This window comes from Hippoglossus hippoglossus, chromosome 11 (genome assembly GCF_009819705.1).
Source record: "Hippoglossus hippoglossus isolate fHipHip1 chromosome 11, fHipHip1.pri, whole genome shotgun sequence".
NCBI classification, from domain to species: domain Eukaryota; kingdom Metazoa; phylum Chordata; class Actinopteri; order Pleuronectiformes; family Pleuronectidae; genus Hippoglossus; species Hippoglossus hippoglossus.
The window spans coordinates 3614820-3686908 of record NC_047161.1 but is presented as its reverse complement, the minus strand read 5'-3'; the positions used below and the strand labels follow the sequence as shown (position 1 = coordinate 3686908).

Here is a 72089-nt window from a genome sequence, read left to right as displayed (position 1 = left end):
CAGGGCGGGTGGAGATATGATCAGCTTATTTGGGAGGTGGATAATATGGAGCCCTCTCCAAGAACGAACTTTGAAAGAAGTAAATTGTAAATATTGATTTCTCAAATGAACTGTCAATCTCACTTGGCGAGATTATTCCTATCATCTCGTCGTGAGGGGGCCAGTGAATTCAAAACACCGGACAAAGACTGTGTGTGTCTGTGTGTGTCTGTGTGTGTCTGTGTGTGTGTGTGTGTGCTGGATCTCTGTTGGGTAGCACTCAAAAGGGCTTTATTCGCTTAGTGATGGTTGTTGAGTTTCATCCGATAACAGCTGAGATCTCATCGGTGCTGAAAAATGAAATGAAGTGTGACTCCACTTTCTTACCGGAGGGAACAAAGAGCTTGTTCCCGCCTCGTCCAGAGGTCAAGTCCGAGGGGCTCAGTGTTCACGTGCAGAGGAGTCGCTCCGTCACAGATTAAAGGGTCAGTTCACCCAAATCACAACACACAGAATCCGTAGCGAGGGAAAAGGCTCTGGTTTCTGGTTCCAGTTTGACCAATCACCTTTGAAACAGTGGAGAGTAAAAGAGGAGGAGCACATCGAGCGAAGAGCATCGACTGTTTACTTTGTCTGCGTTCATATGCAGAGAGCTGTTAATGGAGATTATCTTTCTTTGTGTTTTATGGGGAAAAACCTGTGTGGTATAAGAAACTAGTCGGACTGTAAACGATGGATGAGAAAAGACGACGAAGTCTCGGCCCCGAATATCTGCTCCTGACATTGGAAGGCGCAAGAATATTGAATTAATCGTCATCAAATAAATAATAGTGGGAGTAAGAAAAGTGTCAGAAAACCAACTGATCTTTGCTGCATCTCCTCCTGTTTTGTTCTGATGAAACTAACGAACTATCGACTGCATCTCCTTCTCACAGTGTCACAGTGTAAACACCTGAGTCCAAGCCCGTGTAACCACTCTGGACCTTTCACAGTCCTGGTGTGAAAACAAACTTGTGAGTGAAATGAGCCTTTAAAGCCTGCAGAGGAAAACAACAAGATACATATGTTAAACTTTAATACTCACGGTATCTTTCCCCCTTCAGAATGCAAACTGCAGGAGCCGGGAATCGAACCGACCGACCTTCTGTATAGTGCACGACCCTCTCTGCCTCCTGAGCACACACACACACACACACCTGATGTGTCGGCCCTCCTTCTCACTTCTGTGGTTTTTTTGCATACAAGCTCTCACTAGGTGGCAGTGTGCTTCTATGCAAATCCAGTGGTCCTGCTGCTGTGTGATGACAGTCGGAGGAGGTCAGGGAGTGAGGACGTGGAGCGACTCTGTTCCTCCGTCGCTGTTTCTCCTCGTCGTCTGACCCCCTCCTCTCCACTGACACCGGGAGTAGAACTGATGAGGCTCGTTGTCCGGCGGCTCACCGCAGCACTCCGAGCTCCCTGCCTGTCATTTGTCAGTGTTCGGCTGTGGATCTGAGGACTGGGCCCAAAAGTTTGGTTTTGGGGGACGAGCAAACACGGAAACTCTCACGTGATTATTTATCCAACCCTCATATTTACAGCTCACACATGTTGGATGCTGAGCTGAGGACTAATCCTCCTGATCACCTTTTCTATTACACTTAATTGATTTAATGTGCCACATCGCCTCCCCCCTCCCCCCCCACCTCTGCCTCATTGGGACAAATGAGTGTCAGAGGCCAGCGGCTCTCAGCAGCCGAGTGTGTTCCTATCAAAACCAAGCGTGAAATGCAAGGACAACGCCTGCAGCACTTAGTGTCCTTTAATTGCCATTTACATAGTAGGCTAATCATTATTTTTTTTATGTCCCCTATTAACCCACTATCACCAGCCGGCTCTGTGTGCGTCCGTCTCTCTGGGCTGAAACAACGGGCTGTTTGTCAGACGATGCTCTGATGGGCCGGTCACAGATGGAGGAGATGATATTGACTGAGAGAAAACATTAGACCAGTGTTCTGGAGGCACAGAGTCAGAGCAGCTAATGTTTAGATACAAAAACTAAACAAGTTCACTTTTGTTCTGTCCATTTGAAATACAGCTGAGGCCTTCAACGACGGCCGTGTGCACTTTTTTTGTTAAATGCAATTTAACGTCTTTTATTTGTATCTTCTTTCTAAATTAAAGTCCAAAAACAATTTGAAATGAAAAATAGGGATAATAGATAGTTGTTTAAAAGTAAAGGAAACTTATTGTGCAGATTCAGAGAGAGCTCTGGCCTCTGGGTTGAAGCTGTTGCAAACTCAGGCTGTTTTTCTGCTTTTAAAGAGCGATTCTGACACATGAACGAGGTGTTTTGGTGATTTAAGTGGGTTTTGGAGTTTTGGAGGTGTGAATTCACCAAGATACATGAAGCTGACACCGGTTTTGTGGTTTCAGTACTAACCGATATTTGTTAACAATCGAAAAAAGGCTGAATTTCCTCTCTGTTCGCACTCTGAGTTTTATATTTGGACTTTTGCGGCTGTTTGATCGTCGCTTTTAAACTTTGACGATCTGATCCGTGTGCCAGACCTGACCCCGGTTTATCTGCCTCTCCACGCTCCACAGGGCGATAATGACAAATCAGCCGATGTTTACTAATGATTAGTGGAGATAGTTTCACATCACTTGTAAAAGCCGCATTTAAAAGCTGTATTTATTGTTCCATTTGCACATTTTGTGAGTGTGTTTGAGAGAAGACTAATCGTTATTAATTAGGGTCATTGTGTGTGTGTGTGTGTGTGTGTGTGTGTGTGTGTGTGTGTGTGTGTGTGTGTGTGTGTGTGTGTGTGTGTGTGTGTGTGTGTGTGTGTGTGTGTGTGTGTGTGCATGTGAGTGGAGGGAGTTTAGAGTGTGCATTTGTGTGTGCATGTCAGCATTATTTGTTTCCAGTGTGTTTCTGCGTTTATGTGTTTCTTTTATGCTTGTGTGTCTGTCCGTGCATGTGCATACGTGTGTGTATGCTGGGGGTAGAGAGTGTGCATTTGTGTGTGTGCAAGTCTATATGTACGTGTTGCATGCATATGTGTTTGTGTGTTTGTCACTGCATGTACATACGTGTGTGTGCATGTTTAAGTTGATGTTTATGCGTGTTTCCTTCAGATTCTGGTGTCTGTCTGTGCATGTGCATACGTGTGTGTGTGTGTTTGTGTGTGTGTGTGTGTGTGTGTGTGTGTGTGTGCAAGTGGTTGAGAGTGTGAGTTTGTGTGCATGTCTGTGTTTATGTTAATGCATATCCTTTGCAGATGTGTTTGTAGATGTGTTTGTCTGTGCATGTGAATACATCAGGACCTTTGTGTGGTTGTGTGTGTGTGTGTGTGTGTTGTGTGTGTGCGTGTGCGTGTGCGTGCAGCCCTGGAGCTATACTCAGCAAGCTGTGACAAAGGTCCATTACCTTGTCTGATCACAATGGCCTGTGATCTATTAGCATCATCTAAAAGCTACATTAGGATGAAGTGGAGACACTCATAAACCGAGCGCTCTGATCAGGCCTTTTAATGGGTTCACTGGTTTTACATGGAACCTCTCTGGCTTATTCCCCCTGGTTTGTAGGTTAATGCATTTTCAAGTACCCACCAGACAACACTCAATTGACAATGAGGCGTATACATCAGCCATTTAATCCGAAGCGACGGAGGATCCACCCGTGAATTCACATGGAAAGTGAATAGCAGCTGTTGTTGGGGCGTTGAGTTATTAATTGTGTATTGGCTGACGTGCAAAACCCAATTAGTAGTTTTGAGAATACGTACATAACTGTATCTTTAAACATCTAAAAGAACCTTGGCTTGTGACTCGTTGCTAAAATGTATAATATTTCCATGTGATAAGCACATCTTACATGTTCTTAATGATGTAATTATTTTATATAAAAGATAGAAAATTACTCAGACACAATCAAAACGTTTGAACAAAAACCTCCCTGCAGCCTTATTGGAGCATCGTGATTTAACACAAACAACGAAGCAGTTATATGAACTCTTGTCTGTCTATAAACATCTGTATGAACCTCTGGAAAACATCCAGCTTCATCACTGCTTCAGCAGAAGGATAAAGGTCAAAGGTCGGATGAGTCTGATGGGAAATTCTGCACAACTGATTTTCACAAACCCTGAAAATACCCGACAGGAAGTAAAGCTGTTGTTTAAAACAATCCACTATTACACAAATGATCCAATTACTGTGAATTGAAATGTGTATTTTGATGCAGATCCACGAGCAGGAAAACAAAGTAAATATACCTGAGTTCAGTAAATATATGATCTGTCAGTTTCTCCTAAAATAATAGAATTAAATCTGAGGAAAGTGCAGCTGTGGAGAACGAGTGTTTCTCAGTTCAAATTATAAACATATGTATAAATAATATACAGGTATTGAGTATTTTTTAAATATAAATGTTGAGTTTTCATCATTTAGTTTGTTTACCAACCATCATCTGTAATAAAAGAGCAAACTCTCATCTCAATGAAAAGTCTTTGTTATTTATTCAAGATTTTATTTTGTAAGGAAAGTCAGTCTGGAGTGGAGGTAAAGAAAGGGGGGGGGGGTGTTCAGGGGTAAGGGAGGTGATGATTGACAGGTCAGAGGGAGAGGAGAGTTGAAACTTTGAGGACTGCATAGAAATATGCAGTCATCAGAGAAATAATCTTATGTATAATGGATGTGCAAATTATGCATATGCTTTATAACTTAATAATGTAAGACTTACTTGAGCAGGCTTGGTAGAACAACAATGCATGTAGGTTAAATAAATAACTCCTGTTGCTTTAACAGGTACTAATTGAATATACTGAGCATGTAAAATGCTTAAAATTAACATTAAAAAGTCATGTTGATTTAACATAGGTAAATTTAATATACTTAACATATAATAATTCTATTAAATTAACATAAAAAAGTCATGTTTTTTTGACAAGAAATAATTCTGTATATTTAACATAATTAAATAGTTTTGAGTGAACATGATTTTAATATGTGCAACCAATGTACACATTTTTTTCATGTAAATCCAACAGACTTTTTTTTTCAGTGTATATAACTTCCCCCTCCTCGTTCCTTCTCTCTCTTTCTTTTCCTTCTTCTCTATCTTCTTCATTTCTTTCCTCTCCATCTTCTCCATCTTCTTTCTTTCCTGTTTCTCCTTCTTCTCCTGCTTCTCATTCCACTCAATTCGGATTTCCTCTGTCTCAACCAACTCTTCCTCCTTTACTTGGATCCTCATCTTCATCTCTCTGAGCTCCTGCTCCAGCTCCTTCTCTCTGGACTTTGCAGACTCCACAAGTTGAGTCAAGGTGATCAAGTCCCCACTGCACCTCAACAGAAGTGAGGCAGAAGACTCCCTCTGCTCCACCATCTTCTTTCTCTCTGTTTCCCAGGTGAGGTTGTTGGTGGCGATCTGCTCCTTCTGGGCTGAGTGTTCAGCCTCCAGCTCCTTCTGGGCGGCGAATTCCACCTCCAGCTCCTTCTGGGCAGTGTTTTCATCCACCAGCTTCCTCACACGGGCGTTTTCATCCACCAGCTCCTTCAGGGTGAAGTTTTCATCCTCCAGCAAGAAAACAATGGCCGACATAACATTGAATAAAGACCCAGTACAATGATGATAAATAACAAATAATAATACAAAATGACAAAGAGGACATTCTCCCAAGGAGAAGTGTAGGTGTACTACCTAACAGGTAGTTTAGCCTCAGTATTAAAACATTTATTTGAAGCATTTCTGACTCTTGAATCCTCTTGTCTACAGTGATTATCCTTGTTTTGTAAATTATTTATCTATTTAATTTCATTTTGTATTTTTCTTTCCCCTCTATCACTCACTGCAACGTGTTTTGCTGTTTCAACAACTCATTAGATTAAAAGAGTCTCACCTCGGTAACATGATGAGTCTTTATGCTGAGCTGCTGTTTTGACCAGATTTCTCTTTCTGGAAAAAGATGTGTTCTTGAAATAAAAAAAAAAAAAAAAAAAAAAAAAGCTGAAGTAAAATGAATAAATCATATTCACCTACTTCAAAGGTTTTATCAGCTGTAGACCTGAATGTAAATGAGACTTATGCATGAGGTCTGACAGACATAAAAGAAACGTTATTAAGAGGGAACAACACTGAAATCAATAGAGCGAACTTGAAACACGACGGAATACATTTGCAGCAGTGAAATAATTAGTGCACGTACGGGGCTCATATCTGCAGCGTGAACTCCCTTCATTATATTTTGCATGATTTCTGAGATCTGTTTCAGAGCCATAATGGTCGGACGAGTCTTCAGATGATGAGCGCGGTTTTGTGCGGCGTGTTAGACGCCTGTGTTTTTGATATGCAGAGCGGGAGCATTGAGGCCTGCTCGCGTTGTGAGGCTCACCTCATTGTGTGTGAAATTATCATAACCTCCCGCTACCTTCAGAGTCCCGGAAGATCAGGCTCGGAGCAGTCGCTAAGAGCCACACTTTACAGGAAATGCAAATGGCTGCCTCTGCAAATTGGATTCTCGTAAAATAAAAATAAAACATAGGAAGTGTCAGAAAAACTGCCGACGCGTCAACGCGATAAACAAATAAAAGATGACAGTGTGCGGTAATGAAAATAACAGCTCTGGCTACGCGACGTTTTCCAAGTGTAAAACCTGAGGAGTTTATGTATTACTGCGTGTTCTCCATTAAGGCCTGTCTGAGCGGAGGGGAGGTCCGGTGAGCGGCCGGCTTATTCCGCTGATTGATATACAACTGTGAACCATATGGACACTGTGTTAATCGAATGAGGGAGACATCTGCCACATGATTTATGGCTTTGTTGTGATTTGTAAGCGGCGGGTGGCGTCGATGACATCATCAGCATTACTCAGCTCTTTGCCCGCGATGCCAACACATTTTCTAATTGATGAAGCGAGACGACCTGCGGAGGGTGAAGATTGTACAGATTACAGTGCTGCACGAGGAATATGACGGGCTGTCTCACAGGGGAGGAGAGGAGAGGAGAGGAGAGGAGAGGAGAGGAGAGGAGAGGGGAGGAGAGGAGAGGAGAGGAGAGGAGAGGAGAGGAGGATGCATGGGGAGCAGAAGCAGAGGAGCGATTGGAAACGAGAGAAAGAGGGAAAGTGGAAAGGAAAGGAGGATGCATGGGGAGCAGAAGCAAAGATTGGAAACGAGAGAAGGAAAGAAAACAAGAGGAAAAATGAAAGAACACACTATAACACAATTTAGCAACATATAGAGGATGAAAAATCTAAGACATAGAAGCGAGAAAAATAAGTAGAAAAGAAATGGAAAGAAGGGAAATTAAAGAAAAAGAAGTTCTCCCTTGTTTAAGAATCACACAGTAACTTTTCACAGTAAGACGGTGGCAGTTTTGTTAGCGACAGTGAGAAAGTAATGAGTAATGTACGGCTGACACCTGAGTGTGACCACCGAATATCTGCCTGCTGATATCTGCTCAGACATCACATCATGAGAAAAGAATTTACTCTACATGTGAGACGATCCTGCAGGAAACCGAGACGAGCGGCCGTTACGCAATCAGCACGCAGCGGCATCGAACCTGGACTGACTCATCGCCACCAGAGGCAGCACGGTAGAGTCACAAGAAGAAAAAAAACGCCTGCTCATAATTCATCTGCACGGTTTCTCTCACCACATCCAAACGCACAGTTGCAGAGTCTGTGAAATGTTTGTGTGTTGAAGTTTGTGTGTTAAACTAAAGGATGTTTTTCAGCAGATGTGACAGCTTATCAGTCGAACACAAAACAACAACAACACGTCTCCGTCCTCGATCCTTTTCAGGCCCCGTCTCTTTATAAGCCTCGGATCAGAAACTGGACAGCAGCCTCCTCAGCAGCAGCATCCTCCCTCAGCAGCAGCAGCATCTCCCACTGACAGCTCAGACTTTCCCTGGAGGGAAATCCTCTTTGTCCGGGCGGTCCGAGCCGGGTCGCCTCTTTCAACAGGATATCCAAACAGAAGGTGAGGTCAAGTATGAGCCAACTCTGCACAATGGGATCTGGAGCTGGATTTGATGCCTCACAAAGCAGAGGACGTGCTCTTTGAAGATTTCCTTCGCCTCCTCCCCTCCGTCGAGTCTGCGAGATTTAAATTAAACATTGGATGACTTGAGGTCAAGAGCTCCTTAAAAACCATCATTATCACGCCATCATGTCTAATGCACAACTTTGTACAGCTTCAGCTATTGTTGTCGACTATTTCTTTGTGAAGAACACCTTCCCTTTAAATCTGTCTTTCAATCACCTGATACTTAAAATATGGAATTTTTTAGTTGTTCCGGTGGCGAGACTTTCATCTCACTGGAGTGAACTTATTCTTTACCTATTTTGCCCTTTTATTATTCTTATGCTCTTATGTTTGACTGTTATCTGTCTATCTATCTATCTATCTATCTATCTATCTATCTATCTATCTATCTATCTATCTATCTATCTATCTGAAACCAGCCACCTGCTGTCACCTTTGTCCCGTGGCCAGCAGAGGCTGAACAGAGGAGCTGCAGCAATGGACAATATAATAGGAATGTTTTCTGAACTATCATAAATGTAAACCTTTTAACCCAAATTAAGAATATCAACTTGAATATGAAGATGTTGTAACTACATCTTCAACTACACAACTTTTTCAGAACTTCAACAAATGTTACTCCTTACGAGCTGAGAATTTTCTAAACTAAATTTCTGAGCATATTTCCACGTTATCATTCCGATTTAAACCCAGAGTGAATACGGTTAAACGTTTGAATCCTGCTCCTCGTTCCCCTGCAGAGTGAGTTTGGCAGGAGCCGAGCTCTTGGCTGCCCTTCCATGTCTTCTGTTGTAGTTTTCTGGAGGCCTCAATGGGATGGGTAGTTTGTGAAATGACAGGACATGCCAACAAATTGCATCACTTCTGGCTCAGCGGCCAAGGACAATGCCATGCCATATGCCAATCGGGGGGGGGGGGGGGGGGGCGGGGACGGGGGGACTATGGGTGGAGGGATGAATGGGTCCCATTCCCTGTGCTCTCTTCGAAGCCTGACACCCCCCCCCCCCCCGCCCTTCCTCTCCGAAAAAAACCCCAGCCACCCAGAATCGCCCTACTCCAAAATTTCTCTCCCACACACACACACACACACACACACACACACACACACACACACACACACACACACACACACACACACACACACACACACACTCACACACTCGGGAGGCTGCCTTGGCCAGTAGTGTGACACAGACATACGAGCGGACACGTCAGCCATTAGCCAAAACAAAACATCCAGAGATTCATTTCAATCCAGGGGCGGAGGAGCGTCACCGTCCCCGCTGATCTCCCTGCAGCCTGCAGCCGACACACACACTGCACTCTGGGACTGTTCCCACCGCAGGTCGGGCTCTTTACATCAGCCTCTCGTCGGGAGAGACCACATCACACGAGTGCTAATGTACAAAAAAATGTCTTCTACATTCCTTGTGTAAACTTTTTATCTACTGTAGTTGGCAGCTACTTTCCACTACGTGTTTATTTAACTCAGCTTTTTAGCATCTTTTTAAAAGTGTGTATTTTAAGTTACCTAAATACAAAATACTACTTACTGCTACAAATTCCAATACATACTTTTCATCTACTTTGTGTATACATGTACTTTATAAATGTGTTGAAATGGGTAAAATACAGATACAAATATTTTATTTTGTCTGTGTGCATGTGTGTACGGGCTCTTTCCTTTACTCTCTGTTCAGTGTTGCCTAACAAATATTTTAATTTTGCCAATATTACTTTTATATTATGCTACTTTTATTCATTACTGATTATTATTTATAATTATTGAACATAATTATTTGAGTTATTACTCATTAAAATCTAAAATGATTCAATGTCTCTATGAAAGCCCTTTATTTATGAAAAGGCCTTAATTTTAAATTGTACACGATTCACGCTGAGATCATATTTAATCTTTTCTTCTTTGCTGCTCCAGATAAAAGTTCTGGAACTCAGCAGGATGAGATTCTCTCTGAGTCACGTCTCTTCTCGGTGTCTCTGGGATCTCACATTTAGGGCGTGGGCTAATTCGACCTGGGAGTGCGAGGCCGTGATTGAGGAGCTGTTTTTGCGTTGACACGATACAAATGAGGATGGTAGTCGAAGGTCAAGCCGCCTGAGCCGTCGCCATAATCGTGCTAATTGGGACAATATGTGCGAGATAAATCACCTCGTCTGGCACTGAATCCTCTAATCTGCTTTAATTCTGAAACTATTTAATTCTAAAGCTATCAACACATTTAGCTCCTTTGGTTCAAAGCGAGTGTTTCATTGTTTCCAGTGTTTCTGGAGATTTGTTGCTGAGCATATGTTTTTAAGAGCATATGCTCTGCGCTGCTGTGGGAGGGAAGAGACTGTGAAAGGGTTTTAACCTTCGTCGTGGGGGGAAGTTGTGCAGCTAATACTCCAGCCACCTCTTCACTGGGCCGCTGCCAAGTCTTCCTCAGCCTCGGCTCCACGAGCGCGGGGGGGGGGTGTGGGACCCACAGATGCTTTGCCTCATCCTCTCCAGCATCACAGCCAGATGCCGAGAGGATAAACTCCGATCGCTCCAGGACCACAACATCAAGGTTGTGTCCAAAAGTGGAGCCGGTGATATCCGTCAGCGAGAGGGTGTGATGTATGACGCCGGGGTTCAGGCTCAGCCGCAGCACAAGACACAACAAAAGACAGAATTAAGTTTAAAATGCAGTTGGAAGAACTTGAGATGAAGATGGTGCTGAAATGTGCTCAACTTTTACTCGCCAAGAAGAATTCTCTGTAAAAACTAAAGCATTGTCCTACATTATAGAGTTATAAAGTCATAAAGTAAAACATCACGTTTCATTTAATAAACCCGCAGAAATAATTATGTCATCAGTGACCTTTCAGTTATGCTCCAGTTTTTTTCTTTGCCATTATCGACCGATCAAGGGAACAACTCTAAAATTCTGGTGTTTTTACGTTGCACTTTGTCTCTTCAGTTCAGGGGCTGCGTCCTTCGGAGGACACGGTCCACCCGAAGGTGGCGTTCTCCGTAAGGTCACGTAGATCAAAGTGGAATGAGACGGTCTGGTCCACAGAGGATTTCTGTGTTCTGCGTCACCAGCTCGTCCCGCCCTTGTTGCTGTCGCCTGGGCAACCGAGCTGCAGTTGGGGAACAACGAGAAAGTTTTAATGTCGCTTGTTTTTTTTAAGTTACATGTGTTACCGTTAGCTGTTCGGTTGAGTTGAAGCGTCACAGATAGAGCGATAGCGTGAAGCAGTGAAGTGCAATGAATCCTGGGATAGTTTGGGTCAGGAAGGAGCCATTGGAGGCATCGTATCTCGGGGATGGAAGAAACCATTTGTTCTCAAAATAAATAGATGGAGGGTTAATAAAAAATAAATAAAGTGTCTGAATGTAGTTGATATAATACAATTTGTTATGTGGAAAAGTGGCACAATTAAAAAAATACATTAAATAGGACATTAAAGTTGACTTTTAGCAACTTCAATCAAAATGCTTTAAGTAGGTCTACTACTTCTTAATTAATATTGATAATAGATAACAAACCACACATTTATTCATATTTATTTACACAGCCTGATGGAGGTTCAGGTGTGGTTAAGGTCGGAGCAACCTGCAGAGACCCTGGCAGCCTTTCTGATCTGTGACCTGCCTCGAAACGTTTCTTTAATATTCAAATGTCACGGTTTAGAGTCGGTGTTGGTGTTTGTCTTCCCCTCAGTGTTGTTCTCCAGCAGCTTTGCACCTGCATGTGACGTGTGCGTTGGATTTTTGTTCCCACGACACAAACAAACACAACAAACAATTCACTTTAAAAGTAAGTGGAGGCCTCCAGCTTCGCTAATGAGCCGCTTGTCTGCCCAGAAAACGAGTTTACTCAGTCCTGATTGGAGAAATGAAAAGTGAAACTAAAATATCAGATACAAGAATTTTAATTTCATTGTTTCCTATTGTTTTCTGTCATTTTAATTATAAATTTGAACGCTAACTTCTTTTCAGTTTGAACGTGTGTTTCCTTTGTCTCTCGAGTCTGTCTGAGTGTAACACTGATAAATAATTAACAGTCAGAAAAGCTGTCTCACATAAATGTGGGAACCCCACCCCCCCACCCCCCCACACCGTCACAATTATACATGCAGATTTATTCCATCAAACTTACATAATCTTTGTCTCTCTTGTGTTTTTGTTTTTTTTACAGATAACTCCAGGGAGGGAGGAGGTGGCGGAGGCGACGGAGGTGGAGGTGGGGGGGCTGGGTGGGGGGGGGGGGGGTGTGGACCTGTGGATGATTAGCTTCTTTTTGTCCTCTGTTTTTTTTTCTTTATTTTCCCCGAGAAGATTAAATATTTCTGCTTGAGAAAATCTTTTTAAAGCGCCACTGACTGCTGTCCCGGCCCCCTCTGTCACTGCCCGGGCACACAGGGTCCCCCCCCCCCACCCCCCCCCCCCCACAAAACCCACAGTTCTCCCCCATTTTGTCATTCCAAAATGTGGTGAAAAAATGTAATCTTCTAACAAAGAATAGAAAAGGGAGGCTATAGAGGAATTTTTTTTTTTTTTTTTTAGCAAGTGGCCTCTTTATTGGGTGGGGGATGGGCGACGGAGGGCTCCTCCACAGAATCCACACACAACGGGGCTCCAATCTGTCATATAATTAGCCAGTGTGGAGGGACAAAGGTTTTTATTTGCCCAAATTTCATACATCACTGCTTGAATACATCATCACTGTATTGTGACGGGTCATGGGAACTTGTGCTCGGAGACAGAGCGGCCCGAGACGCAGGCCGAGGTGTCTAGAAAAACTGATAATGAACGAGGAATTCATAAGGGTTTTTAACGCAGATGCTGTAAAGATATTGTAGCCGAACGACGAGCATTTTTATGTTAATGAGAAGCAGCCATAATTTCACAATAAAACAACAAAAAAAACAGGGGATAACAGGAGACGTTGACACCTGAGCTGCGAGTAAACCCATTAAAAACTTTAATTAGTCAGCACTAACTTCACATGACTAGTTACAGAAAATAACTAGAATGTCACTGAGCAGAACACAAACCGCCGCCTGATCTTCCTTGTGGAGTAAATATAAAAAATGTTTTATTTGAAGTAACTTGCATATGGAGGCGAGACAGTGACAAACGAAACTTAACTTAAAAGTTGATGTCAAAACACTTTTGTTCCACACAAAATAAAATACATTAAAGCTGACTGACTAAGTGGTAATTAAAGACTAAGACGACTGATGCCGACTGTGAGAATAACAAGCGTCTCTGCGGTAACATCAGATGAATAGAATCACATTTCTCCGCCAAGGCCGACGCTCTTCCTTCGATTTTTTTGTCTAAATCACTTGAGAAGTTTTGTGTAATCCTGTTATCTAAAAAACAAACAGACGATGAAGTCATCCCCTCTTTGTCAGCGTTAGAAATGAAGCTGCTTCTTCTTTTCTTGTTCTGCATTTCCATATAGCTTGTTGTCACCGTGCAGGACTTTCTTATTTCCAGTGTTTTTGGTTGAGCAGCTGTGCATCGAGTCTCTGATGATTATTGGTCAATTACAAGATATAGGAATGAGCTAAAAAAGCAGATTTTAATTGAAATTTAAAACAGACACGACTGATTCAAGCTGTAGTTAGAAACACGTTTTTCCAAAAAGGCCCAATCGTGTATCTCACGTGCTTTATACTGAAGAACCGCTTCGTTCCTCCAGCGTCTGTCACAATAAGACGTGTTCACGGGATATTTAGACGAGCGAGTCGGGGATTGAAAGGTGTAATCGGCCCCCGGTAAAACTCTTCATTCTGTGGTGAAGTCGGAGATGAAGGTTATCAGGGCCCCCGGACATTGTCTGCTTTCATAAAAGTAACTGCTCCTTTCACCTTCCAGCTCCCAGGTGAAGGGAGTAGATGTCCGTACGGCCTTTGTTGGGGCGTGATTGAACCGGTGCATCACACGTTTGTCTGCAGGATTAGATTGATCCGGTGAGTGAGATGGAGTTCTGCAGGTGTCTGTACTGTACTGAGCCACAACACCAGGAGGGGGGGGGGGTCTCAAAGCTGTTCTTCTCCTTTTTCTATTTAAGCTGAAGTGAAACTGGTTTCTGTTTTTTTCAGGAAACTGGGAATCGATTCTGGATGTGGGGATGATTTTTTTTGTTGTTGTTAATCTGTCACTCTGACGGATGAAGGAATCCTTTGTCACCTTTTTTAAAATTCTGAGATTTTTATTTATATTTCCACTGATTTATCAGAGAATAATTGATGGATCTTGATGAAAAACATTTAGTCGTTTATTTTTGCACATTGAGATTGTATTTATTTCAATGTTGCTTTTAATTATTTTAACATAGGTTTGTATCATATATGTTTTATTTATTTGAACAAAACATTATTTTTAGCACTTTAAGTTTTTGTGTATTTACTTCTCGTCTATTGAACCTGAATCAACTTATTAATCTTGAATCACTTTCCAAATACACATCAATTTTTGCTCTTTTTTAATGAAATTATTCCTAAACACCTTTAATAAAAACAAAATCAACTTGTCCATTTGGTATTTTTTAATCTTATTCCCTGAAAATGATTAGTACGACCGAAATAAAAGCAAAGAGTCGACAAATGCCGCCACAAACCCAGCGAAGTTAAACACGCTCCTAACTGTCATGTGTGAATAGGTGACATTCTCAAATCTCCTCTCTGGGCTGAATGTTTTACTTTCTCCTTCTTCTTCGTCTTTTTTTTTTTTTTTCTCCTTTCCTCTCTCCCTCTCTCTCAGACTGTGATTTATACACACAACATGTTGCACAATGGGGGCCTTGTTTGCTAAATGGGATAGCCTTAATGGAGACTTATATTTCCAGGATTATATCTGTATTCAGTTGCAAATGATTTGGGAGGAGGAGGAGGAGGAGGAGGAGGAGAGGGAGGAGGAGGGGGGGGGGGGGGCGGTGGTCGTTTCAATACTCTTCCTCTCTCTATGAATAATAGTATCATTTGAATTAAGTGGACACCTGGTGCAGTGGGTAAGGCTCCGCGGCTCCGCTGTTGACCCGCTACCACTGCCAACTTCCCTTTTTCCCAGCCTGTCCTTATCCATCCCTCCGAGCCTCCGATTTCATTCCCCCTCCACGAAACGCCGCACACTTGTAACTTTAGTCTCCCTTCGGCAAAAACTTGCTCTCTCCTGAAAAGGCGAAGGGGGCAGGAGGAGGAGGAGGAGGAGGAGAAAAAAAAGAGGAACTTTAAGAGAAGAGAAGGTGGGGTGAGGGTGGGGGGGGGGTTGAAATTCTTATCAATCTCCTCTTAGATTTGGGGGGAAAGTCATTTGAAAGTGCGGGTGTAACGTTTCAGGGGGAAAACTTCCAATTAAATACTGTAAAAAGATAAAATAACAGCATCCCGGAGCTGCAGCCGCTGGTATTAAAGCCCCCTTTTGTTGATTTATTGTACATTAGCCACTGAGCCATGCAGGCGAGGGGACATTTCAGAGGGGATTCTATTTGTATGCATCCTGCGTCTGCTCCACACACAATCAGGCCTGTATTGCGTTTTGCAAATTTATACCAGGATGTAGGTTTAGAGTGTCGCCCCCCCCACCCACCACCCACACTACCCCCACCACCCCCTCCTGAAAGCAAAAAGAAAGTTTTTCAAGTAAGTGTCTGCTTTCATGAGCACAAGTGATTGAGGCTCACAAACAAAGCTTTGTTTCTAAACTCACAGATGTACGGCCTCGCTGTAGCTTTGTCCTCTGCCCCTGAGAAGCATTCATGCACTTCTGCCGGAGCACAACATCGGATTGTTTTGAAATACTTTCAGAGAGCACACATCCAATAATAACCCCGACGCTTTTCCCAGGGCTGTATTTTTTTACCCAGGAGAGGATCCATATATTTAATAAAAAACGAGGAAGGAACCTGCCAAAAGTTCTTCTCTTCATTCTTTGCTCGTGATTTAAGGACAAAACAAATGATAAAAACACCCTGAGAAACTAATGAGACTTTGGGAGAAATAATATTTAGCACTTTAGATCCTGGGAGGCAATGTGGGAAAATGTGTTGATTTCAAATTATCTCCATTTAGCTTAAGAAATAATCTTACGACTGTCGCAGAGGTGAAAAGTACACTCGGCACTATTTTAAGGTACTTGTACTTTATCTGAGGATTACAAAACTACACTTTCAGAAGCAGAAATCCTTCAAAAAACACAATAAAACACGTATTGAACCAGTGATCTCCAACGTGTTTTACCTTGTGAGTTAAATAGAAAAGCTTTATTGTCATTGTAATTAACTAAATTTGAACTGCTCCTCCTGGTTGGTGCATAAACGTTAAATACAAGTTCACAAGAAAACAACGTAATCCGTCCATCACCACTACGCAGGGAGAGCTGGAGCCAACACAACCTGATATAGATTTAAAAATGATGGGCTCAAGTTTCAAGTCACTCGTTGTAATTTCCTCGTCTTAACTTCCCATCTTCTGCCGTACAGAGATTAAATTATCCAAGAAAAGCAAATTATGTACATCTGTATTGTGTCTTCTTTGCTCCTCAATGAAGCAATTTACAATCCCACAGGTTTATCTCGTGACCCTTAGAGGGCGCTGTCTGACCCGTCGGCCAGGAGACACTCCACAAAACTACCCACGTAAAGAAGCTAAAGTAGTAAAATCCCTCTGGATTAATCTATATCAACAATCTATCAACGTAATACACATTAGTATATGGTGTAAATGTTCAATGTCATGTAATCCGGGAATATGTGGATATACAGGAGTGACTGTTCAGTTTAGGTGGAAAAAATGTATTTCTTGACTTGACACACACACACACACAGACACACACAGACACACACAGACACACAGACACACACACACACACACACACACACACACACACACACACACACACACACACAGACACAGACACACACACACACACACACACACACACACACACACACACAGACACACACAGACAGAGTTAGATGTTAAATGACAGAGGAACCATTATCCCTCTAACTCTCTTGTCGATGCAGTTATGTCTCACGTGGTCGATGCACATGCGGCTGTTCTCCCCTGATCGATACTGAGACACTTCATAACCCGCTCGCTGTGTGATAGAAGCTGATCTCCTGCCTGACACCCCCCCCCTGATCCCCGTTTAGCTATGATCGCAGGCGCTGGCGTGAATCTGCTTGGCTTGCTTATGGATTGGCTGCTTTGGGCCCTGAAGTGGCGGCAGTTGATGATGTGATTAAATCAATGATGGCGTCTCCGCGGGCTCTTTGATTCGCTCTCGTTTGGCTGCGCAGCTGAACGGACCCGACCGTCTCTGCAGCGCAAATTACACAGGTTTGTACTTCAAAGTCCTGATGCTTTCACTGTCCCACTGCACCGAGGACAGACGCATTATGTCTTCAAGGGACAAGTGGGTTCAGGGGACTGTGGAAGAAAGATGGTGTTTGAGAAATAAAATGCACATTGAGGGTTTTTTAGCCTGGGAGATAGTTTATATATTGGTGAGTGGGTGAGAAAATATTTAATTCATTTAAAAGATGTTTCTGAGCATTTCACAGCCTCCATCATTAATATGTTTTCAAGGTTTTCCTTTTTCACTTTTAAATCATATCTATGTGTGTTTTCTTAAGATCAGTAGGAATTTAGGGAATTTAAGGTTTCCTCTTAATTTTTGTTTGTTTGATTGTATAATTATTTATATATTTAACAAAAAACACGAGAGGTTTTGAGTAATTTTCAGGATTTGTTGTGTGATTGTACTTAAAATGTTTCTATGATTTAAGGGATTTTTATCCAGGGTGATTGGATTTCATTTTAGGTTTTGAGGGATTTCTAATTGTTAGAGATCAACCTTTGATGGATTTTTACTTTTTTGATAAACCTTTAACGTCCTTTTCTTAAACCTTTGCCTTCTCCTATGAGACCAATATCAGTATAATAATAAAAATCAATGAGATTTAATGTTTTACAAACACAGATATCATACGATAACACTTGTATTTACATAAAATCTTCTCAGTTTTTCTTCTCAGCTTTTCTTTTCCTCCGCAGACGCCCAGCGAGCGCAGCTGAGACGCCTTCCCTCAGTTGTGTCTAGACTACAGGAAATGCAAAAGTGCATTTGTTTACAGCCACGAGGAGCTGGAAGCGGGTGGCGGTTTTAAAAGTGCGGCAGCCAGTGAGGATGGCAGAGAGCCGGAGCGGATGTGAGAGAGGGTCCGTCTGCAGGCAGCTGCTGAGGCTCTGCCCAGGATGTGCTGTAAAACTGTTGTAAAGCAGATTGGGCCTTTTTTTTACTGTTTGCATCGCATGACACTTGTTTTTCTCTCTCTCCCCCCCCCCCCACCCCCCACCCTGTCCCCCTCTCGTGCCCTCCCCTCGTCTCCCTCTTTCAATGGGCTGTTTGACGCACATGCTGCCATTTTGTGGCCTGGTTCGCTGTATCACGACTGCGAGAGAACAAAGGTGTGTGGCAGGTAGAACAAGAATCGTTTACAGGGTTTCAAACGAGGTCGTTGTCCGTGACAAGACGTCCTTTTCTTTCTTTTCCTCCTTTCTTCATTTCTCTGTAAACACCAGCCCAGTGAAAAGTGTCAGTATCATGATATCTGCCAGCTCCTTCGCCTCAGGACCAGACATAATACAAACATCACCCCGACGACAGGAGTTGTCATCCAGCTATTGATTATCCATCAGCAGGAGGTCATAAACGACCCATGATCATCTGGAGGAAAAACATATTCCCAACATCTGACCTGTCACTAGGGGTTAATCAAATAAACCCTGCCAGGCCTCGTGGAGCATGACTTTGCAATTATCCGTAACTTGCTCCTCCTGTACAGACTTTTATTGCATCATTAATACGTGGGAAGTCGGGCGGACTGTGACTTTGAAGAGTTTGGTGTGTTTACTTCCTTCTACGTTCAGTGGAAACATCCTAAAAATGCAACAAAAGGTCTGATCCTTTAAAAGAAAACACATCTCAAACCCACACGGTGCCGACAAATGACGAGTTTACAAACCGACTCCACTCCAATTAAGACTCTGATCCTGGAGGAGTAGACAGAAAGTTTAAGTTTCTTCAACTTGTGATGAGGACGAGGATACTGTAACATTTAGGAGAGATGTTGATGTCAGAGGAAGTTCCTCGTCCTGAGTGCGTTCGGATGCAAACAGCTGCAGCAGAAACTCAAATGCTGTTTACACAGAATTTATATGTTTTATATTATCACTTTATATTCTATTTTATCGACAACATCAATGATTTTATATCAACAGATAGATTCTTATCAAATGCATTAATTTGGGACTTTATTATCATTATACTTTTCATTCCAAGGAAATGAAACCTGATAAACGACAATGTTATCTTACACAGACGATTTCAATTCTCTTTATCCGTGTTCTTGACACATTCAGCAGAACGTTGAGGATCCGGAGGCTCCAGAAATGATCAATTAATGTTAATTTTGACTCTCAAACCGATAGAAATTAAGTTATTATGGCAAATGTAAGCTTCAATCTGCAATACAGGTGAATAATAACCTTTAATTTAACGTCTGAACAGGACAAACAGAAGCTAAAACATTGCAGATCAAACCACTCAGAGTTTTTATAGTGAGTAAACTCTAGAATATCTCAAACAGTAATGTGCCTGGTCGTCTGCTGCTGCTTTGACAAAAACAGTAAATCCATCTTACCTAAAACTCCTGGTCTTTCTGGGTTTGAACAATTCAAACGTGGCCTCTCTCTTGTCAGGCCTGAGTCAGAGAGCAGCAGCAGCAGTCGGACTGTAGCCCTGGGAATGTGTGCCATCCTGCATGATAAATATCAGTGATCTGCTCCAGGCTTCAGACTGTGACTCACAGGAAGTCCCTGTTTGAGTGGGTTTACACAGATGGAGACCATTCTTACCCAACGTTCACATAAAAAATCAGTCTGGGCCCTTTTTCTCTGTTTCTTTTCTCTCGTCTCCTTTTCATTGTGTGCAGAAGGTGGCAGAGCTGTTTTTTTACTGGGCCGAGGTCGACACCTTTATTTGTTCGCGGGATCTTTGTGAGCGTTAACTTAGAACTTCACAAGGATCTGCAACTTCACACAGACGTGAGTAAGTCTGAGCTCATCGCTCATGTTCTCACACGACTCGGAGGGAGACACAGTCTGGGGTAGTGATGCTGTTTGGGTTTTTCCTGCTGGACTTCAGGATGAGTTTTCTAATCATTATCCTCTGCCTGTGCGTCTCCTACTGAGAAGAGGAGGCTCACGAATCTTCACGTGTTGCTTTCAAGTGTCAAAGATGCCTTCAGGCTCCTCTCGCTGCTTCGGTGTGGTTTATTTGTGCCTGTGATGGTTCCACGCAGATCTGTTAAAGTCCTGCATTCAAAATGTAGAGCAGCAAAATGAAAGATTGAGATATTTATGTTTGTATATGAAAGTAATTAGTGTTGTTTAGTGTCACTGATAAATTAATTTACTCTGTGTGGCAGATGCATCATTATCTTGAATTCACCATAATTTTAATTTTAAGACTTTCTTTTCAAAAGTTGATAAAGTAAAATTGTTCCCCCTGAAGTAAAGTACAGGAGCAAAAAGACGCGGAAAATTGAAGTATTACATAACAATAGTGTCTTTTGGTGTTAGTTAATGATTCTTGGAGCTTTTTCTCAATATTCAAAACAATACAACAGCACGACTTTATTTACATTTTACAAGAGAAAGAAGAACAACGAGATTAGACGTGATTCTTCTGAAAAACACTGCAAATTTATATAAAAAAACAAGTTTAAAATTCGACAAAAGACAAACCAATAGATACGAGATTAATAAATACTTTGAAATAGAAAAGTGGATACTTCTTTGTAAATAAATGTAATTTTACTTACATTTATTAATGTCCAATATTTCAATTTTCTTTCTCTAACTTGTTTTAGTTTCAGTTTGATAACGTAAATAATGAAGCGTGAGTGCAATTGAGCTGATGATTTCTTGTTAGTATTTACACTGAATCACGATTGTTTCACAGTTAGGAAATTTTATTTATATTTATTTATTATTATTATTATTATTATTATTATTAGGAAGGAGTTTCATTCCGTTCCCTAAACACAACATGACTGTTTCTGTTTGTCACGTCACTGGAGTTAAAGTCTCTAAAAAAGAGACCACAGGTTTGAATCCAGGATTTTCTCTCTGCTTGTGTTTTAACCCCTGAAACATAAAGACATGTTTCCAGATTAGGAGTTTCCCAGGCAGTTCATTTGTCAGAGCTGCCATGAAAATGCTGTTTCCGTCGATGCTGAAACAAAAGGCTACCTGCGGGTCGCCTGCTTTGTTAGTCACTTCTGAAAAGACTTCTTACTTTCACTTTGATCCGGATGAATCCATTCTTATTCGAATCTGTTGTCCTGTCTAATTGTTTCTGGGGTAAGAAAAGGTCTCCAGCTGCCACATTCAAGACTCTATCTCTGCTTTGTTTTAAGAAAAATCCTGAAAAGTTGACTCTTTCTCTTTTTGAATGGAAACACTCCAGTAAGTTACCACAGAGGGGAACTGGTTTCTACAGCCCTGTGAGGTTTCCTTCACCAGCCTCGGATGCTACGTGCTCAAAGGTTGTAATTAACTTCTCTTTTTATTGCATCTATCATCGGAATGGAACTTTATCAGAAGGAATGATTCGCTTTAGGTCCTGAAATCTGCATTTTTTAAAACCGTTATGTGGTTTTCGTGGGAGCTCGCACGTCAACAAAGTCCCAAACACATCATAATGAATCTTTTTACGTGTCGGAAAAACAACATCTGAGGAGGTGTTATAATCTCCGGCCCCTGCTGCTCTAAACGCTGAGATTATCACACCTTCCCCAGATTTCTAAAAACTTCCCTCAAGGAAATATTTTCTCTCCCTTGCCCCAGTGCGGAAAATATTTACACCCATCTTCTTTTACTTAAAAAAAAAAAAAAAAGTATTTAATTTTTGTGTCCAATTCTTTCCTCCTGCAGCCAATTCCCTCCTCTTTTTTTTGATCCCGGCCCATCAGCTTCCTCATTTACAGCGTGAAGGCGAACCTGACACCCGGGACGTCATGTGAGACCGTGAAGGACAGGAGGCAATAAGCCAGAGAATAGCAGCAATCTTCAGGAAAAGTTCTCCATTCACTCTCGCTCCCGCGGTTCTCTGTCCTCTTATCCAGCCTGGAAGATAAAGCAAAAAAAAAAAAATCAATACAGAAACACAGTGTTAGATAAAAGCAGTGGAGGGGGAGCGAGCCGAGCCAAGTTGGTTCTGCAGTGAATTAAAGCGATCAGAAATTTCCCGACCACTCAGCCCTCGGTCTACATAACCCACGGCAGCCCTGTCTCGCTGCTGTCCATCACTCTCCACCCTCTGCTCCTTTGTTGGCTTTTGATTTCTTCTCGCTCTATTCTCCGTGCGCTTTGTGTTTTGGGATGAAGGAGCTGCTCCCAATCAGCTGCAATAACTGCTGAGTGAAGGTTTTGGATATTGCCAGGGAGGCTGTCGGAGTCCGAGCCTCCGTATCAGCCCTGACGAGTGCTGGTCCCCCTCTGGACGGACGTGAGGATGGACCGGAGCGATCGGTCTCTTGTCTTTAGCCAAACTACGCTCACCAGGCTCCAGTGATAGTAATGTTGGTCTTTGTGCTGATTGATCCAGGCCTGAAATAAAAATCCATCAGGTGATATTTTGTGCAGATGTTCATGGTCCCCAGAGGATGAGCCGCTCTGACTTTGGAGACCAAGTTTTATCTTAAACATGAACTCCGGAAAAGGTCCGTAAAATTGGATTCTGAGTTGTTCTTTCACGTATGAAGAATGCAGCAGGAGATAGTTCGGCTCAGACACGTGGACAACAACTAAAAAACACCCGTCTGGCTTTTTATCGACAGCACGTTGCACCATGTCGGCCGTGATCCCCGTTAATTCTGCCATGTTCTCACGTGGGCTAAGTGAGCTTCTCCAGGGGGCCGGCATGAGGAACTCTGCAGCCCCTCTGGATGATTTCAGGAGAATATACAGAAATCTGTGCAGGTCTGAAAGTGGAGCGAGGAGAAGACGAGACCAGTTTTCCAGAGCGGCTCGTCCCCATTTCTTTAAAAAAGCAAGCAAACACAATAATAATGCATTTTCAACAGGGGCTTCCATCTTATTCTATTCTTCTCTCTATTTTTTTTAACTCCTCCGCTAAGAAGGAGGTTTTTCGCCGCATTACATTTGTTTGTTTATTTATTTGCAGGATTACGCAAAAACTGCACAATGGATTCCCATGAAATTCGGTGGAAGGATGGGACCTGAGCCAAGAAACAACTCATTTAAGTTTCCAGCTGATCCAGACTTCTTGTTTTTCACTTTCTTTACCTTTTTAGAATTGGACATTTTCACAGTTATATTCATTTCCCAGGGAATAATTCATATGGATCTTGGTGAAAAGAATCATCCATATTTAGGGAACTGATATCGACGAGTGTGGGACATTTGTTGCTCAATGTTGACACTAGAGAATCAAAAGTTACGAGTCTAATCAGTTTAAAATCATAACACCATGGATCTTTGTCCTGTTCTACCTGCTCCTGGTATAAATATGTGTCCACCATGTGTTTTTCCGTCCCCTCGGTCTCTCAGCGCTCCGTCCCCTCGGCTCCTCAGGTACCAGATCACGTTGACATCTGATGATCTGTCGCAGATATCGGGGCCTGTGACGCTCTGCAGGGCGTATTTCAAAAGGGGCTGAGGTCATATTTCACTGTTTCAGGGCTGAGGCGCTGTCATGTATTAATTAAAATCCAAATACCCTGTATTGATTGTGTTATCAGGCCGGTGCAGCCTCGGCCAGGCTGTATTGATCCGGTCTGTGATTTATTGTTATTTTCCAGAAAAATCCTTTTGTGTGATTATATGAGGAAACACAGGCTGAGTGAGTGTAATTCTTTTAGATCTATTCCACAGCGTGGTGGTGGTGGAGGCCGGAACAGACGGCCACCCAGAAACCCCTCAGAGGAAAGACATGTCCAACTGAAGAAATAGTTATGATCCAGACGGTTTAATTGAAAAGTAAATCTAATAAACAGAAAAGGCAGCAGCATGTGGCTCTTTGTCTTCTTTCTCTTACATTCATCAAATCTATGTAGAAAATAAATATTCTCTCCTAGGTTTTGACTAAAACCACAAATATAATTGTACTTAATGGAAAATATACTGTTTTCTTATAGCGCTTTTCAAATCCTATTGACTACTCAAAGTACTTTACATTAACACATATATGCAGAACTTTTTCTATCCCAACCAGTTCCGGTTCAGTATCTTGCCCAAGGACACATCAAAATGCAGCCTGGACAAGCAGGGAATTGAACCGCTGACCTTCTAGTTAGTGGACGACCCTCTCTAGCTAGGCCCGGTCAGATTTGAATGTATTTAGCCCCCACAATAAATTTAGTTTGTTAAGTTGAGTCGGTTCTGAGACTTTAAACTTTATCTGTCACCTCACCCGAATTCCAAAAACCCATTTTCTTACCACAATGTTCATCAACTCTTTCAGGGGTAAGTTGTGGCTCAGGTGGAAGAGTGGGTTGTCTCCTGATTGGAGGGTCAGAAGGTTTGATCCCCAGCTCTGTTGACAGTTGTGTGTGAATGCGACGGGACGTGTGAGGACAGTATAAAGAGCATTGTTTGCAAATGGGTGAATGTGGCTTGACAAAGCACTTTGAGTGGTGGAGACTAGAAAAGCTCTAAATCCATGTGAAGATTCATACAAGATGGTTGTGATTGTATTTTTTAAAAAGTTCGTTTGATGGAGGGGAAAGCTCTGGTTGCCCAGTAAACCAGAGACAGATGCACCACTTCACCAAACACAGCTAAACTCATCAAGGCGACACCACTTTTCATCTACATTTGAATAAATCAACACGTTTTCCCATCTTCTGAAAAAAGAGCCAGAGAAATCTTTAAAAATCCTTAATTTCAAACGTGTGAGAGGTTTTCCGACAAATACAATGACCGCACTGCGGAATAATGTTTGTTGCATGATGTCATGTTCAAGGACAAACAATGATGGATGTTTTTTTTTTTTTACATCTTTATTGGTTTAGTAACTTGTTGTGACCAATTTTGGATAAAAATCTGCAAAGACGGATCCAAAAGGAAGTTTTTCAACCCAGTTTTCCACTTTTATTTGTTCTTACGCTTCTTTTATAAGTGAAAAATCATCATATTCCACGACGGCGTCACGTCCTGTATCAATGTTCAATGAAAACTCCAGATGTTTATGATTTACACTCATTATCACAAAATGAACCTGACACATACAGTATTTTACACGACATGAAGTTTTTCCTCTTCCGCAGTAAACACCACTCGCGTCTTTATTCCTGACACATCTCTGCAGAGCTTTGCATTTTCCCCTCCCGGCTGATCCCTGTCAGGGCAGCAGGTCGGGGGCCATTAGCTTGTCACATCTCCGTCCGAGGCCTCACGCTCACATTCCTCAGCTGGCACCGGCCGACAGGACGCTGCTGGAGCTGCTCCTCCACTCAGCTGCCAGTAAATCACAGGGCGCACTGTAATCTTCATATGGACAGGAAGTGGGAGTCGTCCTAGTTCCGCAGACTTAATTTTCTGTTTTATGGACGCGGAGGTAACTCGCTCACGTGTGAGAAAGTGGAACCTAAACGTTACATCTGATATTGAACTGGTTCATATTTCATATCAATTCTAAGTTTGGTGGAGCCTGCACTTCAAACTTGTTTTCTACTGTTATTCTATGCAGCTTTAAGTTCAGATGTTTTGATTTGTCCAAATACTGGTCAATGCAAAATAACAGAAAACAACTGGATTGAAAAGACACATATTGAGTCATATATTCAATCTTACAGCCAATACAGATGTTACTGTGTGTGTGTCATGATGTGTGTGTTTTGGCAGGTTTGGACAATTCCAAACCAAATGTTTAGATTTCGGTTTTAATTTGAATCCAGGTATCGAGATAATTTGCAGGATATTATATTGTTCACTGAATATATAAATTCCTGCTCTATTTTCATTTTTAATCCTGTGGTGTATATGGCCTCATATTTACAATGTGTTGCCTATTTTATTAATCTTTGGTGTTTGGGTTTCAAATAAAAAGTTCATACAATTAATAAATGTAGTAAAATCAACATTATTTGATATATAAGTAAATGTTCTTCACTTTAATGTTTACATCCGTATAGAAGTGAGATATTTAGGTACTTAAAAACATTTTTTAATCAATGAAAGCCACTTTCAGCATTTATTTATTATTATTATTTATGTCTTTGTCATTTTGAGGATTTTGGTTATGCAACAGATGAAGTGCTCCCTCGAAATCAACAATATATTTGTCATATTTATTATAAGTTCTTCTGTGATCAACTGTGGTTGTTTTTAAATCTGCTGTAGAAATAAACTTGACTTTATTCTGAAAGTGCTTTGTTGACTTTGGTGTAATTTCCATGTCTCTGTTTACTTCCTGCAACGCTGACAAACTGAACATTTTGATTTATAATAATTTATCATTGAACGTGATTTATTAAACTTAAATTTGCCTCGTTTGGATACAGCTCCATTGATTATCATCAAACACAAACTGGTCCAGATGTATCCAGAATAATCACGAGTGGTGAGTGGTGCTCGAGGCCGCGAGCGGAGTCTGTGCTGGTGTCGGCCAAGTTAGAATCTGGAAGAGATCATGGTCAAGTAGTTGCTTTTTTGATTTTGTGCTGGTAACAAAGAATCAATATCGAATCAAGGGTGTGTGGGGGGGGGGTTGAGTTTCCAGATAAGCACTCTGGGCCACTCTGGCTATTCATCATAAGTCTGTGGAAACCTGATAGGTCAGAAGAAATTATATTCCAGCAGGAGTGGGGTCTCCTTATCTCTCTATAGCAGGAGAATCAGAGACATACCGATCAATACCAGGCTGTTGTGTAGTACTTGCAATTATCAACAGCTGATTCTGTCCTCCCCCCCCCAGCTGCATCTTTTAATACCACATAATCACAAGTTCTGGAACAAAGCCTGAAGAGGGATTACAGCTCTGGTGAAGTATTCTTCATTCTCCCCTCAGCTTTGAAACTGTTACTGTGGAGGCAGACAACACGATTCTTCTGGTATTCTTTCGCCATTATGGTGCAGCTGGGGGTGGGGGGGGGGGATAAGACTTTAAAGTGGAGCCATGACCTGTACTGGGTGATTCCTCCATGAGCCAAACACCAACACTTACAGAAAATATCCAAGCCGAGTTGTTTTACATTCGAAATCTATGCATTAGCAGTTTATTTGGATGGATTCTCCTCTTCCTCCCTCTGAGGAATTCTTCTTCTTCTTCTTCCTCAACATATGAGACACTTTTCAGTGTATTCTGGCGCCAAATAGTGGGAGGTCGTTAACCAATGAAGCAAAGGCTCCAACACCTCCTGTGGTCTCCTGGCAGTAGCCTATCGCAGCCGGCTGAAGGGCAGCTAATGATGCACCGGAGGCGGAGGCTACAAGGAGAGCGCCGGTTCCTTACGCAGACCAAGGAGTCTCCCTTCCGAGATCGGACCTAACTGAGACCTGAGCGGCGGTTTTCTTTTTACGCCTCAACTTTCACTTTACGCACGTTTCTAAACCCGACGGAATCTCATCCGTGGGAGGTCTGTTTTCTCCACCTTTTTACGCAAGAACTGCGTTTTGGAAAAACGTCGATTCGGGACTTTACGCAGTTTTACAACCACGTTCAACCTCTCCACGGGACAACAGGGGAGAGTGGATGAGTGTTCGTGCTGGTGTTCAGTGTGTGTGGGGAGAGACTGAGCCAAGACGACCTTCTACACACAGCCGGGACACGCAGGTGAAACCAGGGGCGTCTTTTTTTGGCACAAACTCATCCAGGAGCTCAGGGCAGAAGCAGGTCGATTTTACGCCTGCAGGACCTCACCGAGATGCGGGGATTGGTGACGAAGTTGAACCCGAACACCGCTGCGAAGCGCGTGAGACGCTCGCGGGAGTGGAGGTCGGACTGAACCACGGCGGAGCTGCTGTGGAGTCGTGCGTAAAAAGCAGCCGCTCGGACAGGAAGTGAAGTAATTGTTATTAAAACCTCATCCCTCATTTCCATATCTGGTGCGAGGTGTCTGGAGCGCAGCCAATCACCCGGCGAAGGGCAGCGAGAGTCGTAAAAGCATCATCCTCTTCCTCCATCATAATTACACTGACATGCGCAATCTGCACTCGGGCATCAGCACCAGCCGCCGCTCGCCTATTTCACCGACCCCGCTCCCCCCGGAGGGTCCCAGTCGCTGCTCGTAGATGCCCCGGCGGAAGGCAGCGGCGAGTCGCACAGAGAGATCAACATGTCCCGGCGCAAACAAGCCAAGCCCCAGCACCTCGGGTCCGACGAGGAGGCGACACGCTCCGGACGCGTCTGCAGCGATGGTAGGTGGATTTAAACCAGTTTCACCTCCAGTGGATCGGTGGGGAAATATACTTTGAGAGCAGATCTGTTTACAGGATGTTGCTGCAGAGAGATTAAGACTAAATCTAATGCTGATGCTGGATTTAGGGGTAAAATATATAAAAGAATGGCTGTTTAATTCTATTTCCCCAAATTTAACAGACAACAAACGTTGAGGTTTTTATTCTTTCTTCTTCTTCTTCCTGCATGTTTCCTAATTATTTATGCAACTTTTTCATTTTAACATCCTTGTTTTTAAAAAACCCCAACGAGCCTAAAATATGATAAATTAAACTTTTCGGTCTAAAAAAACACTTTAAAATCCGGTTTAAAAGTGTCTCATCAGGAGACGAAATTAGTTCAAAATAAACACGTTTTCACTTTATTATAAAAACTTAGATTAAACAACTTAAGAAACAAGCTGTGGAACACGAATGGAAAACAATACAGCTAAATCAGTGGCTTTTTTTTATGAATTAACTTAATTAAAACAATCATTATAATTTACTTTCATATCTTTAAACAGCTTCAGGGGCGATGGGTGGAAACGGGGCCTGTTGAGAACTGTTGTGCCGACAAACTTCACCACAACACCGAATAAACTCATGCAAATGGTGACACATCTTCCATATTAAGGATTTATTTCTTTCTATTATGAGGGAAGTTACTCTGTGTTTTGGTTTGAGGCCTTTTTTGATAATTATTTCAGCTTAATTCTAATGAGAAACTCTGATCATGAGCCAGGAGACAATAATGTGAAATGAAATGTGGCCTGAACGAAAGTGGGCTGTTTGTAATAATTTGTGTATTAACATGCATGAAGGGGGACTTCTGTATTTCACTTGAATGATTTTATAAGATAATAATTTCATAAATAATAAAAGGAAAAACGAGAAATGCACAGTGAAGATTTAACTTGCCTGTGTACACGTCCATCATTTTCTATATAATTCTTCAAGGAGTAAATATATATATGGTAATTATTGATTATTATAATTAATCTCCAAAACTAGAAGCCTCACTACTTTTCAATATTTTAATATTTAATTAAACAATGTTCTCCTTCTGCAGCCTGGAAGCTTTTTGAACCTTTTAATCATCTGAGCACTAACTCAGTAGAAGCACTAATATTTTAAACTCAAATTAACCAGTGAACTAATGGATCATATTAAATAAAATGTGAATCCAGAAATGGACTGAGTTTTGAATTGAATTCGGTCTGAATTCTCTAGATTTTGTGCAAAATCGTAGAAACAACAACCTCGATGCTACTCAATTGTCTATAAATCCCAATAAATCTAAATTATTCTTGTAAATTTCAAATTTATTGTATTTATATTAATATGAACTTTATTAAATTCATGGTGCTATTGTCATTCAATGCAAAAAAATCGTTTAAAAGCTCAAGTCAGTTTAAGTCACTTCCCCATCACGGCCCTTGTTTCATGTTTTTTAAATCCAGTGTCGTGTTAATATATGATTATTAGGGGCTGTGAAAAGGTGATGAGTGCAGAAGAGGCCCTCCTCACTCGGGGCCCTCCCACGGCCTGGCCCCTGCAGCCTGCAGGCGGGGGGCTCCGCCACCCTGAGCTGGGCTTTGATTGAGCCTGCTGACTTAACCTTTGTGCAGCCTCACCCTGCGAGGGGCAAGTGCTCCGTGTCTGGATCATAATACAATTAGTACATGTGAACCAGTGACCTCTGCAGCCCTGGGGGTCACGCACAGACGGGCGAGGAGCCACTAACGCTGGGCTGACATGTCTGTTTGCTCTTCAGCTGCAGCCTCGTGGGTTTTCTCTCTCTCTCTCTCTCTCCTCTCTTCTCGTCTCTTCGCCAAAACCACACAACAAGAAACGGACATAAATCTGTTTTCTGCCCCTGACATCACAGATTGAGCGAGGGTGACATTTTAAAATAAATTTCTCCCCGTGTTATTGTAGTTGGAAACACATTCGGAGTTTTGACTCTTTGAATCAACTCTGATCTCTCCTGAGCTTTGTTTTCATTGGACGTGAATCTTTACGGAGCGAAAACACAATCCTGAGCTACAGCGGCTGAACGTGTTTTCGCTCCTGTGTTTGCCGAATCGCCCTGGTGATCCTCGGACCACCCACTCGCTGAGCCAGGGACTCTGATTATTTACTTGTGATGAGTTTGACTTTCAGATCCCAACTCTTCTTGCTTTGCTTTGCTTTCCTGAGCTGAAACACGTTAAAATCATGTCAGATGTTGTGTAGTTTAGGAATAAAGCGTGTCACGTGTTGATTGACTCATATCATCAGTAACACAGACACTGTGTGTTTGTGTTAGGATTTGTTGAGTTTATTCATGTAAATATAGCAGATGTCTCGCTCTTTGTGTAGCTCGACAAGGTGGGACTAATTCATTTAGGAGGTGAAACACACGGATAATTGTAAACACTGGGAAATGCAAACACAAAGACACACACACACATGCACTCTTAAACCACACACACATTCATATTATAGTCGGCACAAACACACACACATGTTTAAATTGCTAAATGTCCACATTTAGTGTGTTTAAGAAGAAAGTGCAGCATGTATGTGGACCACACACACACACACACACACTTTGGTTTCCTTTAATCATGATTATGTGGCAGAAAGTTATCTTTTCATGGATAATTACCAAATTAAAAACTAAAATATTTCCTTTAATTATTTAATAAAAAAAGAACATTTAAATTCCATATTCGTACATATTCTAAACCTCATAATATCCGTCTTTCTAAATGTTTATAAAAAATATTATTCTTAAATTGGTGCCTGTGTAACAACAATAATGTACCACTGATCTTTCCATCTGCTCTTACTGTCTGTTTCCTAATGGGCCAAAGCCTGAGCAGATGCAGCTCTGACTCCAAGAGCCTAAAAATCTCGTGGCAGATTCTCCATGAGTCTAAAGATCAGAGTCGAGATTTAAGACAAATACATTTACTGACGTGTGTCGTATGCAGGGATTTGCAGATCATTTATAAAATATTTCATCATATGGACACATATTGGGGTAGAATTATTATACTGGGGGAAATGAACATGAGACCTGGGAACAGCTCTAGCTTCGTGTCAAGCTAAAGATAAAATGTGTACGTGTTAATTCATGGATACATCCTGAGTGTCCATGCTTTTATTTTATGTTAATGGTGTTTTAGTTATAAAATAATTAGATTAAAACAAGTAAAAGTGGACTGACATTACAAAAGTTATAAAATCACATCTGGATATTCTGAGTCATTTATTTATTTTTTCCTACTTTTATTTCCCTGTGAATTTAGAGCTCGGTCACATGTAAAACTTTGCTCTCGTCACTCGGTAGTTCTGTGCTGCATATTGAAGCTGTGGCATTAGAGATGCGAGTCTACACATAAAGACTTATACACTGTTGATGGCCTGATGTTGTTGAAAATTAAATTGATCAGAGTCTGAGCACAATAATTTATAACCGATTTCAGATGGCTGCGATTTACTGCTCCAAATAAAACTTGAATCTCACACACAGGAAAATGTTAGAGAATGAAATCAGGGATCTTTCAGCTGTAATTCACCATTTTTTTAAAAATTGCCCCGATGCAGCGAACCTCGAATTCAAATGGAAACAAAATATCGTAGTTTTTCGACCAATAAACCCACAATTGTTTTTGAAAGAGGAGACGCGTTACTGAAATGTTCGAATGCACAGAAAATCAATGGGCTGTATGGAATTTCATTATCTGTGTGAGTGCACGATTACAGAGGTCAGATAACTTCACGGAACTTTATTGATTCCTCTGAAAGATTGTTAATATCTGAATAGAGGGGGGTGTAAGTTTAAAAAAAACAACTTTCTCCATGTTTTACGGGACCTGTTGAAGTTCATGTTTTAATCTGCACTTACACTCTTAACATCTGTTAACAGTTAAATATTGGAGAAAACTTTTCTATCATGAAACTTCAGATATAAACAGATGGAGATAAAGTGGGTAGTTATTTTTAAACTGAGATTACCATTCGGTTATGATAAATAAATAGTTTCCGCATTGTATGCCGGTGTTTGGTTTATTCTGTGAAATGCAGAAATCTAAGAAACTTTATTTTACTTTGAATGAAATGTTTCCAGATGTGTTTTGCGTCAATTTATACAAACCATCTTATAATTCAACTCGACATGTTTGTTATCTTTGGACACTTTGGGAGTTCTCGTGGAATTTGAAGTTCAGTGGGTTTGAGCCGGTCCACACGACATTTGTTGTTTGGAGAGATGGGACTCACTAGAAGGTGTGTGTGTGTGTGTGTGTGTGTGTGTGTGTGTGTGTGTGTGTGTGTGTGTGTGTGTGTGTGTGTGTGTGTGTGTGTGTGTGTGTGTGTGTGTGTGTGTGTGTGTGTGTGTGTGTGTGTGTGTGTGTGTGTGTGTGTGTGTGTGTGTGTGTGTGGGGGGGGGATTAATTCCAATGTGATAAAGGAAAACAAACGTCCCATTGTTGAAATATCAGGACAATAAATAATCAAGTTAGTATTCTTAATCTTGTTGTATTTCCTTCCAGGCATCACGGGAGGCGTGGAGAGAGAGGAGACGAATGGAGGCTGCCACAGCAGAGAGGACACGCACATCTGTGACAAATGCTGTGCTGAGTTCTTCTCTTGGACGGAACTGAGCGACCATCAGAAAGTCTGCACTGAGGATCCGCTGGTGCTGATAGTTAAGGACAGCGAAGGGACGCCTGCTCCTGAGGAATCTCCTGCGGGACCCTCTCCGGTTCCGAGCCTTTCGTCCAGTGGCTCGTCCCCAGGAGAGTCCAGCGACGCCGGCTTTGAGCTGGTGAACGACGACAGTCTGGATCATTTAGAGGAAAGCAGGGAGCAGGATGAAGCCATGGAGCTCGAGCTTTGCCCACAGGACAAATTCACCTGCAGCCCTCAGCCTCTAGACTCAGTCGAGCCCTCGTCTGCCCAGGTGTCGGCCGCCGACAGCTACAGCATGCCCGGCACGAATGTGACGCTGGAGATCCTTCACAGCACCCGAGTGGCCGTAGCCCAGTTCTCCCAGGGGATCAACGGCAGCGGTGCGGGAGGGAAGGCAGCCTCGGCGGCCATCCCGGTGATCCTGGAGCACCTGCTGGCTCTGCAGCAACAACAGGTCCATCAGCTGCAGCTTATTGAGCAGATCTGCAGCCAGGTGGCCGTCATGAACAGACAACCAACACAAGCTGCGTTAAACCCAGGCTCCAGGTCCCGGTCTCTGACACAGAAACCCTTCTCCTCTCAAGGCATCAACCCTCCTCCCATCCTGGCTCTGTCAGGATCAACTCCCTCCTCCGTTAATGGACGGGCGGCGGTTTCTTTGTCATCCATGCTTGAAAAGTCACAAAATATCCCCCCACTAACTGTGTGTGGGAAGTCCACCTTCAGAGACGTTACATGTACCTCAGCCTCCTCAGAAACTCCATCTCTGTCCAGCAGCAGCAGCAGCATCCCCACGTTACTGCCTCCTTACACAGGCTCACACACCAGCAGCCTCAGCTGCACTCAGACACTGAGCTCTTCCAGTCCACTGTCCCTGGGGCAGAGCAGCCTCCTCAGCTCATCCTCCAACCTGCCATTTCTACCTCAGAGCCCCCCCAGCAGTGTAATCTTCCCCAATCCGTTGGCGAGCATCGCTGCCACAGCTAATGCACTTGACCCCCTTGCAGCCCTGATGAAGCACAGGAAAGGGAAACTGTCTAGCGTCTCCTTGTTTGAAACGAAGCCCAGCCCGGAGGAACCCTTCTTCAAGCATAAATGCAGGTTCTGTGCCAAAGTGTTTGGCAGCGACAGCGCTCTGCAGATCCACCTGCGCTCACATACAGGAGAGCGGCCCTTCAAATGCAACATCTGCGGCAATCGCTTTTCCACTAAAGGGAACTTAAAGGTGCACTTCCAGAGGCATAAAGAGAAGTATCCTCATGTGCAGATGAACCCCTACCCGGTGCCAGAGTATCTAGACAACGTGCCAACAAGTTCTGGGATTCCCTATGGAATGTCCCTCCCTCCAGAAAAACCCGTCACCTCATGGCTTGATAGCAAACCTGTTGTAGCAACTCTGCCGGCCACCATGGGTCTTCCGCTGTCCTCCACTATTACCAGTATCGGAGGCTCAAATGACCCTGTAAGTGTAACACCATCCGTTAGGTCTCCCTACCAGCCATCTCCCGGTGAATGTGTGTCTTTGTCACCTAACCACAGAGGCAGCGAGGCTCATTTCTCTCCTGTTTCAGAGTCTCCACTGTCTAACCTGGAGAAAGAAGCATCTAATATACCGAAAACAGAGGGAGTACACCTGCCTCAGAGCTGCACCCTGAGGCTGAGAGCCACCCCAGTGACAGAAACAACCAGCTCCACAATCCCATCTGTGGCCACTACACCCGAACCCGTCACCCCAGCGTCGCCCGACCCCAATTCCCCGCCACTGTCGCTCAACTCTGAGGAAACTAAATTCCCTTCACTGGGTCTCTTTGATTCTATGCAAACCTCTGAAACCTCAAAGCTTCAGCAGCTGGTGGAGAGTATCGACAAAAAGATCACGGACCCCAACCAGTGCGTGCTCTGTCACCGTGTCCTCAGCTGTCAGAGTGCGCTGAAGATGCACTATCGCATTCACACCGGGGAGAGGCCCTTTAAATGCAAAGTGTGCGGCAGGGCTTTCACCACCAAAGGTAACCTGAAGACGCACATCGGCGTTCACAGAGAAAATCCTCCGGTCCTGGTGCAACACTCGTGTCCCATTTGCCAGAAGAAGTTCACCAACGCCGTTGTTCTTCAGCAGCATATCCGCATGCACATGGTCGGGCAGATTCCGGACTCGACCCTCGTGGACGGGCTGCAGGAGATGGACAGCGACACCTCCATCAACGGGAAGAACTTTGACAGCCTCAGCAGCAACAGCAATGACTTTATTGATGACATTTCAATGGAGGATGATATTGAGGAGGAAGAGGTGGAAAATATGAGGGAAGACGGGAGTCCCTCTCGACCGTTGATCTCTGATTGCAACTCTCCTCCCAGGTCGTTTGCCATCGTTTCAAGTTTAGCAGCTCTGGAGAACCAAATGAGGATGATTGACTCGACTGTAAACCTAAACCACTGCTTCAGTATGAAACCCCTGACAAATGGTTTTAACGACGGCAGCCAACTGAACATTAAATGTACTTTATCGGAGAAAAGGTTGGGAAACTCCAGCCCGAACGTGTCAGAATCCTCCTGCTCGCCTCGTGCATCCGAGTCTCCCATTCAGAGCAACTCAGAGGGAATGACGATCAAATCTCCTGCAGTGAAAAGCCACAGGCCAGAATCCCAGGAGCCGTTGGCAGCGTCGGTGAAGAGAGAGGAGTCTGAGTCTCCCACCTCTGCAGCGGCTCAGGGGCGGAGAGGAACACAAGCTGGAAAACTGTGTGTGAAAGAAGAGACTCCGTACAGTTTGTCTTTCCAGCTGAGCAGAGACAGAGGTACAGTTGACGTAACCGTTTTCATGCTTATCTTTCCTAAACCTTGATTGTTGCATTTTCAAGAAACCTTCACACTTGTGCACTTTGATTCCTGCTGCAGGTCAGACCCTCCCCAGCCTGGTCACCAGCACATCATCAGCCGCCATAAAAACCGAGGTGAACGGTCACAGTCACCGGAACAACACGCCCGAAGGCCAGCACCCGCCGTTCAGCGTCCACATCCCCCCGGCTTATCCGTCCGTCGGCAGCCCAGCGATGACGTCCCTGCTCGGCCCCGCGCCGCCTCGACGGCCGCCGAAGCAGCACAACTGCAACGCCTGTGGGAAGAACTTCTCGTCAGCCAGCGCTCTGCAGATTCACGAGCGCACGCACACCGGAGAGAAACCGTTCGTCTGCTCCATCTGCGGCAGAGCGTTCACCACTAAAGGCAATCTGAAGGTAGAGAACAGATTCTTTTCTCCTCTGCTGTGAGGGTTCAAACTGCTTTGTCATATTTTAATAGTAACTTTTGACTATAAGTGCAGTGGGTACACATTTTGTGTTGTGTGGTATAGTATTTTAAGTATAATTATAAAATCTGTTAAAACCCAGGAATTCCCTCATAATAAAGAAATTCTACATTACAAAATCTTTGCTTAAGAAATTACTTAATCAAATAATTTTGATTTATTATTTACCAAACACCACGTCCTTCCACTAAATTGACAGGGGTAAAAAACATTACCAGCTGTTTGAATATATACAGGTGTGATACTCCCTCTGACCATCTGTGCCAAATATGTTTGTTTGTATTTTAGAATGAGAACATCTTAATTAATTTGATGTCATTTCCAGGTTCACATGGGAACTCACATGTGGAACAACGCACCGGCCCGGAGAGGCAGGCGGCTGTCGGTGGAGAACCCCATGGCCCTGCTGGGCGGGGAGGCCCTGAAGTTCGGCGAGATGTTCCAGAAGGACCTGGCAGCTCGGGCCATGAACGTAGACTCCGGATTTTGGAACCGCTACGCCACAGCGATCACCAACAGCCTGGCCATGAAGAACAACGAGATCTCGGTGATCCAGAACAGAGGCCTCTCTCAGCTTCACCCTCTGAGTGCAGGCATGGACAGAGTGAGCGCCGCAGGAAGCCCCATAACCAGTCTCACCAAGACGAGCATGGACAGACATTTCTCTATGCTGATTGATGACAGCAAAGAAATTGGAATAAATTGATTTAAAGCTGAGTGGTGATGAAATATGCAAACTGTTAAGGACGTTGAGATATTTGTAAAACATCTTCTTTGTTCTTATGTATTATATATAGACTTAAAAAAAAGAACTTTTATCAATTGACAGAGAAATAGTAGGATATTCACATTTTTGCAAATTTACTTTGCAGTCATTTTGTGGATGTTTTTTTCTATACATTAAGACGCTGTTTAACTCGTACCTGAGAATTCCTTCGGTGCTTGGACGAGCGGTTGCTCAAAAGAAGGGAACGTGTGTTCAGATCAATGATGCAAAGAGTCTGCTCTCTCTCTCTCTCTCTCCTCCGGACAGCTGCCCAATGCTGCTAGCTGGTGCAAAGCACAAAGTATGCTCATGAGTACCCACAATCCCACACTGCGATGGTCTGTCGTCAATGTTATGGTGAGAGATTCTTAAACAAACAGTTGGACCGAATAAAGAAATAGAACAAACCGAGTGTGTGTTCAGTTCCTCACAATAGATGATGTCATTTCATATGTTGCTTTAATCCTATTCCACTTGAGAACTACTTGTCTTTTGTTCTTCTGCAGAAATACTTTTGCAAACGTGCATTTATTTCCTATATAATTTAAAACAAGCTTGGACTAATGAGCACTGAAACAAAATGCTTTCACTAAAATGCTTTGTCTGTGTTGTAGGCTGCAGTAAAACAGCTCCTCTCAAGCTGAAGCATTTTTCTTTCACTATCAGGAAGTTTACATAGTTCAGTTTAGTGATTATCTTTTTCCAAACTTAATGACTTTTTGACCCACTCTCCATCTCTACTGGGAGGATGAGTCATGTTCAAACAGGCAAATGATTTCCATCATCAGGAGGGAGCATATCAGAAAGTGGAAAATGTTCAAAATAAACACAGTCCACATATCTGGAGTATTATCGGCCACTAAATGGAAAAGAAGTAAAGTCACAGTGTCCAGCTGACGACTTGCTGATGAGAGAACGTGTGTGTTTAAGGAAGACGACTATCAAGAAAACAAGTGGAAACTGTGTCAAAGGTCAAAGGTTGCATTACTTAGAAGCTTTCAACCAGATCTCATAGCCTCTATCCACTTAAAGCTTATTTTCAACCAAGTGAGGACAGTTGCTTGTCACGTCCACCGAGGCGGTCGTCAGGCGTAGTTAGTAGAACGATACTTATGAGTGTTGGGTGCAGATCTAAATCACAATCAGGATCTGGTGAATTTAAATGTGGTTTCATAAGGGAACTGTGAAGGTATGAACTCTATTAAAAGCCGGTCTAGTTTCTCATTTGATTCATATGCACATCAGTGTATATTCAGCACAACGTTCTGTCTGGTTAACTCTCTGTACAAAGCTTCATCGTCCGGTTTGATCAGAAATATACATTTTATTTAACCACTTAGTGGGTAACCAATATTGTTTGCTGCCTTCAAAGACTCCGGGAAAGCACACATTTTATATCTCAAACTGAATAAGGCCTACTTTTGCTTTAAAGAAAGAATGATTGAATTAATTAATTAGTGAAAGGAACTTCATCGTCCACCACATGTGGAAAAATTCCTTCGGCTCACAAGTACAACATGAAAATCAGACAAGCCGATGGAATGGATGCAGTTTGGTGTTGAGGGTAAAAGTGCAACAATTGCAGAGCTAATATTAGTATAACTATTTATTAATTTCTGTCTATTAATGTGTTGTGACACAATTTCTGGATGTTATTTCTAAATAATTATAATAATAATTTTAACAAACTTTGCTTATACAGCTTTTTTCAAAAAACATGTTAAACGGCTGCAGACGTAAAAACACAAGATTTATGCGATGCAATTACGAATTTAGACACTATGATGAACGACAATGCAACACAATAAAACAAACAAGCTCCTGGTAGAAAGCAGTATAATAAAACCCTCTTTATTAAACCTCTTGTAGCACTGTGCATCTTCTTTTATCACGAGTTTCACATTTACGATATTTCCGCTCGGCTCCTGAACGCACCACAGCACCCTGAGCGTACGTGATTTTTTTTTTCTTTTTTTCCCCAAAGTGACGTCATCACGCGCGCTGCCCAGCCAAGATGGCCGACAGCTTCCCGTTAAATCCGGTGCGGAAGAGCTCGAAGTTAATCACGTATTACAACTCGGCCAGACTCTCCAGGTACGTGGCGGCCCCGCGGGGCTCCGTGTGCGGCCGCGGGCTGTGGGGAGCGGCCGCTCGGGTGAACTGTTCCCCCCCGGCCGCCTCGTTTGTTCCTCCGCTGCGTTTAACTGTGTCCGGTTAGCTGTTAGCTTTGTGTTGCTAGCTAACAGCTGGAGGCGCATTCTCTCGTTTGACAGCTTCTTCCTTATCACGACACCGAGATGCTAACACGTGTTGAAGTTAATCCAGATTCACTGGTGTCGTGTAAACAGATCTACACGCTCTGTGTGTGTGTTTGTGTGTGGTTGTGTGTGTTTGTTAGCTCTGGTTAGCAACGCGTCTGTGGTGACATTTAATTTAAAGTCACATGACTTCCCCCCCCCTCCCCCTGTCACATGTCAGTGTTGTTGTGGTCATTGCTCAACAGGTGAGTCGCTTTTCAAACACACACACACACACACACACACACTCAGACACACACACACAGAGGTCGAGATGATTCAAGGTGAGAGTTCAGATTCACACAAACTGTTGTGTTTCTCTATAATGTTTAAAGACTCGACCTCAAAGTGCCTCTAGATAATGTCTGTTATGATTTGGCTCAATACGAATAAAGTTGAATTTGAGTGGATTAATGTGAAAGTAATTCCATTAAAAATAGTTATGAGATGAAAACAGAATCGTGTTTCAACATTTTCCACGTTCTTTCATTCGTCATTTATCCTTCTCGTCCTTTACTTATTGATAAACTTTTTAAACTGTATTGCTCTGATAATCAACCGGGTTTTGTTTCTGTGGCTTTCTTTAGTCTTTATTCCATTTCTGCTTTGGCGCACGTTTTGAAATGAGTTTCAGTTACTTGGTCTTGATGAGGGTCTGAGTGAGAGAGTGCAGGTTTTCTGTTTCAGTTTTAGAAAAATGAAAGTGAAAGTTTAAACGAGACGTATTGAAAGCAGAAATGGACAGTATGAGGAAAGTGATGTTTTCAGACCCTAAGAGCAAATAAACCTTTTCAAGTAATTCTGAACCGGAATATGAGCAGAATATGTTTCCTTTTAAAGTTCAGTCTCACTGAAACCTTCTTAGAATTTATTAAGTTAACTGGGAAGCATCTTAAAATTGTTTCTATCTGAAAATAATGACACAAAATGTATATTTCCTGATCAACATCACGGATGAAAAGTGAATGAAGACTGTTCTATTGTGTTTCTATATTTCTATTGCAATGCTACGGATACCACAAGGGAATAATGTCGCATCTTATACAAGACAGAAAGCGTTTCTGTATCTCACCCTAAGTCGTGTTCTATTTCCAAGGTAGTGTGTTCTTCTTAGCACAAGACATGACATTATCAATCTGAGGTTGTTAATGTGTGACTCTCACAGATACTCCCTAGAGGATGAGCCCTCTAACCTGGATGAGATGCCTCTGATGATGTCGGAGGAGGGCTTTGAGAACGATGAGAGCGACTACCAGACACTGCCCCGGGCCCGAGTCAGTAAGAGGCAGAGAGGCCTCGGCTGGTTCCTCTGCGGCGGGTGGAGGGTCCTCTGCGGCAGGTAGTTCTGTTGTTTTTATTAACGATTTAATGACTTACAATATGTTGGTGCAGAGCTCTGTGCATGATGATGACAAAGAAATGAGGCACAGGTCTCATTCGTGCCAACGCTGGTGTCGATGTGGTGTCAAACATGCAGCAGAATTTAGGTTCCCTGACATTTTCTTGTTGTTATAAACTCGTCTGAACCTGATCATCTCCTGCTGTCGTACGTAAAAGAGAGAAAGGTCCTTGAGTGTTTTGAATGTACAATTTAGCATAATGTTCTTAGCCTCATTAAGCTACTTGTATAAAATATACAAGATTTCTACGCACAAAGGGGACGAGAGCACAAGATTGGTTTAGAGGTCAGGTATTGTATGAGAAAAGTTCACAGACGTGTGCTGCTTTCAACCTGAAGTAAAGGACTCTGCTGTACTTTAATGTCAGAGTCATTGCTCTTTAACCACTCCAGAAAGTAGTGTGTGTGTTATCTCCCAGTAAATGTATGTGTAGTGTATAATGTTGCCTGTGACGATCAGTTTGGATTTCAAACGCACCGGCGGCTGTGCGTGAAGTGAAAACAAGAGGATAAGGGCATATTTTTGGTCGAGTTCCTTGATGCGCACCATCAGCCCCAAAAAGATTCTCAGGTCACAGAGCAGAACGGGGCGGTTTATCCGGCTAATGATTCATTTGACAGCTTTTGTCCTCTAAAGAAGCTGCTTTCTGGCCAAGAGACAAGTGTTTGTTTTTGCCAGAACAATAAAGTGTCACAGTCATAAACAAATGTTTGCGCAGCACTTCACTGCCCTGAAAGTCACATTTACCGTTGGTGGAATTTCATAGAATATTCTTTTTTTATTTATTTTTTTTCCCGGTGTGGTTTTTGTTGTTAGTGATGCATCTCCAGCTGAAGCCCCATATTGATCCCCCCCCCCCCTCCCCATCCCCCCACTAATGAACAAATCGGATTTTTCACAGCTGACCAGTTTGATGCTTTCCAGTAATTTTATGTGTGCTTAGTGTGGGATTATAAAACACAAATAATTCACAGTGAATAAGCCCCGACTGTTCAAATGGCATATTATTTGGATAGCATTCATTTGCTCAAATAATCGCTCTTATGAATCTGGACTCGGAGTGCACAGAGACGGGGGAACGTCGAGGCCAATACAAACAAGACTTTTTACCAAAGTTGATTTATTTAGTTTCATGTTTTGCCAACTTGCTTAAAAAGTGGAAAAGCCAAGTCGCTCAGCATGACGGTATACACTGACACGCGTCCCTCTTTCCCCCCCAGGTGCCAGTTCAGGTCGTGCTCACATCGAGCGGCTCTCATTGTAATTTACCCCCACGCTACACCGCTGTTTGCTTTTGATATCAGATATGCTAGATAAGCTCCAATGTAGTCATTAGCAGGTTGATAGAAAGTCAAATACTTTTTCAAAAAGTAAATGTCAATGTACACTCTGCCACTTCACTAATCTCTTCTTGGAGTTTTGATAATATCACATCAGTAATATTGTTTAAACGATACGGACATTGCTCAGCATGAGGCGAAACTAATAAAGGAACATGGTATGTTTGTCTGCATACACATTGAATACCTGGTTCTTCAGGGTTACCGTGTTATTCGACTCTGATTCTAGAGTTTTCAGATCATTCAATGTGCTAGAAGCAAATAACATCCTTGAAGGATTGTACCTAAATAGGCCTTGAAGATCTAATTAACCCTGACAAGAGTAGAGATATAAATAACATCAGTACTAGAGGATGTAGCCGGGCACAGCCGCGGTGCTCAGTCGCCACAAATTGATCCAACGGCTGAGAAAATGAATGAGGAATGAGGCTGTTGCATTGTGAGGTCCTGATATTTGTTAAGAACATGGCCTGTAGTAAGAGCTCGATATTTATGTATCGGCATAAATGTTACAAATGGGATGAAAAACACTTCGAAGATATGTCTAATGCAAATATGAAATATAGTTGTTCTCATTCCTCTCAACCCTCAGTTGTCCTTATTACCTCTGACAAGGAGGTTGTGTTTTCACTGACAAACAAATACATTTAATTAATTGTAACTTGGTGGAAAGGTGAGCTATGGGCCAAGGAGAAACTTTCAGAGTGGATTAGATAATTATTTTTCTCTTTCTTCAACATTGGGAGATGTTCCCTAAGTTTCTTTCTTTTAACTGTCTTGAACCAGATGAATGTTCTGAGCCATCGTCCCAATTTCACAACAGTTTACTGTGAAAACCAACTTCAACCAAATTGCTATTTTATTTTATTTGTTTAAAGGTGTTTTTCAATGAAATTAACTTTAGATAATATTGATCTATTATGTTTTACTACCATATCAATTTAAGCCGTTTCATTATTTGTAATCTATTCTTTGTGAGAGTACTAAAGTGTATTGGATCATTCACTAGTACAAGGTGTAGTCTATAGTTGCCAAACCCCACTTAAAGCATAGCAACTGTATTTATTTATTTATTTATTTATTTATTGAGTTGGGAGTCCAGGAATTGTACAGTTATGCAGAATTTAACCACACAAATGTCAAAGGTTAGAGGAAATTTCGGATTTATCAGGTTCCTGCCTGGTTAATCATCTCTTAACCCTTTATTCCATTGTTGAAGGCAACCAAACTATTCAAAGCTACATACTGAGACGCCATTCAGTCGATGCAATAAATATATACAAAACCATATCAATGTCTTTCTTCTCTCAGCTGCTACAACTGCCTGGTTCACGTGTTTTGGAGGAAGAAGACGCTGAAGGCCAGGACCGTTTGGCTCGGCTGCCCGGAGAAATGTGAGGAGAAGTATCCCAAGAATGGCATCAAAAACCAGAAGTACAACATCTTCACCTTCGTGCCTGGGGTGAGTTCGCTCTCAGAGAACAACATGGACAAGTAGCTTGTTTTGTCTTATGTAATAACACTCACAATTTAGGGTCTGATCTTTGCTCCAGTTATGGCTTTTGTTCCCACTCTTATTAACTTTTACAGCATCCTTTCGAGGAAAATCCGCTGATGGTTTCACATATTAACAGTATATAAAGCACAGTAGCCCACACTGGATCTAATTGTTAACTCCTCTGTCATTAAGTGAAGGCTGCACACTGTAGGGGACATTAGGGATCTATCAGTTACTTATTAAAAAGCAAATGGTTCCATGATTAAGAGGGCCACCTCTGGCCTGGGCTATAAAATGTCAACTGTCTATTAGAGACATAGGTATTCTCATCGATGGTGAACGAAACAGCTCTGTTTCTCTGCTTCCACTTTGAATTATTAAATACACACAAATTGAGTTTAGCAGTGGGCATTTCCCCCCTAAAGGTCAGGGGGTCCATTAACTGTAGTGTCTAGTCACAGATTATCAGAGACAATGTGATCAATGGGTGATGCGCTACACTCTCATTATTGCAAACATTATTCAAAATTTGACCTTAGATGGATAGAACACTGAGGACTGCCTGCTGATGGATGGCCCATTAGCAAAGAGACCTCAATACGTTACAGGTGGCACTTTGCTATAAGTGAATTAAGAGGGTTCGTCTGGTTCTTCTTCTTCTTCTTCAATCATTACCTCCACCAAGGAGGTTGGTTGTTTTTCATGCTCCTACACATTAACAAAAATGTCTAGAAACCTGTAACTAGCACCAATGGGTAGCTGAGATAATGGGGATCAATAAGATAACCAACAGTTTATATGTATCTTTAATAATTTAAGAACTATGTCCAAATGAACATGACAGATTTGCAGAGTTTGGTCTGAGTGCCATTTCGATTATTGTGGTGACCTGTCCTGTTTGTCCCGTACGATATTTTACTAGACACCAACCGACATTGTACCCGTGTCATGAAATCCGTACCCTGAAAGCCATTTTGAAACAAAAGTTTGTTAAACCGAGTTTCCATTAGGTTAATGTAAAGTTAAGAGCATTAACATGTATCTAGTTCCAGTACCGAACACGTGCAGTAACCCATCCCGCCTGCTTGGTTGTCCCGGCTGTCATCGTGTTTGACTCACCTCGCTGACATGTTCCCTCAACTCGCTGAATCCTCGTCTCCTCGCTCTCCTCTCAGGTTCTCTACCAGCAGTTCAAGTTCTTTCTCAACCTCTACTTTCTGGTGGTGGCCTGTTCCCAATTCGTGCCATCGCTGAAGATCGGATACTTGTACACGTACTGGGCACCTCTGGTAAATGCACACAAATATTACACATTTTCTCAAAGGCTGTTGGCCCTGGATTATGCCACAAATGTTACTCATGTGTATTCATAGATGTTGTAATTGTTTAATTAAAGATGTTTAATGTTAAATTAGTTGATTGTCATAAAATTATTTCTACAACAAAGTATTTTCATTTCAGCTTTGAGTGTCTCGAGATTAAACTCTAAAAAAAACCTCTTCTACTTACGTTTGTCTGGTATAAACGAACCTTTCTAAACGCTCAGGTGTGATACACGAGTTTTTAAAAATGCTCTTTTGTCTCTCAGGCGTTCGTGTTAGCTGTCACGATGGTGCGAGAGGCCGTGGACGAGGTGCGACGCTACCAGCGCGACAAAGAGATGAACTCCCAACTGTACAGCAAGCTCACAGTGAGAGGTCAGTGACAGATATCAATCCACTCGCCTCCTCGTGCCAGCAACTGTTTGCTGACATTATGATAATGGATATTTCCAGTGCATGGTCAAGCTGCCCCCCTGTGCAATTTAGAGACAGCACCCCACTGGATCTACACTTGTAACTGAAGTCATCTGTCTCGCTGTAATTGCATTGATTTTTCTCTCTCAATTCCTCCAGAGCATATGATCCAAGATCTGTCCCTTTTGTTGAATGTGTGGTGAAATCCCCATGTGTGGTATTTGTGACCGTGGGCCGAAGTGTGCGCTCGTGTGCATGAGCAGCAGAAGAAGAATAGGAGGGTCGCAGCAGATATTCAGTCCGTGTTCCATTGTTTTAGTCTGTACCTCAGACCAGAGATGAAACAGGAGGGTTTTACTCTATCACGCTGAGGGTCATCAATCCGTTAGAGGGTGAGAGAAGAAGAAGAGTCAGAGCAATAATATGGTGGTGGTTTTAAGAGTTGGTGTGATTTTGTCTAAGGTCAGAAATCAATGTCATCATAATATTTCATTGCTATTTAAAGAGGAAAAGTCTAATTTTATGTTGAAGAAGAACTGAACTGTTTTTTTTTATGCAACCTTTGTTTTTCCTCAGGTAAAATCCAAGTGAAGAGTTCAGACATACAAGTTGGAGACCTAGTCATTGTTGAGAAGGTAAAACCTTTTATTTTTTCGAGGATCTTAAAGGGATCAGTATAAGGAATTAGAATAAAACGACTGGGTGCTAAAGGCAGAATGAATATAACTATATTTAAAATGTCAGTCCGCAGTGTTGATTACAGTTATGCCAGAGCTGTGACTGTGAAACTGATAATGCACTTGTGAGACAACAACACTCGACCTGTTCAGCTTGTGATCTTGGGTTTCAGCTCAGCCGACATGAAATCTAGCTGCTGCTGGAAAGTGGACAAGTTAAATTTCCATTAGTACGTTAGCCAGACTTTTAAAAAACTGATTCTCCTTCACTCTCTGGTCAAGGTATTGACCTTGTTTAATTATTCAGTGAGATTCTTAGGGCTTTTGCCACAGTGCTCAATAACACGCTGCCATTTACACCCTTTTTGTTTTTTTCTTTTCCTGTCTTTTTGTAGAACCAAAGGATTCCTGCAGACATGATATTCCTGAGAACATCTGAGAAAAATGGTGAGCAGGCGAAGAGTTTGTGTAATTTAAAGTGAGGTGGACGGAACTGAAGAAAATTAAAATCTGCAGTAGCATCCTTTCATAATGATCCTGCTAGTAGGTTGCAAAATTACCCTTTAAGTCCTGCTATTTGATTCCCACGCCCTCAGAACAGTGCTCATGGATACAGAGGTGAAATGTCTCAGTAGATTAAACATTACTGAATCTAAGGGGTAAAATTTCCATTAAACAAAGTAACGCACAGTTAAATGTTTCCTCTCTCAGTCCCACTCCTCGCCCTGGACGATCTCTTTCTCTCTTGAGCATATCAAATATACAGACTCAATTTATAGTCAGATGAAATGGTAATTCAATTTTATTTGTATAGCGCCAAATCATAATATACATTATCTCACAGCACTTTATAATTGTTAAGGTCTCGACCTTCCCTGTAGAGCTGCACTGCTGAACTTTGTTTGCCCTGTGGTCCTTTAACAGTGTCAAGATCATCTGCGTGAGAAATGTGACTTTTCCCCACACGTCCTGTCCTTTGACATCATCCGATCAAGGCCGCATGTGATTCATATGCTGTATTTTGCATTGTTTCGAGTGACTGATGATGCAAATTCCAATTAATCAATGAGCTGTGTGAGATCCTGGCTCTTTTCTGAGGGGCATCGGGAGGAAATGTTCTGAGGACATCATTTCCATCAATCTTCGATGTGTCAATAAGCCTGACGGGGAGTTGTTGATGTCTTTATGCCTCTAACACACTCACAAACAGCCACCGTCTCATGTACTTTGTCTTTCACATTCACACACACACACACACTGCAGTAGTGTTATGTGAGTAGCTGAACTGCCACTGCAGCAGAAGGAGAGCATGAATCATCCTCCTTGTGTTAATGTTTTCCATCGTAGTTAACCCTCCATGGATGGTTTATAGCTGCCTTTTACCCTCTCTGTCAAATAGCTGCTCCCATCCATCAGTTTCATATGTAATATTACCTCAGATCAATGCAGGTCACCACCGCTCAACGTTTATCGGACCTCGTGGAGTCCGCAACAGGCTCCGTGTTAATGTACCGCACGGTCGGTGATGCACATAAACATATGTCAGTTCTTTAAATTAACGGGACTTTTACACACCAGTATACAGTGTGGCACAAAGAGGTTTTAAAAATATCATATCTAATCTATTCAGCCACACGTACTCCTGCTAAATACCAGTTGTTACAGGGTTTTCAAAAATTGCTCATATTTATCATTGAATTTTATTTATTTTTTAAATTATGAAATCATGCACAATCACTAATTGTTTGTGTGAAATGGTGATAAAAGCAATTAATCTTTGACAGAATAAATAACACAATGTTCCTCCTACAAATTCATTTGCACACAGAATTGAGCTTGAAGTTACACAGTCTCTCTTTAGACTCTTATTTTAAAATGTGATAAAAAAATCCTTTTAGCAAGTCTCAGTCAAATAGATAAACAATGCAAGGACATGATTATTTTGTCCTGAAGTGTTGGAAATCAGTTTTAAACATGGTCATATTCATTAATTTAAGGGAAGGGACATGCGTTTGAAGATGCTACCCTTGGATACACCTTTAAGAATCTGAATTCAAGTGAGCAGCACAAACCATAACACACAAAACAATCTAAACAACATTTCAAATCCGTTTTTCTTCAGGTTCGTGTTTCATCCGAACCGATCAGCTGGACGGAGAAACGGACTGGAAACTGAAAGTCGCTGTCGGCTGCACACAGCGACTGCCTGCAGTGGGGGTATGGATACATTACAATGCAGTGAATCTCTGGTAACGGACAAACTGACTGTGAACGCGTGTTGTGTGATCACTAAAAGCATTGCTCATTAAATGAAGACGTCTGTGCTGTGATGGAAACCTAATCACCGATGACAGACAGCAGGAACAGTCTGCACCTGACAGCAGCTTCCTTTTAAACTGGAGGCAATACTCAAGATTTAGGTTGAGTTGACGGGGTTTCTCTTTCTTTTTTTTTGTCGCCACTTAATGTGATCAGAGAATTAAAGTTTCAACAAGTCATTCGGCGAAAGAGCCTCTACTCTCCACTACTAAAAAAAAAACCCTTTGTTTGAATCCCAGCAGCACTTTACTGTGAGACCAGTGTGTTTTCTCGGATCGTGGTTGTTTAAGTTCTCCAGCCATGTTTTCCTCAGCGTCTCTTTGAGCCTTTGCCTGTAAAAATGCTCGATCAACATGACTCTCCACTGGGGCGTCAGTAAAACAATCTTCCCTGCTCCTCTTTAACCGCTCTGCCCAGCGCTCCCATCAGGAGAACACTATCTGAGCACGACCGAGGGCTGAGCGGTCACTGCAGAGGCACAACTGCCTGTCTGAATAATTTAATGTTTACAATCAATTTTGTTCCACTATGGGAGAAAAGGCTGGTGTTGAGTTCTTGACCGGTCAAAGGCGGCAGACTTACTTGTTTACTCGATGACTGAGAGGAACATATGACTGAAGACTTGTTGTGGGTTAATGTGTCGTGTTTTTTTTGAGGTGCAGGGTCTTTTTTTTTTTTACAGATTAATTCAAACAGTTTCAACATTTTTGTGTAATTTCTCCTCTTTTATTTATCATAATTCCAGTGAGTCATTTTGAAACAAGACTGCACATAGACCTGCTTGAAATCAGATTTTATGAAAACTTAGACATTTATTTTAATATAGATTTATATCTTTTGAGAAGAAAACATCTCAACTCCACTTATTAGGTTTAAGTCTGTCATTTTTCTTAGTGATAACTGGACAAACCCCATTTGCTCTTGAGACAGTATTAAATGTCATTTCTTTATCCTACAATTTACAAGGTCTTAGCTTTATGTAAAGTGGTTTAAAATTATTGCCGGAGCTGAATGAATAGAAGAAGGGCTAACAGAACTAGTAACTGACTGGTGTAGTTTAGTTACATTTAAAGACCCTAAATCTCTGCGACATGTTTTACAACTTAAAGACTTTGCTTGAGTCTTTACAATAGTCGGGCCTTAAATCTCCCGTGTTTCTGTCGTGTCTCCTTGTCTCAGGACCTCTTCTCCATCCGCGCCTTCGTCTACGCCCAGAAGCCACAGCTGGACATCCACAGCTTCGAGGGGAACTTCACACGGGTACAGTAGCCCCGTTGACGTATTTATGAGCTGTAAAACAAATCTCAAACACATGCAGATTTTCCTATAGAAACCGGGCTGACGTAGAAGATGTGTATCTCGGCAATATGTTGACAAGCGGCAACAATGAGCGCCTGTGTGTCCATGTGGGCCCGTTGTTATCTCCAGCAGGCATGCCTCTTACATCACAGGCAGGTTCTCGCGGCTCCAGCTCCATCCATCCCGTCTTGCTTGTTGCTCAGTGATTCTTTTTTTTTTTTTTTTTTTACTCTCCTTTCTTTTTTTTATTAATAGGAGATTAGTGCAGCCCCCACAGAGAGGAGAGCTCCGGTACAAAGGGAGGCTTTGTGGCCCGTCTTCACTCTTGGCCACACACCAGGCTTAGTGAGCGAGCACTTCCTCCGCTCATTCATCCTCCGCGGCCTTCCTTTGCATAGCGTGTGCTTTTAGTCCGAGCAGGATGGGAAAAAAAATGGGTTCCCACAGATCCGCAGCAAATGAACTTACCTATTTATGAGGGTTTCTTTTTTTTTTTCTTCTCTCTCCTTAAGGCGGATATTGTGGCTTTGTTTCTTGTGGTCTCTCTCCGTTGAGACCCTCGGCAGTTATGAACACCGTCGTATGATGCCAATGTCAGAGCGGTCAAGCGTGCTGCCAACTGCCATTTATTTTTCATGCGTCTCTTCCCCCATGTGTGAGTGGACTGACAGGATGTGGGTGCTTAGGTATCATAATTATCATATCAGGAGAGCCATTCGAGCCGAAACTGGAGCCTGGACTCTGCACTCCTGACTCATGCCATTTTCAGCATTTGTCTTTATTTAAGTGAGAGGGGCGAAACGGGGAGGGTGAAACAGGAGGCTCTCCGGGGGCATATTTATCACTGAAATCTCATCTACATGCACTCTCTCTATACTGTTTTTTAAAAGGAGCCTCTATCACCATGCCAAATCTAGTCAACGTATTGATAAAGGGACTACTGTATCACTACAGTTTGCACAACCGTGTCAGGTGCTTGTGAAGATTAACGGCACAGCGGATCCCAGCCAATCTGCTTGACTCAACTCAGTCATACTCAGCTACAGCATTTATTTTGTATTAAAACTTTTGCCAAAAAACATTAAATACAATGGCGAAAGATCTTATTCCACTGTGTAGATTTTACATTTTATTATGAAAGTTAAAAAAAAAATCTTTAAAACCACCAAAACAATCATCTCAGCTGAAGACGTGAGTTTAATAAAGTGAAAACCAAAGTTGATTTCAGCTGCAAATGTCTTTTTTAAGAGAATTTATTGCTTTAGCGCATCACTTGTCTTATTAAGTCTAAAAGCAAAATTCATGACCTGCTGGTCTCGGTTTTGTTTTCCTTATCTGCTCCAGGGCTTCACTGAGCAATGCCAATTAGCAGCTGGCTAATTGCAGAAATAAATTCACCTCGTTGAGGTTATCTCTCCTTCGCCGCTGGGTAGTGTTCAGTGACTCTGTAGTGTTAGAGAGTTTATCATGTAAAAATAAGGCTTAAAACAAAGCTTAAAAACTATGGTTTACTGAAAAGCTCAAATCAACTGGTCACAAGTTTTATTTGTTTTTTATGTTTTTCATTTTTTGTTGTTGTAGGAAGACGCCGACCCTCAGATCCATGAAAGTCTGAGTATTGAAAACACTCTCTGGGCGAGTACAGTTGTCGCATCTGGTAAGTGAACATGTGTCAAATCAAGTAAATCTTGAAATAAGATATTACATTTTTTTTCAGAAGATGCCTTGAAGCCACATTTAGAACGTTTCCAATCACACGGCAGAATCACCGACTGTGTTCAATTCTTCAATGCCACCACTTCACCAAAAAAAAGAGTGAATGCTAATTAAGAGGAGTGGAGTTACTAGAAGTATCAATGAACCTGATTCAAGTCCAGACCGGGGCCCTGGTTGAATATCACCCTCATCCAGTGACACACAGACGAGTAAACACAGTCGTTGGTGGAAACACACAGTCACACACTGACTAATTTTTTTAATGGGAACAAATCCAGTCGCTTATATGCAAATCATTGTGTTTTATAATTTAAGTGATTCTACTTGGGCTACATCTGTACCAATACATTTTAGTTTTAAAATACCAGCCCTGTTTTAGTTTAAAAACTCTGTGGCTGCTTTGTGCTAAGGACAGACAAAAACCAAGCTGTTAGGACTCTTATTAATCTTTGTCTCCAAGCGCGGTTTTAAAATGCAGACGTGTTAGTATGGCTGTAGCCGGGTCTTGTAGTTTGCACAAAGGATGCACGGCATGAAACTTAGAAGGCGTTTTACTCCGCTAGGCGCTTGTTTGAATAACTCTGAGAAAACCCACAGTGGAGGTAATCCTGCCTCGCCTCAACAAAGCGATCCCCCACAGAAACAGTTGTGTCAGTTGAGAGTGTTTCTGACGCTCTCGCTGATGGCCACGCCATTGATTTGCGGTGCTGCTCTCTCCTCTGGCCTGACCTTGACCGGAAGAAGACACACACACACACACACAGACACACACACAGACACACACACAGAGACACAAAAAGCCTGACTTACATCATCTCTGCTTGGGAATGTCATTGTTCCTCACAAGCGTCTCCTTGACAGACACTTCCATTGCCTCTGCAGTGGCGTTCTGAGCACTTGAACTGGCCCAGACTGCCTTGTATTCACACTCTCACAGGCCCCAGTCCAGCTGTGATGAGGGAATTAGTTGCTCGCATATTCAAATTGAAGCCCAGGACGCACGCTGAGCCACTCACCATTTGTCACCTCGCTTAATATCTGAGCGCAATTCATCAGCTTTCTCTCAAACCACTGGTTGCTTTTCTCTTCCTCTCGTTGTCTTTACACTTCACTTTTCCTTTCTTCTGTCTTCTGCTCATTTTTACTTTCTTCCCATTTATTATAGTTCGGGGATTTCCGGGCTAGTATTTAGGTTTATTAGCGCCTTTGCTCTCCCATTAAGCTCATTTAATATTAATGATCCATTAATCCTTTGTAATAAAGCCACTGTAATGAATTGGCAAATAAAGATGGAAGCATATTGATCAGGTTTTATGAGCTTCCATATAGGGCGGCTGAAGGCCTCGAGAGTCTAAACGTATTAAACTCCTGTCTGTTGGCTTGATTGGCAATGAGACAAAACTGCCTCAGCTCAGCCTTATTGTGTTACCTCTCATGCAGTTCATCTTACTTGACCAAGGTGTGTGTGTGTGTGTGTGTGTGTGTGTGTGTGTGTGTGTGTGTGTGTGTGTGTGTGTGTGTGTGTGTGTGTGTGTGTGTGTGTGTGTGTGTGTGTGTGTGTGTGTGTGTGTGTGTGTGTGTGTGAGAGTGAGATGGTGGGGGTGAGGTTCAGTTAATGAGCAGCATTACTTTCTTTGTCTCTCTCCTCTTGGCAGGCACGGTGATAGGGGTGGTGATCTACACCGGCAAAGAGACCAGAAGCGTTCTGAACACATCCTTTGCCAAGAACAAGGTGAATACCACTAAGATCTCGGCAGGAAAAACCAGCAAGTTCTCAGATTTGTTTGAGAGGTTTTTAAATTGCTGATGTCTTCAGAAATAATGGCATTATGAGGATAATGTGATTATATACTATGGTTATTTTCATTTCGAGTTTATCTGCTTTATTACATAATTTGGTTTATAAAATATCATTAAATTGCAGAAAGGACCAAAACAACTGAGACCAGAGTTTTCCCTGCCAGCCTGTGGTGACAGCACTTTGAAAGATTTTCCTCGATTTTTGGCGATAACAGTCCTTAACAACTTTAGTGGGATATCTTGCTTACACATCCAAGACAAACCTGGGAAATTAAAACCATTTTCATGTGTTACTTAAAGTTCTAACAAATGATAAAAGTACTAAAGCCCTGTGAGGTGAGGCCAGCGTGAACACAAATGTTTTGTCAAAGCTGCAGCGAGTCATTGAACACACAAAGTAACATCTGCTCCAAGTTCCCCTCATGCCATCTTCGTTCCCCCGCCTCTAATCACTAATCAATCACTGTGGCAAGGTGCTTTTTTAACCTTGACTTTCCAGATAAAGTTGGACCTGTCAGTGCTAAAGGTCAGAGCCGGTTGCTAATTAACCAAAAGGCAAATTAACTAACCGAGGATTTAAATGACATTTTGCAGCAGGAAGTTAATCCCACTGAATCCCCATCGAGTGTTTTTGTCCTCCAGATTGAGGAGATTGATGAAAATTTGACTCTGAATATAAGATTTTACCCGGAATAGACGCAGCTCAGTTAAAAGAAGCGGGTTTTAAGGCACCTCGGAGGCAGTGCATGACTTTAACACACAAAGTTAACACCTACATCGCTCCTGGCACAACAACACACAGCCCTTCCTGCTGCAGCGCTGTTTTGACACCAGCGTCTTCTATAAGGAACGCTGATGTGGCCGGTCGAACCGCAGGGGCCACTGTTTTGTGTAAGCTCGCCAGCTGAGAGGAATTCAATATTTCAAGGAGATGATGTCAGAAGTGCCAATATGGAGACTGGAGATTGCGGGAGAAAGTCGATACAGTGCGGCTGAAGTCCCAAGAACGTTTTGGCCTCATATAATCTGTTGTGACACCGGCCAGGACAATGCCTGTACTTGATCAATCTGACAGGACACGGGACAGACTCACTCTTTGTCTCAGTGTCGTTTGACAGATCTCTCTCGGAGTAAAGAGACGGAACGACGGCGTCGGACAAGCGGCTGCTCTTCAAAAAGATTGTTTTGTTTGTGCGTATCCGAGTCCCGGCGCTCCGCTCCACTTCACATCTCTCTCTCAAACTGTCCTTCTCGGGGAAAAACGTGGAAACTTAAAGCTGTTTACGACCAAAATCAATTTCAGTTTATTTTCTTGACTTCCTCCATTTGCCAGCGTCACAAGCTCTGAACAACAAACTGCTGCCGGACTGTTGCCTGATATTCTCTTTAGGTTTTTACTCATGATTATTCATGTTCACTGCAACTCTTCATCAGATTTCACACACTTGATAAAATACAAGCCACACAGGCAGATTGAATCATTCCTTTCAAGAGATGAATGGAGTAAAATATGCACTTTTTATTCATTGATAGCATCTTTAGGTTGAGGTAATTGAGTCCTCCCCCCCCACCCCCACCCCTCCTTGACTGAATGAGTAATGACTTCATCTGATCCCGGGCAAAGCCTGGAAAATTTAGACTAGCCATTGTTCAAGCAGAAGGGGATCTCTTGCTTTTCAGGCATGCACTGTCTTAATTTTTCTTGGTTTTAATCCACCCAGACCCCCTATTTTTCTCAATTGCTCAACCATGAACCATGTAGTGAGGCACTGGGGCGGGGAGATACCACCCTCTCCTTCTCCTCACCCTTCCCTTTTTCCGCACTCCGCTACTGGGACATTAACAGCAACTGATAAATCAGTCACACTGGGCTCCCAGCTCTCCCAGTCCTCAGGGGAATGGGCTTGGTGGGGGTTTAGGCAGTGGAGGAATTTTGCTGCTTTTTTTTATATGTGCTTTTCCCCTCCCCTCCTTTTCAGCGAGGTTCCTTTATTTGAGGGAGGAGAGATGTTATGTTCTGCTGTTTTTGTAAGCGTGGTGCGTCAGATGAAAGCCCTCTGTGTACAGGGCTTTGCTGTGAGCGCTGCCAGAAAGGGGAAGGGCGCTTCTTTATTTGACATCTTTTTCCCACATGCTCCATTGGCTGGAAGATACACTCGAAAAAATAAGACAACTCTGACCCCTTTTTTGCTTTTCCAGAGAACAGCTCAATATGGGAACTTTCTCTATTTCCGAGGCCCTTTGACTGTCTGTTGCATTCAAGAATAATACTTCAGCCTGACATGTTTGTAGTTTTCCACACAATAGTGCAACAAATACACTTCTTTTATGCTGAACACACACAGTTTGCATGATAAGAGCCTGCAGCTAAGAATGTCTTTCATTGGCTTTGTGTTTTTCTCCCTGTGTAGCATGTGGCAAGGTTTTTGGAGCAGATGGGAAAGTTACAAAAAGACTAGAAAAGGTTGTCGAAAAAGAAATTAAATGTTTGCACTTGATCTCCAGTCTGGACTTAATTTCTTAAGTTTATTTATTGTTGAAGTGGTTTTACATGAAGACAGTTGTATGTGAGCTACAGAGTGTCTCACTTATAATAAATGCCCTCCCTCAGATTTTATTCCTTTACAATTAAAGAATGAATCTAAAATCTCTAAACAGTTTGTAGGACTTTTACTCTGTAATATCTTCTTGCTGTGACCTCTGACCTCTCGTCCCCAAAGGTCGGCCTGCTGGACCTGGAGCTGAACCGCCTCACCAAGGCCCTGTTCCTGGCCCAGGTGGTTCTGTCAGTGGTCATGATCGCGCTGCAGGGGTTTGTGGGTCCTTGGTTCCGCAACCTCTTCCGATTCATCGTGCTTTTCTCTTACATCATCCCCATCAGGTACAACTCTTCTTTCCTTGAGATGGAGCTGGATTTTCTTCTGTTTTTCTGTGAACACAAACAAAAAGTTAGGCTAGGCCGTAATGTTATTGGAAATGATTAAATGCAACAAATTCATTTGAAAATCTACTATTCCAGCTTTGGGATAAAAGTCGGCTGTCTTTGTTTTCAGTCTATTAAATTGTACAATGAGCTCTTTTATGTGAACATATTGTCAGAGGCAGCCTTAAGCATCTGGGGGCCCATTTCAAGAGCCATTGTGGGGGCCTACCTCCTATAAAACACATAAAAGAGAAGAAAAATGCAAAGGTTCAAGTTGGTTTGCGTTAATGACGACATGATTTCAGACTTAAATGCTCAACATAGCATTTTAAAAAAATAGAAATGTGTTTTCTGTTAAGTGTTAAAGCTTTTTTTCTCTCTCCTCGTTCGCAGCTTGCGTGTGAATCTGGACATGGGAAAGTCGGCCTACGGCTGGATGATCATGAAAGACGAAAACATCCCCGGCACCGTCGTGAGGACCAGCACCATCCCTGAAGAACTGGGCCGACTGGTCTATCTGCTGACGGACAAGACGGGTAAGAGTCCAAACACAGTGAAGAAACATTCACGCAATATTGTTGGTTCTGAAATTAAAGTATATAATTTATACGTTGAAGACAAATGTAGGCTTTGCATGTTGAACACAAATGACATATCTTCAATGCTCTATCAGATGTTGCCCTTTTGTTTAGCATTCATTCACAACATGTTACTCTGTACAAAGTTTTAATATATAGCCACATCATTATCTTACATTTAGATGCATAATAAGCATAATTCTGAAAACAAACAAACAAACAAAGGACTTCATTCTCCAGGTTCTATTTAGGCCTCTTTAAATATCACTTCACTATCAGGGCCTGATTCTCCAATAACAAATGGCTGCTCTTCACTAATGCTCGCCGGTGTGTCAGCGTGATAAACTCCTGTGGTGGCCCCGACATGCTTCTTTGTCTTACTTCACTGATCTGAGGTAGGAATAGATTAGCCATACAGCCAATTCATCCAGGTTGATAGTTAAAGCACATGGAAAGAAGAACAAACAATCAATCCATTAGAATTGGTTTAACCCCGTGGCTCTGATGTTTTTGGAAGTTAGATGCCCTCTAATCAGCTTTACGCTCTATCAGCACACATTCTGGCAACTGGCATCCATTAAACAAAAGCCATTGCCCTAATTTTCAACGTGTTCTTTTTTCATAGTGTCTAAACATTCACTCAGCCTTTATGGATGCGATGTTGTGTCTTGTCTGTTAATTACAGGGGACACGCAGTCCATACTGGTAATGAGATTAGGTCAGTGAGAAGGCAGTCGCACCACCCTGCAGGTCCCATGATGCATTGTGGCCAGTCCTCTGGGGACAAATGCTGGGCTTTCTGTGTGTGCATATGTGCCCGGGTGTGCTGCCAGAGATAAATGAGTATTTTTTTTATCTTTTACTATGAAGTAGTAGCAGTATTTTGAAAACAAATCGGATGTGAACAATATTAAACAGTCGATTTATTCAAAGAGAGTCTTTAAGAGGAACTGAAATAGTAATTTTCTCACTTTTACCAGCCAGTATTTACCGAGGCTTTACTTTTGATGGGTTTTAAATATAAAGCTGTAAATATTCCAATAGTAGAATACAGGTGATGCCTTTTCTCCACTTTATGATTTTGGTTTATAAAGGATAAATTGTTTTTTTCTGATTGCAGGAACTCTGACACAGAATGAAATGATCTTCAAGCGGCTGCACCTGGGAACAGTTTCCTACGGCACGGACACCATGGATGAGATACAGAGCCTGATAGTCCAGTCGTATGCACTGGTGAGTTGTCTCATGATCCAGTATGATAAGTGACAGGCTGCTTTCTGTGGTTGAAGCCCTCCTGCCACCACTTTCACCTCCACGGGGGGAATTAACTGATGAATATGACAGATCAGGTTCCTGTGCACCAGTCGGTAACTGGCAGGATTTACAGTCACAGGGCGGGAAATTAAACATTATTGTTAAGACACAAAATTAAACTACTAAACTAAACGCCCCTGAGTGCAGCAGGAGTCATCAAACAGTTAAAACTGTAAAACGGGAAAAAGGAAGGACAGGGATTGAGAACTGAAAATACTATAATATCGTTTTTTGACATATATTTGACACATAGCAAAGAATAAACAAATAACTAAAGCAGGGACACAGGATTAAAACTGCGAAAATGCATTTTTTCAATCCTTTAATAATACAAACTTAAATAAATCTGCATTAATAGTTCAAAATGTTGATCATCCAGCATATAAAACTGGATTCTACGCAGGAGCGGATCTGTTGAAATGAAAACATGCATGATCCATCACTCCCCTGTTTGTTCCCGTCTCTCCCCGTAGATCAGTTAAATCAATTTTTATATTTAGCTAAGGACGAGTTTTCCAGGAAAAGAACCATATTGTTCATTCATCACGCAGCGTCCCCGAGCGGCTGCCTGTACTGTGAGTGTTTTCCTGACTGGGTGGCTCAGATCTGGTTGGAGTCTTGACAGAATGATATTGTTCGCTCTCAGCCAGCTCCGGAACAGCTGGTCGACACCGAAACCATCTGCCTCACACCCTGATGTGTGAGCTCAGCAAATTAAAAATGACTAGTCCCTTTTTAATACTGCACAGACGTACGCAGGTTTTTCTGAATTGTACCGTCACGGGGAAATGTAAAATTAGAAGTTGGATATTGGAGCGAACCTTGAGGATTTATTTAGATATTTATATTTGATTTAAAGATGATTTCTAAATTCATGTTTTAATTGAAAATGTTCACTTTCCCCATATTGCTGCAGCTCCTCTTTTCAGCCACTGTCTGAAACACGTGTTTTTTAGCTCCTGTCCCTGTAAGACCCTCTTTTTGTATAATTTTACCTTCCTCTCCTCGTGGGTATGAACTAAATTTCTCTCCCAAAAATAACTTGACGATCTCTCTATAAATCGCTCTCCGTGAAGGTTGTCATCTTGTGTCCTCGCTGCGTTCTACATCGCTGTTCCTTCTCTGCCTGGCAGGATCTGAAGGTTAATCATAAGCCAAAATAAAATGCACCAGTAGAGCGCATCGCCCCGGTCAAATGCAGCTGGCACAGTGGGCAGTCTGCCCGCTCGCTGATCACCACCCAGTCAAATTGATGGTTGATGTCAAAACGGCGGAACACAGAAAAGGCCCTCGAACCAGATATGACACGATAAAGGTGGCGATGCAAAACTTCCCCTCGCTGCGTCAGAGTGAGTTTGGGTTAAGATCTGTAATAAATCTCGCTGCTTGTAGATTGTATACGTCCCAAATCCCGCTCCTTTCACTGCACTCAAGGTGTAGGTCGATATCTAGAGAACCCAGTGCTCACTCTCTTGATATTTCAGGTGACTTCCCAGACGTCCACCAGTGGCACCAGTGGCTCGACTCCTTCGAGAAAGACCCAGCAGTCCGGCCCGAAGGTCCGCAAGAGCGTCAGCAGTCGAGTCCACGAGGCTGTGAAGGCCATCGCCCTGTGCCACAATGTCACGCCCGTCTACGAGACGCACGCCAGCGTGAACGGAGAGCCCGAGTCCGCTGAGGCAGACCAGGACTTCAGTGACGATAACCGCACCTACCAGGCCTCCAGCCCCGATGAGGTAGATATGAGATACAGACGTATTTCAAGAAATTTCACATTAGTTTTGTTGAGAATTTGTGGACTAAGATCTTCTTTTTTTTGCCATCGATTTCTTGCTATAAAGTTCTTATCAAACCAGAAACGACCAGGATTTATGTGGAGCTCACATTTTTCCACGTGGGCTGTAAAATGTTGACCAACGATTTTAGCTTTTGCCTCGAATCAAATCTTGAGAAGAAACACGGAGGTTTATCAGGAGCAGACGCTGCCGCTTCCTCTCTGTCTTGGTGTTTTTATTGTTGATCCTAAATAACCCTGGTTTGTCATTATGCTCATTTCACGGGCACAATGTCAGAGGTCATGAATTCCTCGCGGAGGTGAACGTATTTAATCGTCCGTGTTTGCCTCTTGTTAATTCACTGCATCGGCTGAGGGGAAGAGTTCAGCACAAAAGGTCTTTTATGACTGAGGGTCCCCAAGACTTTCTGTTTCTAACGGATCTAAAGAATCAATAAAGAAATCCAAGGAGAATGCTTATAATTGTAAGCTGTGGACACAGGGATAGATTTTAATCAGCGAAAGGTTTTTTTTTTTTTTTTTTAAGATTGGTTAAATGTATATTGAAGGAGAGTCCAGCGTCTCATACACACCCAGTTCTATAGAGCGTTGACATGTTTATCACCCATTACGTGTGAGGCACCATGAAGCCCCGGGGAGGATCGCAGACTTTTTGTCAAACTCCAGCCAAGTGGAGCCGTCAAAACCAAAGATAAAAAGATGTTGAAAGATAAATCTGCGTTTTTTTTTTTTTTCCCATTTTGCCTGTCTGGGGTTGATGTATATATTTATTTATATCTCTGCTCGCCCGGCTCCATCTCTCCTCTCTCTCTCTCCATTGTCTCACACTGCTCGGATTGATCAATATTTAATTTTCTCCCCGAGACAATGAGAGGTGGAGGTCTGCGATTGTTGTCGGAGCGCTCCTCTTCCCTTCTACTATATTCTTTGTTGTTTCTCTCTCCTCTCATTTCCCTCCTCATCACTCGCTCTCCTCAGTCTAATCGACTGCTGCATCAGATCTTGGACACCGCGCCTCTGTCGGTGATCGTTTGCTTTGGCCCTGGCTCTCTCTCCTCAGCCTCTCTAATGTAATGAGCCGTCGTTAAGGAGATGAAGTGGGCCGGCCGCTGAGGTCAGAACAGGGGTCATCTAACAGCAGAGTCCTACTGTGACCTCTGACCCTCGTAATATCAGACGAGAGCGCTTCACTGTGGCGTTTAATGAGTGGGTGCTTCATCAAATCCAATTGGACAGAACCGGCTGCGTTCACGCATTGAAATCTGGACATTTTCCTGAAATTTTCCTTTTGATTTGGCTTTTTTATTTTACATTTTCACCAATTTCCCTCGGAATAATTCATGGATCTTGATGAAAAAATCAGGCACATTCAGGGGACTGATATTTATGAGTGTGTGAAATTTGGTGCAGATCCAAATAGAGATATGGTTCTAGTTAATTTGAATGTGGTTTCATAAGGGGACTGTGGTGGAATGAACTCTGCTCAGTGCCAATCAGAGCCGTCGGACTATAGACCGTTCCAGATATGTCACCATCAATCCCTGAGCTTCAAGCAGCAATGCAATACAAAGATTATAGTATCAGGTATAATGTTACCGCTTCAAAATCTACTGTAGAATGATCCTTAACTACAATTATTGAGTGTGTAGCTTTTTATTATAACTGTTAAGGCTCCATTCTGACGAGCTCTAGCTGCTGTTTTTCAAGGCGGTGCTGCCGATGTGATTTACATGATCACTAGAACGCTGTGAACACAGTTGAAGTGATTGATTGTGTTGTTTAAGCCACTCGGACGTTGTCGTAAAGTAGTCCGCTGCAGTCTTTTCTATTACGGCCGTGACACGTGATTCATGTGCAGCTTGTATCAAAGTTGACAAGGCTTTAAATAGTTTCAGTGGAGCTGATAAAGTAGATGAAAGAGCTCGGTTTAGGATCCTCAGCACATGCCGTGTGTGTGTGTGTGTGTGTGTGTGTGTGTGTGTGTGTGTGTGTGTACCTACGTACCTACGCACACCCACCAGGATAATGACACGCAGATGTGTGTTAAGTAAATATAGGCAGCCCTTTATGGAGCTCAAAGGGGGAGCGGGAGAAATGATAGGGTATTACCAGGAAGTTCCAATTTGTAGGTCAGAGTATAATAACAACCTTTGAGTGAGCAAATTGAAAATGAACCCATTGAGGATTGAGTCGTGTGCAGCTGAACGCTCACTTGGGGGCCGCAGTTCCTGCTGAGGAGAGAAGGAGGAAAGAGAAACAGAAAAACACTTTATCTGGAGCTGAATGAGACGAGCGCAGCAGCTCTGGAGATGTAACGAAACTCCCGCGTCTCGTGAAATCTGATTCAATCGGTTTATTGTATCACTACTTAGATTACAATACATGTTCTCTGTTTCATTCATCTTTTTGTTATTTGGAGGAGACTAATTTCTGCATCATTCATTAAGAAGTACACTTCATTTTTAGACGTTATTTTGTTTTGTATTTTCTAAAACCAAACCACAAGAAATGTAATCTCTCTCGTTACAATGCTAAAGTGACTAAAATGGCATTTAGACATTGTTCTAAAACTATTAAAGATGTGTATAAACTGTTGAGTCTCGTTTGAATCCACTTTGTCTCAGCTACACATTGATGGTAGTTATAGATTTTTAGCCCTTTTTGTTAATATGAAATCAGAATCATAATTAAATTCACCAGATCCAGATTTCCACTCAAATCTGCAGCTTATTTCCCACGTTCCTAGAAAAATGATTGAAAATGTCCAACCTGGGGTCAACGTGTCCTAGTTTCTGGTCGTCTCCGGTCACGTGAGCCTTTTCTATCTGTCTGTGTTCTTCAGGTGGCGCTGGTTCGGTGGACGGAGAGCGTCGGCCTGACCCTGGTCAACAGGGACCTGGCCTCGCTGCAGCTGAGGACTCCGTCAGGACAGATCCTCTCCTTCTACATCCTGCAGATCTTCCCCTTCACCTCGGAGAGTAAAAGGATGGGTATCATCCTCAGGGTGTGGACATTATGTATTATATTATTATGTGTGGATTTGTGTGTGGTCTTCGTAGTGACCATTTTTGATCAGAGCTCAGTATTGTCTGATTGTAATTTCATTTACCAAACCTTTTGTCCTTTTAAATAAGGTTTGAATGGTTTTAACTGGTTTTAATGTTGATTTTATTTTTGACTTAATCGAACCCTGAAGCCGTGGAAGATAATTTAAACTATAAAATACTTTTTTAAAGTCACATTACCAGTGGCTCAGAATTGACTCTCTTTCAAAAAGGCCACAGACGAATATGTGCGACTGTTTAAATCATTAGATCAATGGGACAGGAAATGTTGTAAATTGTCATTTCTGATTTGATTTAGGAGGAGTCAACAGGAGACATCACGTTCTACATGAAGGGAGCTGATGTTGCCATGGCGAGCATCGTCCAGTATAACGACTGGTTGGAAGAAGAGGTAACGGCTCCACTTTGAAACCAGTCCGATTTTTTTAACCCGTCTCTAGTCGTGTCTGCTTGAAGTTAAAATCCTAAAGCCTGGTTGATTTGTGGACATCCATTGTTAGTCGTGTTTTGTGTGATTTAATACGTCAGAAAACACGATGGAAAAGCAGCGCAGCAGAACAAACTCATTTAATAGCTTCACAATAAAAGGCACCGTGTTTGTTTTCCAGATGAATGCTTTTAATGTGAAGCAACAGCAGGAAGTGTTTGGTTTGCACGAGCAGTGACTTCACAGCTGCGAGGGGGGGGGGGGGGAGAGAACAGAAAATTATGAAAATTAATTCAGAAATGGAAACAGGAATCCCTCGAGCACATCGATCCCCACGGGAGGAATCACGTGGAACAATGAGAACCACGACATAGACATAATCACACAATGTAAATACAGGGAATGGCCGTTGCGGAAATATGTATTTGCTGAACGGGGGGTTTGGTTTCATTCAAATCTTACAGTTCGTAATTTTGAATCAACATTTTTCTCACATAAAACGAGCCACTGCGGAGGAAGCTGTCAACAAAACAACAAAATATTTAACGTATCATAACATGGATAACGTATAAATCAGTGAATAGACGTCCATCGCGTTGATGCTTGATTCAATAACCTCTTTTAATGAGGACATCCATCGAGGCGATCAACAGGCCGAGTCTGCACCAGTTTAGTGGTCGAAGGTCTTGTGCGCATATGTTCATAATTATATTGGCATTATTGAGTCATTTAGCACCGGGGGCGGCTTTTGATTTAATTAGTGACCTAGATAAAGTTGAGGTAATTACAGTTTGTCATATTCTCGAACAATGGCGCTAACGATGTGTGTTGGCTGTAATATCCCACTGTCAAATCAGCCGGCGCTGCGCTGACTCCGCTTGTCAATAACCAATCAACAGGACGGACTCGCCCCATCGGTGTTTCATATCAAAAATAAACCGCCATCCTTTGTTTTACTGTGTCCTCTGAATCTCACCACGGGCTATGTTATTCAATATTGATTTCTTTTGGTGTTGGTAACAATATGCTGCTATTGACTTTACTGTACATGGTGTACTTATACAGCAGCTGCTCTGATGGAATACATGATTTGCCCTATATTTGATTTAAGTTTGTCTTGGGGGGGGGAAAGGACATAATTAAACACACAAAAACATTTATTTTAAATAACCCAAATCCTCAGATTCAGTCAAGTGTTTCCAAAAGTGCTTGAAGTTGAACGTCTAACTTCCTCCTCTCGTCTCCATCAGTGTGGGAACATGGCCAGAGAAGGCCTGAGGACGCTGGTGGTGGCCAAGAAATCTCTTTCTGAGGAGCAGTATCAGGACTTTGAGGTATGGAAGGAACCCCGATGTACTTCCTGTTCTCTCTGTATTGTCCGACCGATTCTTTTGCTCTAGTTGTGTCTCCACTTTTCTTTGTGCAGAATCGCTACAACCAGGCGAAGCTCAGCATCCATGACCGAAGTCTGAAGGTCGCAGCGGTGGTGGAGAGCCTGGAGAGGGAGATGGAGCTTCTGTGTCTGACGGGTGTGGAAGACCAGCTGCAGGCCGACGTCAGGCCCACGCTGGAGCTGCTCAGAAACGCTGGCATCAAGGTTAGCGAGGAAGATAATAATGATGATGGAGAAAGACGGGGAAGGCCACTTCTTCTGTCCTGCATACTGATCTTGTTTCCTGCTTAGATCTGGATGTTGACAGGGGACAAGCTCGAGACAGCCACATGCATCGCCAAAAGCTCCCATTTGGTCTCCAGGAGCCAAGACATCCACGTCTTCAGACCAGTACGCAGCTTTACTTTTCTCTTTCCCTCTTTTCCTCGTGCCGGTTCTGGAGATACAGGAGACGAGGAGCCCCGTTAATATTCTCGTGGCTAATTGTATTGTGTGGCCCTCGAGCAGATCTCGAGCAGAGGAGAGGCCCATCTGGAGCTCAACGCCTTCAGAAGGAAACATGACTGTGCTCTGGTCATCTCTGGGGACTCCTTAGAGGTGCTACAACACAACACAGCACACACAGCGACATTTCTCTGTGCAACAGATGATGCTGAGGATGCAGCCAAATAGGCGAGGAGAGAATAGAAAGCATTTCTCAGCCAAAACTAATACTTCAGAGTTCAATGAAAGCCTCTAGGAGCAAGTTAAGAAACAATTATTTCTTTTATAGGAGTTTACAGGAGTTTTAAGTTTGTGTTTAAAGGGAAACTGATCAGATTTTTTCATTTCTATTGTCCTAGAATATGGTTTACAAGTCCAAGTGATCAATATATGTAGTAAGAAACCATGTAGATGCATCCACATCTTGTTCTTTCATGTAAACAATGTGTTTTGTGTCACTGCAGGTGTGTTTGAGTTATTACGAGCATGAGTTTGTGGAGCTGGCGTGTCAGTGTCCAGCCGTCGTCTGCTGCCGCTGCTCCCCGACCCAGAAAGCCCAGATCGTCCGGCTCCTCGCGCAGCACACGGCCAACAGGACCTGCGCCATAGGTGAGAGCTGATATGTGTGTGGATACAGCTCAGTCTACAAGGGAGGACTTTATTAGACACTGTGTTAAAGAATCAACTGGACAGATTAATGAATCAACGAATGTTTAGTAAGATGCTAAAAACTCCAGCTGTGTATTTAACACACATGCACAGACACACACATAATAAAACAACATGTACTGCACGTCTTATATTACTTTTATTACCTTCTTCATCCACAAGATGGCAGCCAAAGCTCAGTATGAGAAACCATTAAACATACATTGTAAAACCATGTGTAGCTTTTTTTAAATGTTGAATTTTTCTGTTTCCTAACAGGTGACGGGGGAAATGATGTGAGCATGATCCAGGCTGCACACTGTGGGATTGGGATTGAGGGAAAGGTAACCGCTTCCCCAAACACACAAATGACCAAAGAGCCTTTTCAGTTTGACCTCAGATGTTTTCCTGGATTAGAACCTGTCACCTGATCCCGTCAGAGCAACTCTCATCTGTTTTAAATACACATAATAAACCCTTAATACAAAGAAAGCCATATTTAACAGCCACAAACTGTCCACACTTCCTTTTAAACTCAATTTACACCGTTCTTTATTCTGTTGTTCTTACAAGGTGGCGCTGTTATAACCTGTCAGAAGCACCATGTCACTCCACTTGTTGTTTCTCCCAACAGGAAGGAAAACAAGCGTCTCTGGCCGCTGACTTCTCCATCACTCAGTTCAAGCACATCGGCCGCCTGCTCATGGTTCACGGCAGGAACAGCTACAAGCGTTCTGCGGCGCTGGGTCAGTTCGTCATGCACAGAGGGATGATCATCTCCGCCATGCAGGTACAGGAAGCATCACCACACAGAGTTATATTAGTGATTTATCTCTAATACTTCTTAAGTTGTACTTGTTTGAAGTTTTGTTCTGGATATCTGATCTTGATTAAGTGTCTTTTTGTACTTTTTGCAATGTGGTGACGCTAAACACATTTTTTCCACATTGTGTAATTTTCCTAACCCACAAACTTTATAACATAATTTGTACGTTTTCTGTTCTCAGGCCGTTTTCTCCTCAGTATTCTTCTTTGCCTCCGTGCCCTTGTACCAGGGCTTCCTCATGGTTGGGTAGGTGCCTTTTGCCAAAAATCACTTAAACTTGTGTCCTAGTATTGTCACAGTGACACAACCCCTGATATGTGAGGATCCCTCTTTGCAGGTATGCCACTATTTACACCATGTTCCCAGTGTTCTCTCTGGTTCTGGACCAGGATGTGAAGCCGGAGATGGCTCTGCTCTACCCGGAGCTTTACAAAGACCTCACCAAGGTAAAATAACCTTCTCAAACTCTTTTATCCTCATTTCCTTCCTCAGTAAAATGTGTAATTACAGTTGCTCTAATTGTTGGTGTTTCTCTCTTTCAGGGGCGTTCGTTGTCTTTCAAGACTTTCCTCATCTGGGTTTTGATCAGCGTTTATCAGGGTAAGGTGCACACACTCTGAATTATACAGTAATGCGGTTACATCATGACTCTGTCTTTAAGGCACAGCCACTCTGTCTTGGCCGACTGTCAGAGAAACTCCTCATCCACCATCTCATCATTTCTCCTGTGTCTAATGCCGCGGTCCCTGGGCCTCTCAGAACTCTCAGATAGTCCGTTTCTCAGTATCTTAGGTTTCCACCCAGCATCCACTTTTACATGCAGGCTTTTGTCCGTCCAGTAAATCGATATTTCTGTAATCGCTAAGCCATGCAGCGTGTGAGAAAGATCTATGTTCCTGCTGGAGCGTGACTTCCTGACAGCTCGAGGTTTTTAATTAAAGGCCAATACCAGGTCTGTTGGGGGGGGGGGGGGGGGGGGGGGGGACTGTGTGGACGATATGAGAGGACAACAGACACAGGAGGGAAATATTAGGGCCCCAATCTCAACCTAATTTATTACAGCGTTTGACTCGCTGGAATGCGCTGTAGAGAAACTGTGTGTGAGAGTAATTATGTGATCACTTATGGGCCATTAGGCTCAATTTATGTAGTTTAATGTTAAAATGAAAAGCTGCCAAGATACAGTCGGCACCAAGAGATGAGTGAGCGACTGGACATTTAAAGACTGAAACACACTGAGCTGCTTCTACTCTCACAGAAGATGATATCAGACCTGAGCTCCAGACACACAATCCTTCACTCAGTGTCTCCGTCAAACAGGCCGACTCAAATGTTCAGAGTGGAACTGATTGGAACCAAATTGTATAAAGGAAGTTTGTGGGATTTCTCAGAAGCTACTTGAGTGAAGGCCAAGGACGATAACCAGCAAAACTCAACTGTCAGAATAGAGTATTTTGAAGAAGAGTGTGTAATTTACAAATAGAAAACTGGATGTAGTGAATATAAATGTGGTTTTATTGAATCATTAGGTTTAACAGATAGAAACATATCAACTAGAGCGGCACAATCCCCACAATTCTAGTTCCTGGGATTGAAAAATATAAATAAATGAGTGCATCAAGTTGTATAATCCCATAAATCTCAATACCATAAACATTTCAAAATCCATATATCCTGAGCAAAATATGAAAATGTTGAAATGTTGAGAAAAGGTAATAAACATTTCTTGGATCCAAACCAAAATGTTCCGGGTTCTTCCCCGGCCCAGGCTCCACTCCTCCGCCGAGTTTGGCACAAATCGGTTCAGTAATTCTGTTTTAATCCTGCCGACAAATAAAGGAACAAACAAACAGACATGGATGAAATCACGACCTTGGCGTCGGTAACACTTTGGTGCACAGCCATCAGGACAAAGATCCTGAAAATACTGGAACACGACCTGTGAACATTGATCTAAATCAGACATTTCCACTGTCTAAAGGGATATTTTGTGTTTCCTTTGGCGCCATCAGGTGGCATCCTCATGTATGGCGCTCTGGTGCTGTTCGAGTCGGAGTTCGTGCACGTGGTCGCCATCTCCTTCACGGCGCTCATCCTGACGGAGCTGCTGATGGTGGCGCTCACCATTCGAACGTGGCACTGGCTCATGGTCGTGGCCGAGTTCTCCAGTCTCGGCTGTTACCTCGCGTCCCTCGCCTTCCTCAACGAGTACTTCGGTGAGTACTGAGTACTTCTCCCGGTGTTTGTACTGAGTACTTCTCCCGGTGTTTGTACTTCTTCTCGTTGCTTATTTAGACCAAACAATCGCCCGAAACCCAAAGAAATTAGTTTTACTATCGTGATAAAGAAAAAGAAGCTGAAACTATGAAATATACTTTTTATTTTAATTTGACTGAATCATGAAAACATTGCATATTTCATAGTTTCAGACTTAATCTCGTATTTTACTTCCGACTGATCTTCCTGTGCAGTGGAAGGAAATCGTTTTGTTAAGCTCAGAGTTAAACGCACTGAGCACTTCCTGGCGCCTCAGTCCCCCCCCCCCAGCTTCCTGTTACCTGTGACGTGATGATGTCAGCAGTTCAGCCTCCAGCTCTTCTGTTGCCGCTCTCCTTCCTCCTCCTCTGTTCACTGCTGATGTGTCACTCACTGTTTCTGCTGCACTTCTCTTGCTTCTGTATGTCGCTAACAGGCATAGGCAGGGTTTCCTTTGGAGCTTTTCTTGGTAGGTGCGCAAGCCTGTAAATTAAATTCACCCCCTGATCCATCTGTCTGTCGTGGTTTGACTTCATGTGTCATCACAGTTTTTAAAGTCACACGCACTGCTCGTCTGTGTTGTCTCGTGTTAGTTGTGTCATCTCATTTTTGTGCCGTGATAAAAACACAAACTTCAACACATCCTGAATGTTCATGTGTTTTTTTTTTTTATCTCTTGTAATCGAAGCTGTTTTCAGACATGAACTCTGGCAAATAAAAATTGGGTCCGGACATTTTCCGGATTGTCCAGAACAACAGAAAAACGCTCCGGAGCATTGGGGTGGAGATGGCGTAGAAATTCAGTTTTAGAAATCACCGGCTTTTGATCCTGAAAAGTTGGTGTTTCGCTTCTGTAGAGTCGTAGAAACGTCATCAAGCGCTCTAGGGGCATTTTCCTGGACATTTTCCAGCTGTATTCTCAAACGTGCTCATATTTTCGGGGACGTAACTGTCACAAACAGCCAGTGCTTCGTCTGAAAGCAGCTTCAGGGATGAAACTACAATCCTGCGACATGTATAACTGAGCGATCGTGTCTCTCTCTCTCTCTTCTTCCAGACTTGTCGTTCATCACCACTTGGCCTTTCCTGTGGAAGGTGTCTGCCATCACGCTGGTCAGCTGTCTTCCTCTCTACATCATCAAGTACCTGAAGCGCAAGTTTTCACCGCCAAGCTACTCCAAGCTCTCCTCGTGAGGCCAACTGGGATCTAACTGGGATCAACTGGGATCAGCTGCGTTCCTGTTGCAGTTCAGTGCTTCCCCAAGCTTTCTATCTCCAGCACTTTGTTTTAAACCTCGCGGATCCTCAGTGGGGGACGTGTGACCCGAGGTGGTCGAGGAACCACTGGAACTTGCTCTTTTGGATTTTCTTTCTTACCTGAGACGTGGGACTACTTGAAAAGTTGGAGCACATGATTAAAGAGGACAGGAGGAAGGAGTTTTGCCACAGAAGAGATGTTGAATCACTTAAAAGGCCTGAATCACTCGACCCGTTATGGACAAAGAGGGTCAACCTGCCTTCCTTTTGTTTTAAAGCATTTCAAATAAAATCAGCTTCAAGTGTCACTTCAAACACTTCGGATGTATTACCAAGGATGTTTGACTTTTTATACGTGGCGTTCGGATTTTTTTAAGTATTATTTTTTACTATGATTGCAGTTGTTTGCCTGCATCTTTGAACAATGTCGAGTTGCTGTATAAGGGGACGAAAGGTTTTCCTGTGTATCTGTAAATAGCTTTTGATTACCACTGCCGTCGATGTAAAGCTCGCTGCGTTGAATCTTCACCAACCAAATACGATCATTAAGAGAAACCGCTGAGCGTTTGTCCCGGGGTATCAACCTCCCGGGCGCCAAACGGCGTTTTCTGTGCATTCGCTGCTGTTGTCGTAAAAAGACGCCGAACGACCTCGTCGGGCTCTCACCTCTGCAGAACACAACCAGCACACTCCAAAGCAACATTAAGCGTTGTGTCGTCGGCGTATCCGGCCTTGATGTCGTCTGTCGCTGGCCACCACCGCGACGCGGCCGCTCGCTCTGTGCCTCATTACATGTCAACGTGCTGAAGCCACATTTCACAGCACCGGGTGTCAAACAATCCGTGTTTGTTTTTATCTGCTGATTCAGCAACAAACTCGCTGCTCTTCTCTGACGTGTGTTTCTTCTGAGGGTCAAGTTAAAGTCACAAGAAGGAGCCTGAAACACTGATGGCTGGATATTTTTAGGCCTTTATTGCTAATACGAGCCCCCCCCCCCCCCCTCCTGGGCGTCTGTGTGACTTTGTTCGGCCGTTGACATTCAGGGGGAATGAGTTTTATCATTCACACCATGTTCTCTGAAGCACAGCAGGGAAAACCAGCTGGGAGACGGTTTAAATGTGACGTGTTTCCTGTTTGTAGTTCAGTCAGGTTGTCTTTTGTTTCCCTGAATCCTTATTTGAGTTGAACTCGGGCGGATCATTCCTAAACATAGTCACTGTAACATGAAGCTCTACAAAAGAGACAAAAGACAAAAAGTGGACGTGGTTATTAAAGAATGAGTCGCTCACTTTAATACAACTTGACTTTAGATTTTTACGAGAAGAAATTCCACTTGTTCACTCCTGCTCTGTGTGTTTTTGTCGACATGTTGTTGCGTGTATGTCGTTGTACAAACTTTTCTTTCACGTGAACTTGCTTTTCATGTCCCGCACTCCGATTTCTAACAGTGTCTGTTATTTATAATGTTGTTATTGATTAAAGGGTAATTAAAAAATGAAGCTACAGATTTGAAATGGTTTTCACTTCCTGTTTCCTCAATCTTGAAAGTCTTCACACGGCCACTAGGTGGAGGGAGAGACCAGATACTCCGAGTTTAGTGGATGAGAAAACTGGAGAAAACATGAAGTTTACTGCAGAGTACAACAAACATGTGTCTCCTCATGTGTACACTGTGTCTTTGTGCAGTAATACGCATCATCAGCCTCCTAAATGTTTTTTCCCATCAAGATCCCTGAATTATTCTGTGAGAAATCAAGGAAATTGTTGAAAAACGCCCGATGTAGCAACGTTAAAGACAGGA

The 72089-nt window shown here is 42.7% G+C and overlaps 2 protein-coding genes across 4 annotated transcripts; both read left to right on the top strand.

Moving 5' to 3' along the window:
- The first annotated feature begins 27523 nt into the window (after positions 1–27523).
- sall3b (spalt-like transcription factor 3b) lies at positions 27524–37766 on the top strand. The gene is made up of 4 exons (XM_034599392.1): positions 27524–28467; positions 33030–35966; positions 36067–36404; positions 36801–37766. The coding sequence occupies exons 1-4, from the start codon at positions 28386–28388 to the stop codon at positions 37179–37181; spliced, it is 3738 nt and encodes a 1245-aa protein (XP_034455283.1). The 5' UTR covers positions 27524–28385; the 3' UTR covers positions 37182–37766.
- A 1443-nt stretch (positions 37767–39209) lies between these two features.
- Positions 39210–70880, top strand: atp9b (ATPase phospholipid transporting 9B). Of its 3 annotated transcripts, none has more exons than XM_034599393.1 (30): positions 39210–39335; positions 40704–40877; positions 43590–43740; positions 44952–45065; positions 45365–45473; positions 46089–46147; positions 46585–46636; positions 48312–48406; positions 49688–49768; positions 51389–51464; positions 53179–53255; positions 56044–56204; positions 56640–56782; positions 57945–58057; positions 59623–59874; positions 62776–62937; positions 63297–63389; positions 64676–64759; positions 64852–65022; positions 65110–65208; positions 65326–65415; positions 65766–65910; positions 66229–66293; positions 66584–66739; positions 66957–67021; positions 67113–67221; positions 67318–67375; positions 68788–68991; positions 69468–69500; positions 70089–70880. In XM_034599393.1, the coding sequence occupies exons 1-30, from the start codon at positions 39256–39258 to the stop codon at positions 70223–70225; spliced, it is 3408 nt and encodes a 1135-aa protein (XP_034455284.1). In that variant the 5' UTR covers positions 39210–39255; the 3' UTR covers positions 70226–70880. The 3 variants fall into 3 exon arrangements, with proteins under 3 accessions (XP_034455284.1, XP_034455285.1, XP_034455286.1); XM_034599395.1 differs by lacking the exon at positions 39210–39335 and adding an exon at positions 39730–39822 and having other exon boundaries at positions 70089–70225; XM_034599394.1 differs by lacking the exon at positions 69468–69500 and having other exon boundaries at positions 70089–70876.
- The last annotated feature ends 1209 nt before the right edge of the window (positions 70881–72089 follow it).

Coding starts and splice junctions, on each gene's coding strand:
- sall3b (XM_034599392.1), top strand. CDS start 28,386: ATGTCCCGGCGCAAACAAGCCAAGCCCCAGCACCTCGGGTCCGACGAG. Junction 35,967..36,066: donor CCAGCTGAGCAGAGACAGAG/GTACAGTTGACG, acceptor TTCCTGCTGCAG/GTCAGACCCTCCCCAGCCTG. Junction 36,405..36,800: donor CCACTAAAGGCAATCTGAAG/GTAGAGAACAGA, acceptor TGTCATTTCCAG/GTTCACATGGGAACTCACAT.
- atp9b (XM_034599393.1), top strand. CDS start 39,256: ATGGCCGACAGCTTCCCGTTAAATCCGGTGCGGAAGAGCTCGAAGTTA. Junction 65,416..65,765: donor TCTCTGGGGACTCCTTAGAG/GTGCTACAACAC, acceptor GTGTCACTGCAG/GTGTGTTTGAGTTATTACGA. Junction 66,740..66,956: donor TGATCATCTCCGCCATGCAG/GTACAGGAAGCA, acceptor TTCTGTTCTCAG/GCCGTTTTCTCCTCAGTATT.